This window comes from Marmota flaviventris, chromosome 5 (assembly GCF_047511675.1).
Source record: "Marmota flaviventris isolate mMarFla1 chromosome 5, mMarFla1.hap1, whole genome shotgun sequence".
NCBI lineage: Eukaryota > Metazoa > Chordata > Mammalia > Rodentia > Sciuridae > Marmota > Marmota flaviventris.
This window is the reverse complement of record NC_092502.1, coordinates 72,264,839-72,336,075: the sequence shown is the minus strand read 5'-3', so window position 1 is coordinate 72,336,075 and position 71,237 is coordinate 72,264,839. Positions and strand designations below refer to the sequence as shown.

Genomic DNA, 71,237 nt, shown 5'->3' with positions numbered 1-71,237 from the left:
CATCATTTGTTTATTGCAACTGTGATTTGGTCTTACTCATCTTTGAACTTGTTCTTACCTCAGAAAATGAGTAAGCTTGAAGAGGAAGAGGACCCTGTTAACAGTCCTCTACAGACTGTTTTCACCTTGGATAGAGGTTCTTCACTTTAGGTCTGGTCTCCAGGATCTCTGGCCATGGCTCCCTGAGCTCTGGGGTTCACAAGCCTCAGGACCCTACAAGAGTAGTTTGGCTCTGTAGGGGATGTTGGGAGTGGGGTGGGGTAGTGCCCACTAGGTGCCCTCACCACTCAGAGGGCCTGTCTTGTTCACCCTGACAGCTCTGACTATCCACCTCTGTAAGAGCCTGCAAGCCCCCACAGGTGCTCCCTACAAAGCCTTAAATTTGGCCAGCCGTGTGGTTACTGTGATCTGCCATGAGCAAAGGTCAGAGGGACCAGATTTCAGCAGAGACCAACAACACAACTATCATCAAAGTCCAGACTCTACTGGGAGGAGACAAGCCAGCTCCCATATTGCCATCTGGACCAACCTGTGGCTCCTGATTTTTCTGCCTCAGGTGAGAACCAGAAAAAAAAGCAGAGCTTGGGGCTGGGTAGGGGGAATATGCCAGAGCAGGGCCTTCTAGTGCCAGGTAGCCTCTGGATTTGATCCAGAATAAAAATGACTCACAGGCTTGTAGTTTGTACTAGTTTGCAAGTGTGCACACACACATGCGTGCTATAACTACAGCACCAAAGTTAAGGAGTTTCATGTGTCTCCCCAACTCCCTCAGAGAAGATCTCAAAGGTCTAGGAATTGGATTTCAGATAAGACCCGGTTTCAGGCTTCGCAACCACCATCTATGGTACCTCTTGCTTTGTTTTGTACCTAGACTGTAGCTCCCCAAGCCTTCTCTGCCGGGCTCCTGTTTAGGATTGTGGGTAAGAGACCAGGCTCAAAGGGGTTCCTTTCCACCCCCTCTCCTACTCCTGCCTTCCGCCCCCTGCTGGCCACTGCCCTTTCCTGCTCCAAGCTGAGGGCAGTTCAGGGTGAGGAGGCGGTGCTTGCTCCTTACAGGGCTGGGAGATCCCCAGCTGGAAACCAGTTAGCTATTTATAACTGAGTCTAACTGAAGGGGAAGGCCTGAGAGGAGGTGTGGAGATTCTGCAGGCTGCTACAGCATTTGCAAGAACCCCAGGCTTCTGCTTAGGCTGGCCTTTTGTTCTTTTCTGGGTGAGGGTACTTTGAGCCTCTGAAAGCTCTATGAAGCTTAAGGATCCCAGGCTGTTTTCTGACCTAAAAAATAGGACACGTACTCCAGTTGCCCTGCACTGGGCATTTAGGCCCTTCTCATGGGGAGTATTGAAAACTGGAATTGGTAAAATGAGACTTTTTTTTGCGGGTGGGGGTGGGAATACCATGTGATGCACAATAAGATAGTCTCTGATATTTCCATGCATTTTTCTTATTGTATTCCTATGCTTGCCTTCTCAACCAAATTATATACTCTATAGAAATAAAGAGAGAGGAACTAAATCTCTTGCTAATGGTACCAACCCCTCCTTACCAAGACTGGGTTGGGTGCAACTTTTGTTTCCTAACCCTACAAAACCTTTCCATTACCTTTTGCTTTTGCTTGCCTGGTTTTGCTACTATTTGGTGACTTCTTATTGATATGGACTTATCTGCCTTCTTGATAATCCCATTGTGGCATAGTAAACAATTGTTGAATGACTGAATATGAATCAGTGATGGCTAATTCTGCTTGTGGAATGCTTGAAACATACTTAATTGTCACAGTTTTTCTTTAGTATCGGGGGTTGAACTCGGGGGTACTCAACCACTAAGCCACATCCCCAGCCCTATTTTGTATTTTATTTAAAGACGGAGTCTCACTGACTTGCTTAGCACCTCACTGTTGCTGAGGCTGGATTTGAACTCGAAATCCTCCTGCCTCAGCCTTCCGAGCCACTGGGATTACAGGTGTGTGCCTAACCAGCTCATTGTCACATTTAATCGGTGTTTTATAGGTTGGAAAATAAACTTGGCTGGGTGTAGTGCCAAACATCTGTAATCCCAGTGATTTAGTAGATTGAGGCAGTAGGATCACAACTTCAAAGCCAGCAATTTAGCAAGGCCCTAAGCAATGTAGTGAGACCCTGTCCCAAAAGAAAGAAAATAAGCTGGCTGTGGTGGCACATTCTTGTAATCCCAGCAATCTGGGAAACTGGGGCAGGAAGATCGCAAGTTCAAGACCAGCCTCAGCAATTTAGCAAGGCCCTAAGCAATTTAACGAGACTCTCTCAAAATAAAAAAGCAAAAGGGCTGGATCTGTGACTTAGTGCCCCTGGGTTCAATGGCCAGTACCATAAGAAAAAAAGATTTGCTTTGGTCATTATTTTTAAGTGCCTTCACCCAGATCTTTTTTTCTTTTCCTTTGGTGATAGTGGGGATTGAACCCAGGGCCTCATGCATTTTAGGCAAGTGCTTTACCACTGTACTACATCCCTGAGCCTTTTTAAAAAAATTTTTGAGACAGGGTCTCACAGAGTTGCCCTGACTGTCATGGAACTTGTGATCCTCTGCATCAGCCTCCTGAGTAGCTGGTTAGATCTTAAGTGGAGTTGTGATAAGACCTGGTGTCCGACTTCAGAGTAGTGCTTAGGAGGAGGCTGCCTCCGTGCTGGCATCCAGTCAGAACCTGGTACCTGTGACTGCACAGCAGCCAGGTAGGTGAGGAGGGACACATGGGGTATTTGGCTGGGTTCTGCTGGGAAACTGAGGCAACACAGAGACCTTCTTCAAACCCCAGTTCTTATGATCAAATCAGAAAGATTTCAGATATGTTGCTTAGAGTGACAGGCATGAGTTTATTAGAATGGATAGGAATGGGGCTGACGATATAGCTCAGTTGGTAGAGTGTTTGCCTTGCATGCACAGGCCCTGGGTTCAATCCCTAGCATCACACAAAAAACAGGGATAGGAATGGGGAAATGGAGAAGGACAGTGCACTTCTCCTGCCTTCCAGTTTTTTTCCTCCACATTTTTTAAAATTGGTACATTATAGTTGTATATAATGATGGGATTTGTTGTTACATATTCGTACATGTATAATATAACTATATAATTTGGCTAATATCCTTCCCAGCACTTCTTCCCTCCCTCCCTTCTACCCCGCCTTTGTCCTTTTCCCCCATTCTATTAATCTCCTTTGCTTTTCATGCATGGCTTCCCACCTTTCTTTTTCTTTTTTCTCTCTGGCATCCACAAATGAGAGAAAACATACAATGCTTGACCTTCTGAGTTTCTGCCCTCCAGTTTTATTGAGGGTCCCAGGGAGGTTTCCAGAGAGTCCTGCCCAGGTGCGCTGCTTGGCTTTTTTTTTTTTTTTTTTTTGTAGCCATAGATGTGTTACCGCTGCTTGCTTCCCCGAATGCTGAAGTATAATACCAGAGAAGCACGCCGAGGCAAGTTTAGAGTGGAAAGTGGAAGCTTTATTAAAGGACAGCAGAAAAGACTTCTCCCCAGAGGAAGAAGGGGACCCAAAAGGCGGAACCCGTGGAAGGGGGAGGTCTTCCCTTTTTTATAACTAAGGTCTTCTTTCAGCTTTCCCACACTCCTGTCCTTTGTTTCCCTTTATCTTTCAGTGAAAGAATGCAGGTGGGAAGGCCCCAAAAGGTGGGAGATAGGTGGGCTGGAGGATTAATCTGGGCAGGAAGGGTCTGGGGTGGCTTTTGATTAGCATTTCCCTGTTTGCTGGGAGCTGTTTCATTAACAGTTCCTTAGAATGGGTTCCGGGCCTTGGGGACATTAACATTTCAATTTCCACAAGTGCTGCTTTGGTTTCCTGGACTCCATTCTCTATAATGGCCTCCATTTTATTTATCTTACTTGGTATTAGACCCGATTTACCTAACTACACTAACTACCTATCTGTAAATCTGGCTTCAGATGGACATCATGTCTTTTGGTTTGTTTAATTTTATGTGGTGCTAAGGATCAAAACCAGTGCCTCACTCTTGTGGACAAGTGCTCTGCCACTGAGCTACAGCCCCAGCCTGCTACCACTTGACTTTTGACTGACAGCAGGATGACATCAGGTTTTCAAGTCCCTACTGCCATTACCACTCTAAGTGACTTTGGCCCATGCTGACCCTGCTGGAACCTGTTCTTACAGATTTTATGGTTAGGGGGAATTATCCTTATCTACCCGAGTTCCAGGTGTAAGGGTCTCTCCTTCAGTGTAATTTGTGTGTTTTTTTTTTTGTACCAGGGATTAAACCCAGGGGTGCTAAAACAGTGAGTCACATCCCCAGCCCTTTTAATACATGTTTATTTTGGGACACGGTCTTGCTAAGTTACTGAGTCTGGCTTTGAACTTGTGATTCTCCTGCCTCAGCCTCTCAAGCCACTGGAATTATAGGCATGCACCACCTTGCTCAGCTAATTTGTGTTCTTATCGTTGGCATTTCATGCCTACATTTCATGCCTACATTTCTTCTGCAGATAACAGGTGGTTTGCTGAAGAATGTAACATATCCTGTTGACTCAAGCCAGGCAGTACCACAGGTAAATTGCTTTTCAAAAGAGAAAGAATGTGGGGGTCAGCACAGTGGGCTGGGTTTTATAGAATTCTTCCCTTAACCTCATGTTCCCACCCTCAGGTCTTTCTGTCCCCTATCAGCATGAGCCTCTCCCTGCCAAGCTTGCCTGTCTTGCGATTAGTGTTCCCTGGCCTGGCTCAATGATGCAGATACTTCAGACTGCCAGGAAAGCTGCCAGGGAATCCTCCTCCTAAGAAGCTTATGGAGAGAAAGACCTGCTCTCATCTGCCAGTGGGAGGATCCTGAGGTAGCTGCTGTTGAGGCTGGAGTCAGTGGTTGGGCTGGAGGGCTGAGCGACAGGTCACTGGGATTACTGGCATGTGTGGCCACACATCCACCAGGCTAACACCTCTATTTAAACTTGAGGGAATGGAAAGAAAAGTTACAAAACATGTTCAAGACCACATAAGTATGTGTAAGAATTAAGATCTTACCCTGGACTGCTGGCTCCAGAATCCAGTTGTTAATCCTGAAGTACTTTTAAAAGTAAACAGGAAGGGTAAAAGAAAGGTGTTAGGGAAAGAAAGGGGGCTGCTCCCCTCTCCAATCATGGAAATGCAAACGAAGATGTACTCCACCAAAAAAAAAAAAAAAAGATACTTGAATAGTTAATAAGCATATGAAAAGATAATGTCATCAGAAAAATGAAAATCAAAAGCAGAATGACACCAGCCATGAACAATTTGAAAAAGAGATGAAAAGAATTTAATTTTCAATACTATCCAGAAGAATAAAATACTAGGAATAAATTTAAGCAAGGACATAAAAGATTTATACACTGGAAACTATAAAATGTTGCTAAAATAGATTAAAGAAGTCCTAAATAAACAGAGAGACGTCTTAAGTTCATGGATTGGAAGACTTAATATTATTAAGAATGGAAATGCTATCTAAAACAATCTATAGATTCACTGAAATCCCTATCAAAATTCCAATGGCCTTTTTTGCAGAAATGGTAAAGCCCATCCTTAAATTCATATGGAATTATAAGGAGCACTAAATAGCTAAAACAGTACTGAAAAAGAAGAACAAATTTGGAAGGCTTGCACTTGTTTTAAAACAATGCAGTTGGGTGTGGGGTGCACACCTCTAATCCCAGCTACTTGGGAGGCTAAGGAAGGAAAATTGCAAGTTTCAAGCCAATCTCAGCAATATATGAAGACTTTGAGCAATTTAATGAGAACTTGTCTCAAAAAAATAAAAAGGTAAGGCATCCCTGGGATCATTCCCCGGTACCAACAACAACAAAAACCATTTACTATAAAACTATATAATTCAAAATAATATACTGTTATTAAGATTAGATATAGACTGATAGAATAGAATTCAGAGTTTAAAAACTATCCCACATGTCTGTGGCCAACTGATTTTCTTCAGTAGTGTCAGGACCATTTAATGGTAAAATAATAGTCTCATTAACAAATGGTGCTGTGCCATACATAGTGGCCCATACTTGTAATCCTAGCTATTGAGGAGGCTGAGGCAGGATGATCAAAAGTTTGAGGTCAGTCTGAGCAAATTAATGAGACCTTGTTTCAAAATAAAAATCTGGAGATGTAGCTTAGTGGTAGGATGCTTTCCTAGCATATGCAAAGCACTGGGTTCAATCCCTGGGATCACAGAACAAAAACTGGGACTGGGACAACTGGGTATTCATATGCAAAAGTATGAAGTCAGACCCACCCTCCCATCTCACACCACATGTAAAACAAATAAATGAGCTAAAAGGTAAAATTCTTAGAAGAAAATATAAAAGTAAATCTTAATGACTTTGAAAGTTGCCAAAGGATTCTTAGATATGGCAAAAGAAAGAAAAAAGATAAATTGGATTTCATCAAAACAAAGTTTTAGCATGGTGGTACATGCCTGTAATCCCAGCAGCTCTGGAGGCTGAGGTAGGAGGATGGCGGGTTCAAAGCCTGCCTCAGAAATTTAGCCAGGCCCTAAGCAACTTAGTGAGACCCTGTCTTTAAATAAAATATAAAAAAGGGTTGGGGATATGGGAGCGCCCCTGGGTTCAATTCTTAGTACCAAAAAATAAACAAATAAAATACAAAGTTTTGGGATTGGAATATAGCTTAGTGGTAGAACACTTTCCTAGTATGTGTGAGTCCCTAAATTAAATCCCCAGTAGAGCACAACAAAATAAATAAAAAGTTTTGTGCATCAAAGGACATAATCAAGAAAGTAAAACAACTTACAGAATGGGAGAAAATATTTCCAAATCATATATCTGGTGAAATTCTAGTATCCAGAAATATGTAAAGAATTCTTATAACTCAACAGCAAAAAGACAAACCAATTAAGAACAAGGAAAGGACTTGAACAAACATTTCTTTATAGACATACAAATGGCCAACCCACAACAAACAAAACCATTTATACAAAGATTTACATGTGAATTTTCATGGTGGCATGAGAATTCTTCCAGCTAAAAACTAGAAACCACCTAAATATCCACCAATGGAAGAGATAAAATGTGGTATACATACAATGGTATACTACTTCTCTGCTATTTTATTCATAGTTCTGACACCAGATATGTGGGATTTTGTTTCTATACCAAATAGTTCTCCAACTCTCCAAACACTATTTGGGTTTCCTACCATTCAAATAAATTCCTTTTTTAAAATTTTTTTTTAATATTTATTTATTTATTTTAGTTTTCGGTGGACACAACATCTTTGTTGGTATGTGGTGCTTGAGGATCGAACCCAGGCCGCACGCATGCCAGGCGAGCGCGCTACCGCTTGAGCCACATCCCCAGCCCTCAAATAAATTCTGACACTCATTTACCTAGAGTTAGGGCAGACCCCATGGCTTTAAGGATCAGTCCCAGAAGACTGCCTCTATTTCAGAAGACAGGCACAACTCCCAGGTTGCCAACTATACTTTTTTTTTGGTACCCTGGATTGAACCCAGGAGTGAATAACCACTGAGCCACATCCCCAGCCCTTTTTTTATATTTTATTTAGAGACAGGGCCTTGCTAAGTTGCTTAGGGCCTTGCTCAGTTGCTGAGCTGGCTTTGAACATGGGATCCTGCCTCAGCCTCCCAAGTTGCTGGAATAACAGCTCTGTGCCATGGTGCCCAGTCCAGCTATACCTCTGATTGACTCCTGGCTCTAAATCATGGGTTTCCATGACCCCCTCCTCATGTTGGATAATTTGCTAGAATAGCTCACAGAACTCATGAAATTTGCTTACTGGTTTATTATAAAGGAATACAACTCCTGGGTGAGGAGGTGTAGGCCTGTAATTCCAGTGACTCAGGAAGCTGAGACAGGAGAATGGTAAATTCAAGGCCAGCCTCAGCAATTTAATAAGAGACTGTCTCAAAGTAAAAAATAAGGCTGGAGCTGTAGCTCAGTGGCAGAGCGCTTGCCTAGCATGTGTAAGGCACTGGGTTCTATCCTTAGCACCACATAAAAATAAACACATAAAATAAAGGCATTCTGTCCATCTACAACTATAAAAATAAAAGTTAAAAAAAAAAAAAAAGGAGTAGGGATGTGGCTCAATGGTAAAGTGCCCTGGGTTCAATCCCAAGTACCAAAAAAGCAATAAAATTTAGGGGCAGCCAATTGGAAGAGATGCATAAGGCCAGATATGGAAGGAAATGGGGGTTTAGAACTTCCACACCCTCTCTGGGTATGACCCCTCCCAGCATTTTAATGTGCTCTTCATCAACTTGGAAGCTCTGAGAACTGTCTTTAGGAGATTTTAGGGAGGTTTTGTTTTTGTTTTGTTTTTTTCGGTACTGGGGATTGAACCATTGAGATATATCCTAAGCACCTTCCCTTGTTTTTTTTTTTTTTTTTTGTACTGAGAGTTGAACTCAGAGGTACTTTACGACTGAGCTACATCCCCACACCTTTTTATTTTTATTCTGAGACAGGGCCTTGCTAAATTGCTGAGTGCTAACCTCGAATTTGCTATCGTCCTGCCTTCCCTCCTGAGTTGCTGGGATTACAGGCTGCACTACTGCACCCAGCATCCTAAATCCTTTCATTTTTAATTTTGAGGCAGAGTCTCACTAAGTTGCCCAGGCTGGTCTTTTTTTTTTTTTTTTGGTACCCAGGATTGTTCAATCCATCAGGGGCACTCAACCACTGAGCCTCACATCCCCAGCCCTATTTTGCATTTTATTTAAAGACAGGGTCTCACTTGCTTAACTCCTCGCCATTGCTGAGGCTGATTTTGAACTCCTCAGCCTTCTGAGCTGCTGGGATTATAGCACGCACCACCTAGCGCCCGCAGGCTGGTCTTGAACTTGCAGTTGTCCTGCTGTGACCTCCTGAGTAGCTGGGAGGTGCCACACTGTCAAGTTTAAAATTTCAATATGGTAGACACGGTGGCACAGCCTATAATCCCAGTGAATCAGGAGGCTGAGGCAGGAAGAGTGCAAGTCCTGGGCCAGTTCTAACAATTTAGGACCTTAAGCAATGTAGCAAGACCCTGTCTCAAAATAAAAAATAAAAAGAATTGAGGATGTTGCCCTGTAGTATAAGCACCTTGTGTTTAATCCCCTCCTCAAAAAAGTTTCATTATGTAGGTGTGATTGATCACATCATTGGATATCAGTGATTAATTTAACTTCCAGCCCTGTTCCCTCTTTGGAGGTGGAAGGCTGAAATTTCAACTCTCTGACTGTGCTTTCCAGTTAATCTTTTTGGTGAACAGTCCCCATTCTGAATCTATCTGTGCACACTCAATCACCAGCTCTTTCATTAACCTACAAAAGATAATATATTTATAATTTTATTATACTACCTAACAATAAAAATGAACAAACATGCAATAACAAATGTACTTAATCTTTATTTTTATTTATTTATACGTGGTGCCGAGAATTGAACCCAGTGCCTCACACGTAAAAGGCAAACACACTACCACTGAGCCACAACCCCAACCCAACATATGTATTTAAAAAAATTATTATTTGAGAGGATTAGGCAGGAGGTTCACAAATTTGAGGCCAGGCCTGGGGATATATGTGGCTCAGTGAGTACAGCCCTTGCCTGACATGCATGAGGTTCTGGGTTCAGGTTCCCCCCCAAACTTGCCTCGCAGAAAAGAAACAAAAACACACATAATTATAAGTTCAAGGCCAGCCTTAGCAATTCAGTGAGACCCACAGCAACTTAGGAAAACCTTGTCAAAAAATAAAGGGCTGGGGATATAGCACCCTGGGTTCAATCTCTAGGGCCAAAAACAAACAGAAACAAACAAAAAACAAGTCCAAGTCCAATTTAAGTAGCGGTAGCAGTGAGGTATGTTTGTGGGATAGATGTGTTACTAGCAGTTTAGACAGGGAGCATGCCTGGATCTCAACTGCCTGGATTAGACCACCTATCCACATAAGAAATAGGCAAATGAGGGACTGGGGCTGTGGCTCAGGGGTACAGTGCTTGCCTAGCATGTGTGAGGCCCTGGGTTTGAACCTCAGTACCACATAATAAATAAAATAAAGGTATTGTGTCCAACTACAACTAAAAATAAGTTAAGTATTAAAAAAAAAGAAAATAGGTAAACGGTATACAAAGGGAAAATTGATTTTATGCAGTTTGATCAAATTTGGCCAGCTAGGATCCAGGCAGATTCCCTGACTTGACTGCCACTAACAGAAGGCTAGAGGAAACAGTTTCTGAAGGTCTTTGCTCAGCTCCCCAGAGAGAAGCAGAATTACCATGCTACTTCGGAGTTGAATTGGAGCAAGGAGCACAAGTATGCATTTTTTTTTTTTTTTTTGATGTTGCATATGGAACTCGGGTCCTTGGGCATGCTAGGCTAGTGCTGTTATCACTGAACCACATACCTAGTCCCAGAATGCAACTTTACTATGAGTATCTTTATGGCCGCCTCTTTATGCAACTCCTATCTTCTTACAGAACCCATTGTGTAGGCCTTCCAGGTGGCTCATCTTGTCCCCGTAGAGAGCCTAAGCTGGGGACTTATTTAGGTCTGGAAAGCCATTAATATGGGGCAGGTGTCCCGTCATCAAGCCTTGATTCCTCTGCATTTTCCAGCCTACCTCTTTCCCAGGCAGCAGCAGATCTGCAGCTTTGCCTGTAATTTAGGAGCATCTTGCCTCTCTAGCTTAAAACTTTCTCTGGGTTCAATCCCTAGGACATAGAGTGGGTTGGAGAGCCTGAGACCAGGTAAGGTATCTTAGCAGAGTGGAAAAGGGTGCTGGGAACCTGGCAGTTGGGGAAACTTAGGTTGAGCTATTTTAGAAACCTGGGGACTGAGGAATCAAGTTAATGTATAGTCAAGCCAACCCTGACTCAGGGAAGTGACTTCAAAATAGATTTCATAACCCCACCTAGATGTTAGCCACCTTTACCCTCCCCGCACTGACTTTGGTGTTATCCATTCACTTGCTCCCTCTGATCCTCCCTTTTCTATATCTGGAGAGAATGGGGCTTAGAAGAGTAACAAGATCATCCATCCAGATTTGGAGTTGTAACATCAGGTGCTCATGTTGGCTCTGCTAATTTGCTGAATGGGCCAACAGGCCATTCATTCTGTTGCTCTCTGGACTTCAGTTTTCTTCTCTCTTCAACAAGGGGATGAGGATGAAGTCCAAGGCTCTTTCCAGTATTAAAATGATGATTTCTTAAGGAATAAAAGTGTTAGGGTACCACAGAGAAGAACTATAGAAGGGTGTAGTGTAGACAGATTCTTAAGAGATTCTTGTCCTTTCTGAGAATGGGCTGTTTCCAGGTATAGCTTTGCCTTCCCATCACCTAGCTAAGGGTCAACCCTTGCCCAGTTAGCCCTTGTATTTCACAGTACCCCATCTCCCCACCCAGCTCTGGACCAACCTCAAGGCCGATTCTATCACCAAGGCACATAGAACATGAGCACCTGATGTTACAACTCCAAATCTGGATGGATGATCTCCTTTATTGGTCCTGCCCCTGCTCCCTTCCAGCCTTGGCCCCAACTCCCAAGTCTCATCCTCCAGGCCCACTGGTTGACTCATGAAGAAGCAAATGAAAGTGTCAAGTAACTTGTGAACCATTTACAAACCCCAAACTACACATTGTTCTATAATGGGTGTTCATTAATGATCCTAAACTGTTAAAGACAATGGAATGATGCTGTTTTTCTTTATTTCTGATATTTCAAAAATTTCCTTAATGGATATGTCTTATTTTAAGCTTCTTGATACATTAATATATATTTCCTAAGGAAATAAGTAATATATAACCACAGAAGTTTTTAAATTTAGGAGCTTTAACATTGATACTTTTTTCTATAGTCCACGTCAGGTTTCGTTTTCATTTTTTGGTACTGGGGATTGGACCCAGAGACACTTAACCACTGAGCCACAGCCACAGTCAATTATTATTATTTTTTCGTATTGAGACAGGATCTTGCTAAGTTGCTGAGGTTCTTGCTAAACTGTTGAGGCTGGCTTTGAACTTGTGATCCTCCTGTCTCATTGGGATTATATGTGTGTGCCATCACGCCTGACTACATTTCAATTTTGTTAATTGTCCTATTAATGACATAATTTTAAGAGCAGGGACAAGTCAGGCAGGGTAGTGCCTGCTGGTACTCCGTGCTGGCCGGGGTGCTGAAGACAGAACTGCTTGAGCCCACGAACTTGAGCCCAGCCCAGGCAATGTAGCAGTGTAGCAAGACCTCATCTGTTAAAAAGGTAAACAAACAAACAAAATGCAGGTGGTAGTGATACAGTGGTACATGCTTTTAACCCTCAGTGGTTTAGGAGACTGAGGCAGGATGATCAAAAAATTGAGGGCCAGCCTGGACAACTTAGTGAGAGACTATCTCATAAAAAGGGCTGGGATGTAATCTAGTGGCAGAGCACACCTGGGTTCAATCCCCAGTATTGCAAAAATAATAATAAAATGAAAGGGGTTGGGATTGTAGATCAGGGGTAGAATGCATGCTTAGGATGTATATGGCTCTGGGTTTGGTCCCCAGCAGCACCAGAAATTAATGTTTTACCCTCCCCACCCTTTTGTGGTATTGAGGATTGAACCCAGGAATGCTTTATCACAGCCACATCCCCAGGTCTTTTTATTTTGAGACAGGGTCTTCTAAGTTGCTTATGGTCTCGCTAAATTGCTGAGACTAGTCTCAAACTTGCAATCCTGCCTCAGCCTCCCAAGTTGCTGGGTAACAGGCATGTGCCACCACACCCAGCTTAAAACTCCTTTTTAACAACATTTTTTAAAAAAGAAAATTACATAACTTTTCAACAAATGTCATTGACTCTATCTATCTATCTATCTATCTATGTATCTGTCTATCTATTTTGGTGCTGGGATTGAACCCAGGGCCTTATGCATGCAAGGCAAACACTCTACCAGTGAGTTATATCCCCAGCCCCTGACTGTAGTTATTTTACAGATGGATAATTCAAAACCCAGATTGCAGAGTGCTAAGAAAACTGAGCAGACTCAGTGAGACTCCTAAGTGCTCCTCTCTGTTCCCTCATCCTTGCTTTCTTTAGTAGACTGCCCTCTCCATTTCTCCAAAATTTAAGGGCAAAGCAAGCTGTCCCAGGCACCTTTTAGAACTTGTTAGAAATCTGCTCCCCTTCAGATGAAGCAAAATTCTTCCACTGCCATTGTGGTCTAGCACCATCTTGTGGCCACTAGCACAAACTCACTCTCGCCACTTTAAGTCTACAAGTTGGAAACAAAGCATTCACCAAGGCTCTCATCTGAACCCTAGCTAAGTTGCCAAGCACTGTACCATGGACTTCATATGTCTTTGTCTATTTAATGCTTACCAAGGCAGCATTACTACAGGTAGAAAAATTGAATCTTAGGGACATGGGATAATTTGCCAATCTCCTGGAGAGTCAGGATGTCTATTCCTATGAGATGTGAAACTCCTGCTCCCCACCATGCTAGCCTGATAAGTTTCACAGCTGGAAAAGCACTTCAGATTTAGGACCTGCCTTATAGTGAGAGGGAATCTGGACAGGAAGGGACTTGTTTGAAGTCAGAAGTCTAGCTAATGGCAGAGCCAGAAAAATGGCTTTATTCTGGCCTCTTAACTGAACCTGCCATGCAAGTTCAGGGAAGTTTTGTTGAAGATGGCTCAACCTGAAACTGTTTGCACCTATACCCTCTGTTCAGTCACATCCTCAGCAACTTAAGGCACCAAAACACCTACAAAATGAGCACATAACTGGCCCTATTTCACTGGCTCTAGTATCAGTTCCACACCCTTTGGCTGGAGTCAGTTCCTAGGTCTCTTTAGGCACAGTCCCATCAGGATGGGGCTTGGAAGCTAGAAGTCTCAGATGGCATGCATTCAACTTGGCAACAAGGGAGAAGCTGGCATGAGGCTTTAATTCCACCTTGGCATTCAGCCCTGAATCTACTTGGCCTGTCTAGGAGTGCATGGTATGGGAATTAGAGCCAGGGAACAAAAGATGGCAAGAGCTGCAGGCCAAGACAGGTGAGCACTGCAGCCCACACATCCGGCTGGCATTATTGTGCTGCCTTCCAACAATTTGGCTTCAAGAACATCACCTAAAGATGAATTAGAAGGAAAACTACTTGCACAGGCATGCCGGCCTTCTTCTCAGAGTGACTAGTTTCATCAGGGGATTTTATGGATCAAATGAGAAAATGGGTGGCAGTATGCTGAAAGAGAAGTGACAAAAAAAAAATGTTAAACTGACCAGTAATGGCAGTTTATCTCAAATCTGGAGAAAGTAAACCATGCACCATCTTGATTCCTCAACTAGGAGGCATCCTAAACTACCAAACAGGAGAGGCTCCAAGCAGCTTGAACTCTGGGGAAGGAAAAGAAATCCTCTTCTAACCTGGTCTAGAAGCTTTGCTCTACTGGGCCAGCCCAACTTGCTCTTGGATGGTCTTGTTATTCTCCTACCTACAGCAAGGATTCAAGATAGGGGAAAGCAGTAGGAAAAGGCTCAGGCCTAGTTTCTGTTTTTATCAGAGATGTTCTATTATAGGACTCAAAGGCAAGCAGAATCAACTTTGTAATTGGGATAAATTTTTTTACTTTATCACTATTAAAACCTCTTGGTCCATTTCCCCCCCCCCCCCCCCCGTTTTTTTTTTGCAGTGCTGATATGATGGGCATTTAAAGCTTCATGTTTGCTAGTCAAGTGCCCTATCACTGAGCCATACTCCCTACTTTTATCACCTGTTAATAGTTTGGCCTTATCAACTTGAATCTCTTTCCTCTAATATAACCTTGGGATCATGACCCCCAGACATTCCTTTGAATATACCTTTGCACAGGCCAATGTAGCGAAGAAACTAAAGTCTAAGGCTGCAAATTTATCAGCTATGACTAATTTGACATAAACTTCAAAGACCTCTCATACTGTCTCTAAAGTTCAGACTTTTCTAGGAAACAGTCCTAAAAAATCTCAAGCACACAAAGTATATTCTTAAATATGGTTTAATACTCTTCTCCATTTCTGTACATCACAACACCAAGATTTCGCTGCTTAGATCTCTCTGCAGAGGCTATAGAGAATGCAAAGGCTACGTTTTTCACCCCCTCTTATTTATGTGTTTGCATGTGTAAGTGTAATACATACCAGTATATATTGATACACACATCAATATATAATGCAATATATATCACCGAAGAGAACACATTGATTAAAGAAATACAAAAATTTGGCATCATTTCCAAACTTAAATAGTAAAAATAAAAACTACAAAAGGAGCTGCATACCCTAAATGTATCATGTGAAACAACAAGCATATTCAAAAATGTAAATTTACATCCAATTTCTCTGGTCTTATCATATCACATTAGACCCATTTACAATGGCAAAACCCTAAGGTACTGCTGTGAAGAGAGCATGTTTACTTGCTCTTGGGTGTTCTGCAAACAAACAGCAGAGCCCAAAGCAAAAGCCTGTTCCGGTGAAGCCTCCCACATCGGTGAACACCAAAGAATTGACTCTTCTCACTGGGGGTTGAGACATCAGGTTATACATTGACAGACAGTTATTTGGACCTCAGAGCACAGTGTGAGAACCAGAAGCTTTACATTTAAGACATACTCCCTTCATTCAAGTGAAACAGGATTATTGGAACGATAGGCAGGTCTGTAACCTGGGAACAAAGAGTTGGTTCAGACCAATAAAGCTACGAGTGACTGAATCAAGTCAGTGAAGAACAGCAGTCAGGCACTAAGTGTTGAAAGTACCCAATTTGAAAACCAAATGCACCCCACTACCCTAGTCACTGGGGTGGTGGTGATACCAATTGACTTAAAAAACCTTTGGTCCTTCAAAGTCCATTCGGTATACACTTTCTCATTGCTAGCACTGGGCACATCCTATACACTTTGTTCACTGTCACCACATCGAGCACGCCATGACTTGCATGGGCTGGGTTCTAGTCCACCTTATAGCCTAGCTATGAAGCATAAGCTTCAGGTTTTCAGGCCAACTTTTTCGATCCAACATGGTTTAGTCCATCGTGCCAGAAGCTGTGTCCCATCCCTTCCCACCCCTTCCCTTCCCACCCTCCTCCCATAATTTCTCATCTGAGAGGTGCTTTTAAGTCCCACATTTGAAACAGATGCTCAAACCCCACCAAGGGTTTATAATTACATGCAATCATACATGTCTTGTCTGTCGTCCCGGTGAAAAATCTTGCATTTCATTAAAAAAAAAAAAAAAAAAAAATCAAAACATTCACATAATCTCATGCCACCCAACACAAGGAAACACGACCACCTCCCTTTTTACCAAGGGTAGACCCAAGCAAAATAAAATAATCTTTAAATTTCTTTGCTTCCACTAAAATTGTTTGTTTTATTTCTCCCAATCCCAGCAAATAGCACAGAAGCCCAACCATATCCATCCCAAACTGATTTCTAGTAGGCTAGGTTTATGGGGACCCTTGTTAAAGTAAATGATACAAAGGGCTCCCAAACATCGGGCACAAATGTGTCTGCCAAACAGATGAAAGTAAACAGTGCACTGGCCTCAATGCTTCATGAGTCAGTTTGACTTTACAATGCAATCTGCACCCTTGAAACTGACAGTTTGGGGAAGGGGTGTGTGGGAGTGAGGTTGAAACTGCCTCCTATTAGCTCACCCTTTCAACATTAAACAGAGACCAAGAGAGAAATGGTTCCAACATTTCACCACATGTATTTCTTCTTATGCAGTCTAAGCTGAGAATGCCATGTAAATGGGTCACTGCGAAATGCAGCAATTTAATTTTTCTCCAATCAAAATAAGAAACAAACCAGTATGATCTCGCTTCTATTAACTTTTGAAGGTTTACAGCAGTTAAAGTATTTTGCTTCTATGTATGAAGGTTAAAAAAATCATTTTTTTTTTCATAAAATACAAGAGCAACCAATTTCACCATCAAGTAAAAGTAAAAACTGGGATTCTTTTTAAATTAGTCCAAAGTGGCATTTAGGAACTTAGTTGCAGGCTGCTGCGCTGACACCATGACAAACCAATGTACAGGGTTGGGTCTGGTTTTGTTTCGGTTTTCTTTTCAGTATCCAATGCTCATGGATTAAGTTCTGGAAATGTTCCAATTGTAAGGCAGGGATCTGTTTGGATTCCACCACGGGTATGCTCCTTGGGTTGGATGCTGGAGGGTGAGGCACATTTTGCCGGACCCATGTCGACTACCTAGTAGTCATCAAGGTCAAAAAATTCATCGTCTCCTCCTTGGTATTCCATTCCCTGGAAATCTACTCGGTACCGCAAGATACCTAGAGAAAAAAATCAAAGGGTAAGTACCAATGTTCATGGAATAGGGAGGGGTTGCTCTATAAGGGTAGTCCATTCATTTGCAGAATTCTAGAAAGCAAAGAGTGACTGATTAAAATTGTTCCAGCTGGGTGTGGTGGTGCACACCTGTATTCCTATTGACTTGGGAGGCTGAGGAAGGACTGCCAAGTTTGAAACCTGCATTGATAACTTAAACTTCATCTCAAAATAAAATAAAAAGGGCTGTGTGAGCCCCTTGGTTCATTACCCAGTAATGGAGGGGGGAAAAATCCAAATCAAGTTGTGTAGCCACCTGCCTCAAGTAGATCATGAGTACACTTTACCTGCAATTACTTAATCCAGGAGAGGCCCTGGCCTGAAACCCTTGTTTTAAGTTATATTTGCTGATTTGCTACTCACCTCCAATTCCACCAAATCCTTTCACAAATTGGGATCCTTCTTGTGACTTATCTGTGACAATTTCCAATGTAGCTCCAAATTTTTTATAGTTGTTAGCAAACCATTCCAAGAGGGGCATGCTCTCAATCAGCTCATGTTCCTGCCCCGTCTATAGATGCGACCATGAGAAACAAAAATATTATACACAATGAAGTTCATCTTAACCCTCTCAATCCCTCTTTCCACCACTCTAATTCTCCTACTCATTATGCATATGTATAAAATGTGTGTAAAATAAAGTGAATTCTGGTTTCTGGTAACAGAACTGAAATAGCAGAGAAATTCTGATTACTTTATACTTTAATACTTCTCAGGCTCTACCCTTTAATGAAACATTAACAAATTCTTCAACTTATGATTCCTACTGTTGATTCCAGAAGTCATGCTGTTGCTCACTCATTCACACCCCAGAAGAAGCATGCCACAAATGCTTTTGGGAGCAGCTTCATAAAGGACCAAGTCCTCCAACTCATAGAAGTTTAAACTGGTATACATTTACATCAAATGCAGAGAAGCCACTGCAGTGGAAGAACTGATAAAAGCAAAGAAAGCAGTATAGGTTCACAGATAGCAGAAACTATTCAAATTATTTCAAGGATAACAACAATGTTTTCCTGACTGCTTAATTACTTAAAAAGATCTGCAGTAACCATTCCTAGGCCCCCTTCCTTGGAATCAGATCAGTGCACGGCAAATAGAAGCTGACCCCTTCCTGCTGACTCCCTAACTAGTATGAGGTTTGGTCTCCCAAGGCTGAGAGTCTGTGCTTCCTTGCGTTTACCACCAAAGAAAATAATCACATACCTCTTTGTCTGTGAAATGAGATTTATCCTTTTCTTGTTCTGGAGTTAAATAGAGAATTTTCTCCTCTGTAGTTTAAAATGAAACAACAACAACAACAAAAAGAACTTGTTAATCTGGCTCTCATGTATTAATAGGTATGAGCCCTGTGACATGAGATGAGAAAACGTCTCCTGGACTCATTGTATTAACCTCCTTTCCTACAGAGTTTAGCATGCACTCAGCATCTACCAGGTACACTACTTCTACCATAAAGACATATCAAACAACCAAAAGAGAGTGGTACATACAACTGCCTTCTGGTTGCTTCTGAAATCAGCCACATGTCCCCAAATGCCCACCCCAGATTTCCAGCATACACAAGAAAGTAACAAATAAGAATCTTATTTTCTAGTTTTCTTACCTTCTGTGCCTTGGCAATGAAGAACATATCTCATTATATCCAGATTTTCATAGACTATTAGAATCTCTACAGCGCCCATTTCCAAAGCCTTTAATGTATCTTCAACACCAAAGCAGTACTTGCCTGTGTCCTGACTAATTTCATCAAAGTATCGTCCTGTGGATTAGAGACAGGACAATAAAACATACAGTTGGCTGACTATCCACAAATTCAATGAACTTCAGATCAAAAATATTCAGGAAAAAAGTTACATTTGCTTATGTGTATTATGTACTTAGGTCTATGATGGATGCATCTGTACTGAACACATACACCTTTTCTTGACATTGTTCCTTAAACAATATATAGCATAACAATTATTTACATAGTATTTATGTTGTAGTGGTTATTATACATAATAATCTAGAGATAATTTAAAGTATACAGGAGGATGTGTGTAGATTATATGCAAATACTAAACCACATTTTATATAAAGGACTTGTACATTCAAGAAGATTCAAGATTGTGAATCTTCTGCAGATACTCAGGGATGATTATATATTACATTTTCTCTTGTAGCTACAAACACTTATTAGACCTAACTAAGGAAGATTAAAAATGATTCCATGAAGGCAGAAAATTTTATGAAAATGGTAAATCTTCTATATTTTCAGTGCCTTTTCATACATACAGTTATGTACGTACCTACATTTACACACAAATATAATGAGCAAAATAGTTGCATTTCATTGATACCTATTAATTTCTTCTCTTGAATGAATTTCACGTTGGAGAGGACTTCAGTAGATAACTCAATAGCTTGGTTGAATCCATTTTCACCACCATAGGATATATCAACTAATTTTAAAACTTTTGATTGCAACCTCTGATACAATTAAAAACAAAAACAAAAACATTAGCACTTCAAAATACCCAGAGGTGTTCAACCTCTCAGCCACATTCCCAGCCCCTTTTATTTTGAGACAGGTCTTGCAAAACTGCTTAGGGCCTTGCTAAGTTTCTGAAACTGGCTTTGAACTTCCTATCCTCCTGCCTCAGTCTCCTCACAGGCATGTACCACTGTGCCTTGCTAGCTCTTTCACTTAAATAAAAAAAAAAAAAAAAAAAAGGAAGAAAAATTTTTAAGTTGCAAGCAACACTGAGCCTCAGCCCCACCCCCAGCTCTCACTTCTGAACCCCTATCACAAACCAAAAGATCCTCTGAATTTAAATGCTTTGATCCTTTTTTGGGGATACTAGGCATTGAATCCAGGGCACTCAAACACTGGGCCATATCCACCCCCCCCTTTTTTGTATTTTATTTAGAGACAGGGTCTTGCTGAGTTGCCCAGGGCTTTACTAAGTTATTGAGGCTGGCTTTGAACTCAAGATCCTCTTGCCTCAGCCTCTGGAGCTGCTAGGACCTGGCAATGCTTTGGTCTTAAAATTCTGCCTGTCATACAGCTGAATTTCACTACTTGATTTAATTGCAGTTATAACTCAGGAAAAAAAAAAAAAAAAAAAAAAAGAGCTGCTAGTTTCTCTGAAATCAAACCATTTTAAAGCTAATTATGGCAACCTGCCTAAAAATGATTTCAACAGAGAAAGTATCCAGAAAAGAATGAGGCATTTTAAACTAAATGCCTATAAACCTGTTACTGTTTAATTCAGAGCTAAGTTTTTTCTTTTTCTTTCCTTTGCAGTGCTACAAGATTGAACCTAGGGCCTCATGCATGCTAGGCAAGCACTCTACCACTGAGCTATACCTCTAGCTCTCATAGCAAGGTTTTTTAAAGTCAGGGAAATATTTATGTAAATTCAAAAAGATATGCATGTCCCAGGGTAAATACAGAGGACTTACCTATTCCCACTTAGAGACTTACATAAAAATTGATCCATCTATTTCTCACTTACCTGATCAAACATATCAGATTGACTTAGTTCAGTTTTAAAGTCAGCTGATCCAGCTAAAACGAGACCAGCCACATTCACTTTGTCCCCAGAAATAAACAGCTGCACAGCAGTCTCTGCTACTTTCCGAACATAGTTATGTCGTTTTTCCATTCTTAAACGGGCAAAACGCAAGGCTGACTGACCTCCTCTACCTATGACACAAAAGGGTGATTATTGAGAAGTTATCCAAACACAAAAAGTGAAAGTAAAAGAGAAAAACAAAAAAAAAAATCTATCCGAGAAATGAACAGAGAAATATAAATGTCCCCATTCCCTTAACCACATGTTTAGCAGAATAAAATGCTCCTTGTTTTCAGAAACTGACTTTCTTGCTAGACACAAAGTTAAAGGGCTCATGCATTACCATGTTTCTTTGGGAGATCCACAGTGAATTTGTGCAGGACTTCTCTTGTGTTTCCTTGGAGTGTGCCAAAAAGTGCACCACTGCCATCTATTACAATGAAGCCAAATTTGCTGTCATCTGAAAGTAGTGCTGTAAGAGCCTGAAAAATAAACGTAAGTATCACATAATAAACTCTATAGCTTTGCTAAGGTCAATACAAAACCTAGGAGGACACATGAGCCCTTTTACCCAACTCGGTATCGTATAAATACTGTGGTAAAACCATTTTATGGAATAATTTGTAGACTTCAGCTATAAACATGTAACTTATGTAAAATGGTGGTTGCCAGGGACTGCAGAGAAGAGGGGAATAGGGAGTCATTTCTTGTTTATTGTTTATAGAGTTTTACATGATGAAAAGGACTTTGGAGATGGATGGTAGTAATGGTTGAATAACATGAACGCATTTAATACCACTGGACTGTACACTTAAAATAGTTATGATAAATTTTATTCAATTTTTAAATTATTTTGGGTTACCAGGGATTGAACCCAGGAGCACTTGGCTACATCCCAACCAATATATTTTGTATTTTATTTTGAGACAGGGTCTCTCTGAGTTGCTTAGAACCTCACTTTTGCTGAGGCTGACTTTGGACTCATGATCATCCTGTCTCAAGTCTCTAGAGCCACTGGGATTAGAGGCGTGTGGCACTGTGCCTGGCATAATAATTTTTTATGTACTTTACCACTCCCCCACACACACATAAAAAGGAAAGGCGAGGTTGCACATGCCTGTAAATCCCAGGAGCTTGGGAGGCTGAGGTGCTATAAACCCAGTGGGACCCTGCATCTAAATAAAATATAAAAAAGGGCTGGGGATGTGGCTCCAGGGTTAAGCATCCCTGTTCAATACGCAGTACCAATAAAACAAACAAAAACAACAATTAAAAAAAAAAAAAGAGAGAGAGAGAGAGAAGAAAACAACAACAAAAATCCATCCAAAATCCAAACTCAAGGGTTATAACTTCAACTTCTTCCTATTCCTTAATTTCATTTAGATAGTTTGTGGAACATTAACATTCAAATCTACCTTCCAAAAGTTGGACTTAAGCAGAGTTCTTGATCTATCGTAACAAATAAGACGATACTGTACCATCAACTCCAAAGCAGAAGTACATAAGCACAAAACTCAAACAATCTTTAAAAATATCTTCTAGTTTTGAAATGTTTAATTCCTGTGGTCTTGGGCAACATTAATATTATCTGGAAACAATTTCAAAATAGTTTCAAGGCTAACAATTCTGAATTTAATGCAGAAAACTTCTGGGTTAGTATTAAATGTCCTATTACTATTTCTCTGAAGAAAAAATGTTTATATAGTCCTAGAGCCCACATAAGATATGTTTGTATGGTGAATTCCTTACCCCATCCCCAAGCACTGGAGACTGAGCCCAAGGGTGTTGTACCAATGAGCTACATCCCAGTCCTTTTTATTTTTATTTTTTTAAATTGTTAAAGGTAGGCCTTGAATTTGTAATCCTCTTGCCTCAGCCTCCAGAGTAGCCAGGAATACAGCAGCGTGCCACTGTACCTGGTCTTCACAATGGATTTTTGAAAACTACAGGCTTGGTAATCACTAATTGCCAGATAGCAATCTACTTAGAAATAAAGAATTATTATCCATTCCATTTTAACTAAGGAAAAAAATAGTTCCTTCAAAGGAATGTCTGGGAAGCAAATTAACCAACTAAGAATCTATTTTCAACCACACCATGCTTAATAATTAGCATTAAGACATGAATACTGCACGCTAAAAATAGGCTAGGGTTTTATCTTAGTGGTAGAGAGCATGTACAGCATGCACAATGTCCTGGGTTCAACCCCCAATACCCCCAAACAAAAATAGCCTTGTATTATCATAATCATGTCTGTTAGCTTAATTAAGGTTTTCAACGAATCTGCTAAGAAAGATTTTATTATTATTATTATTATTTTTTCCAGTACTGGAGGAATTGAACTCAGAGCTTTCTGCATGCTAATTACTTTTTATAAGAATGTATAATTACCTTATTAAACTGGACACAAATTGCAACATCAACATACCTCAATCATTTCTAGTTATTGATATCATATCAGTTATAGCCAAAATATGAAAAGCCAGTAAGATTAAACAGTATCTTAAGAGAAACTGAGATTTAAAAAAATTAATTAGGAGGCAGACAACATAAGTAGCATATACTATTTAAATCAATAAAAATCTGCTTTCATCAACCCAGATACAGGTAAAAGTGACAGTGGCTAAGAATCTCTTCAACAAAGCCTCTTCCAGAAGGAGACTGTGGTATCTAAGAAAAAAAAAGTCTGGATCATCTATGCAGTCAAACAAGATTCAACTGGAACCGGACTTCCTGTCAAGTTAGCAAAAATCATCTATTGTAAACAGTGTCGACAAATGTCAGTTCTAATTCCACCGTAGAGATTTTCCCCTAGGTCAATGAAAGGAAAGAGAATAAACTGGGAGCCAGCTGTGAATTCCTGATTGTTCTACTGTTGACTGATTTAGGTCACTCTAATGAGGTTTCCTTTCCACCATTAAAGTTCATCTTATGGCAGCTCTGTCACTCCAAAGTTTCATGGGGAAATGTAAAGGAAAAAACAAACAACAAGAAAAAAATACAAAAACTTCCATTATTAAAAAAATTATAACTCGCCAGCTGAAAATTGAGCATATAGAGAACATAGGCAAGTTATCACTGTAAATAGGAGGAGAGAAAGATTAATCAGCCAATTATTTCTTTATCTCTAATTAGTTCTCTAGGTTAGCACATTCTTTGAACATGAAGAATGACTAGTGTCATAATAAATGTGAGTTATTTTATTTTTTAAAAATAGCCAGCTGTGTAAAATGTACCATTATTTCCCATCATGGTTTGGAAAACTGTAACAACTTCTCAAAAAAGGTTTGATACAGTTACTATATGACCTAGCAGTTCCATTCTTAGATATAGAATGAAATAAAATGAGAACATGGTCACACAAAAACCAGTACATGAATGGTCATAGTAACATTACTTATAAAAGGCAAACAGTGGAAACAACCCAAGTGTTCAAACTCTTACCTCTGTGTGGAATTTGTTGTCACACAAATACAATGACGTATTAATTGGTTTGAAAGGTTCAAAATCAATGTTGACTTTCTTTTCCTTTCCTTCTTCTGTTACAATTGTTCCACAGTAAACAACCAGACCATTTGGAGGTACTGCAAATAACAAACAATTTCTCTACTTTAAATGTTCCCAGTCAAAAATTTAAATAAAGCAGAAATATCCTTAAATCTCTCAGAATTCTCTCCTAAATTTAAAAATTCTCCTGAGGTATTTCAGTAGAATTTATTCCTTCAAGTAAAGTTAACTTTCTATAAATAAAAAAGTTAAACAGCAATGCTATGGAGACATTGATGATGGCTGGCTGCAGGAAAACTTAGTGAATAAATCACCATGTCAGAATCCGAGTGGAAGATGCAACCAAGATAAAGCAGAGAACAAAATGATCCAGTTCCAGATTACCTTTGTTATAAAGTTTGAGTCTTTGTTGTACAGATGTAATGGCTCCCAGGACTGAAAGGCGGTTTACTCGTGACTTAATGTTAGATGCAGTTCCAAACTCATCTGCTAACATTTTTGCCACTCGTGAAATCTGGTCTTTGGGAGGAATGATCAATGATATCATGCTGGTGCCATTGCTGTGAAAGAAAGAATAACTCATTAGAGGTTCAAAGACCACTAAAGCAGAATTTACACAAGTTAGGGTGAGCTGCCCTTAAGTAATTATAGAAATGTTATTCTCAATGTGACAAGGACTATACTAGTAATATACTGGCTCACACTGAAAGTGTTTAATTATTTGAATGAATACTGAGTAAGATTAGCCATGTGAGGAAGGCACTTGAAGGGGATGCTTGCCAAACAAGTTATTTCCCCGAAGATGAAGAAAGAAGCTGTAAGTAGGCCTTTGCATGGCAGAGACTTAGAATCTGGGGCTTTTCAGTGGGAGACACTATGCCAGGACAGTACAATAAGTCTTTCCAAAGTCTAGACAAAATTCCACTTATTATTATCCTCTAAATTCCAAGCTTGCCTTGAACATTTTTAAACAATGACTTAGCACCCTAAGTGCTTTGATGACAGCACTAGAATTTACACTATCCAAATTATGAGACCAAAAGAAAGAAAGTAAAAAGACAAAACTATGAAATGGGAGAAAATATTTGCAAACCATTGAACCCAGAGCCTTGTGCATGTGAAGAAAGCACTCTACCATCTGAGCTATATCCCCAGCCCTGAGGCATTACTCTTAACAGTAAAAAAGTAGAAACCCACAAATCTGAAGAATGAATGGATAAACAAAATGTGGTATAAAAATACAATGGATTATAGTGGCAAAGCGCTTGCCTAGCACCACATAAAAAATTAATAAAATAAAGGCATTCTGTTCATCTACAACTGCAAAAAATAAAAATAAAAAATTATGGGGCTGGGGATGTGGCTCAAGCGGTAACGCGCTCGCCTGGCATGCGTGCGGCCCGGGTTCGATCCTCAGCACCACATACAAAGATGTTATGTCCGCCGAAAACTAAAAAATAAATATTAAAAAAAAAATAAAATAAAATAAAAAATAAAAAATTACAATGGATTATTATTCAGCAGCAAAAAAACCCAATGATTTTATTTACATTGTAATAAGTAAAACCAGCCACAAAAGATCACATATTGTACAGCTCTATTTAAATATGTAATGTCCAGAATAGGCAATCTAGATACAGAAAGTAGATTAGTGGTTGCCAGGGGATGGGGAGAGGAAGGAACAGGGTGTGATTATTAAAGGATATGTGTATGTGGTTTATTTCCAGGTTGATGGAAATATTTTAAAATTAATGGTGATGGTTGCATAACTCTGAAAGATTAGTGTACTGAGAATTTTAAAGGGGATAAGTTTTATGGCATGTAAATTAAATCTTAATAAAATTATCATTAAAGAATATATATATGGGGGATGGGTTGGTGGCTCAGTGGTAGAGTGCTTGCCTACCATGTGTGAGGCACTGGGTTCCATTCTCAGCACTGCATAAAAATAAATAAAATAAAGGCCCATTGACAACTGAAGAGCATTTAAAGGCTGGGGATGTGGCTCAGTGGTGGTGTGCTTGCCTAGCACATGCAAGGCCCTGGGTTCGATCCTCAGTACCACATAAAAATAAGTAAACAAAATAAAAGTATTGTGTCCAACTAAAAACAAAACAAAACAAAACAAAAAAAACTATGGGAAAGACAACAGTACTATAAGACATTGCTCTCTTTTTTAATATTTATTTTTTAGTTATGGGTGGACACAATGTCTTTATTTTACATTTATGTGGTGCTGAGGATTGAACCCAGTGCCTCACACATGCTAGGTGAGCACTCTCTGAGTCACAATCCCAGCCCCTCAAAGTGTTTTCCTGAGAAATGTGCTCATTAAATTACCAATGCTGTATATAAAGAAAACTATATTACATTGAAAATTAATTCCCAAAGCTGCCCTGACCAGGAAAAGAGGCTAGCTTTATTTATCACAATAGCTATTAGTATAAACTGAGAGGATTTACACTTTCAAGGAATCAAGTCTGATCTGATATGAACCAAAGCATGTTAAAAAATGTGACAATATGGGCTGGGGTTGTGTTGTGGCTCAGTGGTAGAGCAGCCCTCAGGGCCTAGCTTGTGTGAGGCTCTGGGTTCGTCCTCAGCACCACATAAAAATAAATAAATAAAACAAAGGTATTGTGTCCAACTACAACTAAAAATATAAATATTTTAAAAAATTGTGACGTCATTTTACAAACTGTGATACTTCAGTGTGAGTCTGTAAGAAAGTTACTTTTTTTTTTTTTTTAAAGAGAGAGTGAGAGAGGGAGACAGAGAGAGAGAATTTTTTTTTTAATATTTATTTTTTAGTTATCGGCGGACACAACATCTTTGTTTGTATGTGGTGCTGAGGATCGAACCCGGGCCGCACGCATACCAGGTGAGCGCGCTACCTCTTGAGCCACATCCCCAGCCCCAGAAAGTTACTTCTTGAGATCCTTATAGATCAGGTCCTTAAAGACTATAGCGAGTTTCATACTTATATAATTATTAGTGTCATGGGGGAATTGGTGGGGTCAAATCAAGACACATTAAATTGGGAAGACTGCCAGAATGTTTAAGCTTTATCACTAATTACTGAGCTTGTGTATTTTCACAGTAGCCCAATATGCCAGTCTTGAAAGGTCCTGGGTTCGATCCTCAGCACCACATAAAAATAAACAAGGGTGCTGTGTCCCAAACTACAACTAAAAAATAAATATTAAAAATAAAAAAATAAAAAATAATAATAAATAAAAAGAGAAGAGGGACTGTGAGGGGGTAAGGGGAATAAAAACAAAAAGCAAACATTTCTCCTTTTTTTTTTTTTTGTTACTGGGGATTGAACCTAGAGGCACTCAACCACATTCCTTGAGCTGCACCCCTCCATCCCTTTTGAGACAGGGTCTCATTGAGTTACTTAGGGCATAGTTAAATTACTGAGGCTGATTTGAATTTACAATCATCAACCTCAGCCTTCCAAACTGCTGGGATCATGGGTGTGCACCACCACACCTGGCTCTCCTTTTTTAAACAGTTCTGTGGACTGAACCCAGGTACTCTACCACTGAGTTACATCTCCAGCTCTTTATTGTTTAGGGTCTTGCTAAATTGCCCAGGCTGACCTTGAATTTGTGATTGATTCTCCTGCCTTGGCCTCTGAAGCAGCCATGCCATGGCAGGCTCCCTTATTTAACTTTATTACTGCAGCTGGGCACAGTGGCTACACCTGTAATCCCAGCAATTTGGGAGGCTGAGGCAGAAGGATTGCAAGTTCAAGGTCACACTCAGCAAAAGAAAGGTGCTAAGCAACTCAGTAAGACCCTATGTCTAAATAAATACAAAATAGGGCTAGGGATGTGGCTCAGTGGTCCAGTGCCCCTGAGTTCCATCCCAAATTACCCTCCTTCCCTCAAAAGGGATTGCATTTCCAGAAGACCTTGCCCAGGATGTTTTTTTCCTAGCAGTAAATTCTACAAGTCCTCTAGACAGAGTTTTATTTACAAGCAGGCAATTTGCTTATCAAATCCTTTTCACTATCAAAAATGGTTACTTCCAGATTGTGAGTTCAAGCAACATCTCCAAAACCAGCAGTGTTTGCTTAAAACCAAGAAGGCTTGTTTATAATAAACTTTATGAAAAAATTCCCAATAATCTACGAATTGGATAAAAGCCAATAAATGTGGAGAGTATGGTGTGTACTTTGCTGCCACCCCTTGGATATGGGAGCAAGTATTCCAGCCAAACCAAGGAAATTTATGATAAACAGCTTCAGCTATCATCACACTTGGTATATGCTTCTAAAACCAAATTGCCAAAAATACCTTTCTGTAGTTTTATGTAAAACTCTGTAGACTAAGGAGTAGAAAAGGAATTTGCTGAGGCTGGAAATATTGAATAAGCAAATTTAACCTAAAAAAATGATTCGGAGACAGGCACAATGGTGCATTCCTGTAATCCCAGTGGTTTGGGGAGATCTCGAGTTCAAAGCCAGCCTCAGCAAAATCAAGGTGCTAAGCAATGAAGTGAGACACTGTTTCTAAATAAAATACAAAATAGGGCTGGGGATGTGACTCAGTGGTTGAGTGCCCCTGAGTTCAATCTATGGTACTGAAAACAAAAACAAACAAACAAAAAAATGGTCTGGGGACCACGACATCACTGGGTAGGGTGATGTAATCCCAGTGACTTGGGAGGCTGAGGCAGGAGGATCAAGTTTAAAGCCAGCCTCAGAAACTGAGAGAGGCCCTATCTCAAAATAATAAAAAGGGATGTAGTTCAGTGCTAAAGCACCCCTGGTTCAATTCCCAGTACCAAAAAAGTCTGGTCTGGGAGCTGGAGGAGTAAGTAGCCCAGTGGCAGAGTGTATGCTTGGCATGGGGTGAAGCTTAGGTTCAATCCCCAACACCTAAACAACAGCAACGACAACCAAACCAGTCTAGACTGCAAGTGCCACGTATTTTCTATGTCAACTTATACACACAAGAACATGAAAAGATACAAGATGGCAAAATGAAGAAGACAAAAAAAGTTTTAATACCAGCTTTACTGGCTTGTGATTGTTTTCTGATAAAAGATTCTAAAGGGGGTATACATTACCACCCTAGGGGCTCTTGGAAACTGTAGGGACCAAGGGAATTCTTTCTTAAGGGCTCAGTTTTTTTTTTTAAAGTGAACATTCTCTGATTTACAAAATAGTTTCCTAGGAGATGGAACTGGCAAAGAGGCAATCAATAAGGAATGGAATGAGAAGGGGCTCTAAGAATGGCAGGGGTGAAGGCTAAGAGTTGAGGTGAGAACAGGCACCAAACCGCAAAGGATTGGAAACTTTCAGGCTAAAGAGAAGGTTGGGACAAATTAATTGAGTGAACCCAAAAATGCCTAAAGGCAATCCTTAAAGCAAGATAATGATATGGAGTGCACAGCAAAGATCTTAGATAATAAGCAGCTATTAGGGCTGGGACTCAGTGGTAGTGCACTTGCCTGGCTAGTGTGAGGCACTGGGTTCTATCAACTTAAAAAAAAAAAAAAAAAGATAAGCAGCTATTTACTTCCTACTGCAGATAGGTTAAGAAGATAAACATCCATTAAGCAACTTTACTACATAATACAGTTGGGAGGCCATATACTCACATCCAATTAACACTTCAGAGAGGACAAAGTAGTGAATACACCTAAGGACATGATCTTGTTATAGATTCCATTTTTAAAATGGATTCAGAAATGTAACTAATAAGAACTTTTTTGTTTGGTAGGTTTCTACCAAGTTGCTAAAGTCTTGGACTCTCAGAATTTTGAATTTTAGGCACAAAACTACCTTTCATTACTTTCTCTGCATGCCTCTCCCTACTCTGTGTTGAAAACCTTAAAGTTTCTGAATTCACCTTTATTATAAGACATTGACTGGGAGGAGAAATGCAGATTATTAAATATACGGTTTCTTTTAAAATTTAAAGGCTATTTTAATAACATCTACTGTTTATGTTTTTGTTTTAATACAAGATTAGAAATTTTAGGAAAATTTTCAAACAAGATAAACATGCTTTTATCCCCCAGGCAAACCAATCAAAGTTGTTAGACCAGTTTGTGTAAACACAAAAATAAAGTCAAGGAAGCTTAATATTTCGAGTAGAGCCAATACCTCTCAGAGGAGAAATATATAAAGCTCTACAGAGCTGCTTGCTACAAAGGCAAACTGCAACCTTAAATTTTCCTCCATTTTCTGCTGTCATTATTTTTCTTTTCCAAAATCCAAAAACTCTCACCAAGAAGTCAGTGAATCATGGGGTACAGCAATGACTCATATGCAGGAACATTTCAGACTCCTTACCCAAATCCCAAATTAAAAATTAGAGTAGAGGCACCTTAAGAAGCTTTCATTCCAATGTTCAATAATTTGGTTGTGCCTAGGATATGGATGAACAAGGTTTTCACCATTCCCTCTTCCAAACTCACATTTACTCCTGTCCCACAAAGTTCAACTCAAAACAAAAATCAAATCAATCCCCCTCCAACTTCTACTCCATTTTCAAGTCGTCCTTATTTGATTCACTGTAGGTTTTCTATCTTTTTACCTCTTCTCCTAATTGTGCAAAACTAAGTTTAAACTTTTAAACCAAGACAATCAAGATATAGGTTAAATATGGGAACAGACTAGGAGGAATACAGGTTTTAGAATCATGAACATTCAGGCTCACGTCCTATTGTTATTTTTAGTTGTAGATGACACAATATATTTATTTATTTTTATGTGGTGCTGAGGACCAAACCCAGTGCCTCACATGTGTGCGAAGGAGGTGCTCCACCACTGAGCTACAGCCCCAGAACTCCTATTGTTATTCTGTGACCTAAAGCAAATTATATAAATCTCTGTGGGTCTCTGTATCTACTTATTTCACAAGGTCATGAAGGTCAGGCATGGTTGTGCATACCTGCAATCCCAGCTTTGAAGGCAACCTCTAGATAACTTAGCAAGACCCTGTCTCAAAACAAAAAAATTTAAAAAAAAAAGGCAGGGTGGAGCTTAGTAGCAGAGTGCTTGCCTGGAATGTATGAGGTCTTGAGTTTAATCATCAATAATGCAAAAAAGAAAAACAAGGTTTGGTGCAGTGGTGCATGCATACCTGAAACCCTAACAACTTGGGAGGCTGAGGCAGGAGGATCACAAATTCAAGGCTAGCCTCAGCAACTTAGTGAGACCCTGTCTAAAAATAAAAAGGACTGGGTTATTGCTCAGTGGTAAAGTATCCATGGGTTAAATCCCCAATACCCCATCGCAGATACCAGAAGATCACTAAATGACAATGATGAAGCTCTAACTCTTTACCTCCCTCACCCAGCTTGGTAACAGTAAAAGTAAAAAAAGAAATATTACTGCACAACTAGAAATGGGAGGCGGAGGAGAGTAATGTCAGGTGGTGCTGAAGTCTTATCTGAATTTGGGTAAGTCCAAAGAAAGAGGTAAGAGTTGACTTTGTGGTAGATAGTAGCTACCTTTACAGGATGGGAGAACAAGAGATTCCTTTCCTTTAAAATAGCTATAAAATCTTCAGTGTCCTTATTCTACATTTATGGCTTGAGCTCAGTATTTTGATATAACCAAGGTTCTGTTAATTTCTATTTGTGCATCAGTCACTTCAAAGAAGCCTCATATTTGTTTTCTTTTCCATCAAGTATCAAAGAATGAAAAAATACATTGCATCAGGCACAGCAATCCATGCCTGTAATCCCAGCAAAATGGGAGGCTGAGGCAGGCCAGCTTCTGCAATTTAATGAGGTCCTAAGCAACCTAGTGAGACCCTGTCTCAAAAAAAAATAAAAATAAATAAATAAAAAAATCAAATACTGGGGATATGGCTCAGAGGTTGAGAGCCTTTGGGTTCAACTCCCTGTATAAACAAAACAAAACAAAACAAAAAAACAGAAGAAACACTGATCATACTGCATCTACATAAGCTTCTTGACAGCAGAAATTTTAGGACATAATGGTGCTTAAACATTTGAGGAATAAAAAATTCCTAACAAAACTAGGGTCTTCTCTATAAATTTTTTCCTTTTTAGGTATTTTTATTTGTAGATGGACACAATACCTTTATTTAATTTATTTTTATGTGGTGCTGAGGATCAAACCCCAGTGCCTTACACGTGGCTAGGCAAGCACGCTACCATTAAGCTACATCCCTAGCTCTCTATATACTGTTTTATAAAGCAGACCCCAGAAATTTAGTCTAAACTACCAAATAAAACATCAATTAAAAGTCTGCCACTCCATGCTGGTGCATTCCTATTATCCCAGCTCTTCCAGAAGCTGAGATAGGAGGACTGCAAGTTCAAGGCAAACTCAAGCAACATAGTGATAACGGGTCATAAAAAACAACCCCTGCCTCTATTCCTTGCAAAGGAACACACACATGCCTTAAAAATAACTCACTGTCCCCAGATTCGCTTCATTAAAAAGCTCAAACCATCACTTCTAACAGTGTTTTTTATTTTGCGAATTCTCACTATAATGTCACCCCACCCCTATTCTGCAATTATCAATGAGGAAGGTCAGGAGGTAGATGGGGCTGCCTTTTATAAAAACAACTTGGTTAAAATAGCATGTAGAAGGGAGTATTCTGTTCCCGTTCCAGTTATCTGAAATTGGTTTGTCAATTGACCAGATACTACCGCCAGATGGGAGAAATATCAAGATTTGAACTTACTGAAACATTAAAGCAGCCTTCTGTCTCAGGTACAGAATAGCTCAAATTTCCCAGTATTTCAGCAGAAAGTCTGCAAATACCATTTTAGTGTTCTACCCTCAAAAGCACAAAAATTACTCAGTCATCTAAAATAAAAATGTAACATCTGGTAGAGTATTACTTTTTCTATAGTTATAGGCATTTACTAAAAGAACTTCATAAAAGTAAACTAGTGGAATATTCCACCAGGGAGCAGCAGAAGCTGAAAATTTCCTTTAGTTTTCTCACAACAGTGCAAAGCCAGGAAACAGCAATCACAAACAACATTAGGGACTTACTACCAGAGTTCTACATTGGACCCTGTGATAGAGTCATATATTTTTTTTAAACATTTTTTTTTTAGTTGTAGATGGACACTCTATCTTTGTTTTATTTATTTACGTGGTGCTGAGGATCAAACCCAGTGCCTCAGGCATGTAAGGCAAGTGCTCAACCACTGAGCCACGACCCTAGCCCATAAAGTCTATTTTTCTGGACCACTACCGAACTACTTTTCAAATAAACCCAAAGTCACAGCCTTCTCATTAATCACCTTTTTAATATACAAATGATGGGGCTGGGGATGTGGCTCAAGAGGTAGCATGCTCTCCTGGCATGCGTGCGGCCCAGGTTCGATCCTCAGCACCACATACAAAACAAAGATCTTGTGTCTGCCGATAACTAAAAAATAAATATTAAAAGAAAAAAAAATATATACAAATGAACATCCAGTGCAGCCACAAGTTATTTCCCTCATCACCCATGCTCATTAAGAGTAAACATGTTTGGTATTCAAGTTCTTTCTAAGGAAGATGTACAAATGGCATGCCTGTTTTCCTTTTATCTTGTTCCTGAATCTCAGCACACCTGCTCCCTCTAGAAAATTATAAATCTCCTTAGACAAAAGTCCTCCTTTCAAAAGAGAATGGGAGGATGTTTCCATTCAGCAAAAGAAATACCTGACAAAGAGCGATAGGGAGTAGAAGCACAGGCTTTGAAACTGGAAAAGCGGGAATAGAAGACTATGACACTGCCTCTTACTAGGCTGTGATACTAGGCAGCTACCTACTCTTTCTATACTTCATATTCTCCAACCATGAAACAGCAATATCTTCCCTCATACATCTGTTATAAGGAGTCAAAAATGTATGCTACTCATTTATTTATCCCTCCCCTACCCCTAGGGATTGAACCCAGGGGTGCTTAACCACTGAGCTACATCCCCAGGCCTTTTTAGATTTTGAAACAGTCTAAGTTGCTTAGGGCTTTGCTGTTGCAGATGCTAGCTTTGAATTTGCAATCCTCCTGCTTCAGCCTCCGTGCCACTGGGATTATAGGCATGTACACCACACCTGGCTCATTTACTTATCTTTGGAAAAGTAGTTTTATTACTTGATTAAAATAATCTCAGGGGGCTGGGGATGTGGCTCAAGAGGTAGCACGCTCGCCTGGCATGTGTGCGGCCCGGGTTCGTTTCTCAGCACCACATACAAAGATGTTGTGTCCGCGGAAAACTAAAAAAAATAAATATTTAAAAAAATGTATCTCAGGGCTGTGGGTGTAGCTTAGTGGTACAATGTGCACTTGGCATGTGCAGAGTTCAATTCCCAGCACAAAAACACATCTCAAACTAAATCTCTAAATCTGCATCTTTCCTGAGTTAGACCCTAAAATACCACAAATATCAGAACATAGGTAGACCAAAGCTCTTCAGTAAAAATATCAGAAACATTAGTACCAGGCACACTGGCACATGTCTGTAATCCAAGCTACTCAGAAGGCTGAGGCAGAAGGATCACAAATTCATGGCCAGCTTGGGCAACTTAGACCCTTTCTCAAAATAAAAAAGGGCTGGGGGTGTGCTCAATGGTAGAACATGTGCTTATTAGCAAACAGCTCTGGGTACACCCCTAGGACCAAAAAAGAATGAATTACAATTTTAAAGTTGCAGATCAGGTATAGCTCTACTTTACTGCTGTATCAAAGACACTGTATCAGTCCAATAATACTAACATCTAAGTAACATTCTTTGACACTTGCCTTGCCTAGGAAATTGTTAAATTTTGCCCGAGTAGCTACACAGTCTCTTTTCCTTTTTTACAATGTCTAACACCTCATTCAAGATCCTAATCATCTGCTTATACTAAACCTCTTCAACATATACTGGCTATATCATTATTATAGGGATGTGTAGCTGACCATGTTCTCATTTTATTACACACTTCTTTCAAAATGTCTAGCCCAACTCAGAGCAGATGTTTGATGAATCCTGTTGGTTCACTGGTCAGTAGTAAGAATACATGTATAGTGCTGGGCTTGGTAGAGCATGCCTGTAATCCTAGGGACTCGGGAGGTCAAGGCAGGAGGATTCCAAGTTCAAAGCCAGCCTCAGCAACTTAGTGAGGCCCTGTGTCAAAATCCTGGGCTTGATCCCCAGCACTACAAAGTCAAACCTAGACATAGCAGGAAAAAGAACCTTTTGACTATGATAATTTTTTCTAAAGGAGAAATTAGAAGATCAAATGAAATATGAAATAAATGTGGTTCTAGCATGCAAGTTATATGCATGGTAAGAATCAATTGCTGGGTACCTGAAAATGTCAAGTCTTAAGTATGTCAAAGAGCATAAAATAAAGCTGTTTTCAGAGGCATTTTAATCATGCTGAGGACACAGCCCAAGTGAGAAACCTCACATTCATAATTTCTAACATGGTGAAAAATCTTAATCTCTTCTTACCCTAAGATAGTAGGCTGAAAAATGGAGAGACAGCTATAGAATGTATCCCAGGAGAAGGTTCTATTCTGAGATCCCTAGAGAATAGGCTGAACTCAGAAGAAACTTCTGTCCTTCCTATTCTTCAAATAGGATCTAAGACCATTTAGTCCTGCAAATCTCAAAATTTAAGTTTTTTTTCACAACCACACATCTTTCCAGGATAGGGGGTCTATGCTGAGCATAACTTCAATCCCAAATTTGGAGAAAAACAGCCCCCCCCCCACCACCCGAAAAGGATCCAACTGGTGGAGGCAGGGGGCAGGACAAGCTTGTAACCTACAATGTACTCTGCTTTAAATGGTATTCTAATTAGTTATTCTTGCTTTACCTAGGAGTGTGTTCAGAGAATGCCATCCTTCCCTGGAAGGATAAGTGTATCTGCTATTACAATGAGAAGTTTGTCAAGACTTGAAATTCAAAGAGTGATTGTTCCCTAAGTCCACAATGCACAGAACACCAAGCCAAAATACTACAGCTGTTACAACTAGTTCTAAGTTGAGACAGGAAGCCTATGACACTTGTGAAGACTGAGGAACACCAACACATCCCATTATATATACTCTGATCTCCCTCTTCCCTTTATCACCTCTTTTCTCATGGCTCAGATCTGCTGGTGGTATTTGTATCCTTACCCCTTAACAATTCTTTTATAATTTTTTTCTGGTTCTGGGAAATGAACCAAGGGGTGATCTACCACTCAGCCACATCCCTAGACCTTCTCCCCCCCCCCCCCCCCCCCCCCCGTATTAGGGGTTGAGTGCCCAGGGGCACTTAACCACTGAGTCTTACCCCCAAGACCTTTTGTGTATTTTATTTTAAGACAGGGTCTTATTGAGTTGCTTAGGGCCTAAGTTGCTAGGGCTGGCTTTGAACAGGCATGCCGCAGCACTTAACTCCAGTCCTTTTAAAGACAAGGTCTCACTAAGCAGCCAGAGCAGGCCTCAAATTTACAATCCTCAGTCCTTAGGCTCCTGAGTAGCTGGGATTACAGGCTTGTGCAACTGTACCTGGCTTCTATTTCTAAAGGCTCAGTATTTGTGTACACAAAGGAGAGAATTAACATTTGCAGAACACTCTATGGGATAAATGTAGTATTTGACTTTTAAACCCATATCACATTGACTATTACCACCTAATCCAAGATATTGTTCATAGTTAAGCGTGAAAACCAAAGCTTTGAAAGAATAACTTGCTATAGGTCAAATAGGTAGTTGGGGCCACTAAGACCTCTGAAGTCTCATCTCTTTTGGAGAAACTTTTAAACATTCTAATTGTTGAGTTTTCTCTCAGTGGTCTTTTATCCCATCAGAGATGGGGGTGGAAGATGGAAGGAGCAAGAACCAAGGATAAAAAAGTCCTCTTGCTTGTAATCTCAGAGATTCTAGGATACAGAAGGAAGAGCTGAAGTCTTTGTTAAGCCAGGTGTGGTGGTGCATGCCTATAATCACAGCGACTCAAAGAGGCTGAGGTGGGAGGATTGATCCCCTGGGTGTATCAATCCCCACCACAAAACAACAAAAACTTCTTTAAAAACCTGATCCCAGCAGCTTGGGAGGCTGAGGCAGGAGTTTCACAATTTGAGACCAACCTCAGCAACTTAGTGAGGCCCTAAGGACTTACTAGACCCTGTCTCAAAAAATTAAAAGGGCTGGGAATGTGGGTCAGTTATTTAGCACCCCTGGGTTCAATCCCCAGCACAAACAAACAAACAATAAACAAACAAAAACCCAAACACTGAATAGTTCAATTATCTATATGAAAGATTACAAGGTATCCCTTAAAGGGTATTATAATTTTTGGCAGTGCTGGGGATTGTATCAAACCCAGGGCCTTATGCATGCTATGCATGTATTCTACTGCTAAACTAACGCCCAGCCCAGGGTATTACTTTAGTTAAAAATCAGCTCTCCAAGAATATTGAGGAATTAAAAAAACCAAATTATGCCTCAATAAGTTTATACTTGAAATATGCAAGATTTCTTCATGAAGATAAGTGAAAAATATTCTAAGATCTACAGACATAACCCAAACTAACACCATATTTTTCCTTGTCACATTCCTCATGACCATTGATTAGATGAGGCTTTGGTTATTTTATTACACAAACTATAAAGCCTCCAACACCATTTCTGGGGCTACCTCTTGCTTGCTTAGAAAACATCAGGGGAAACAAAAACAACCAGAAATCCGTACCTAACTTTCTTGTGACATGTTCACCTGCTTTAGTTCCTTATTTGAAACCAAGGACGGTTCAACTCACATGGCCCTATTCCCAGGCTATGTACACATTTGTCCTCATACGCCAACTGTGAAGAATATACCAGGAACAATCATAAGTAGGGAAAAACTACCATCAACTTTAAGTGAGGATTATGTTTAGCAAAAGAGCTATTATTTTACTTGTCAATATAGACTAACATTCAATCATACTTATATAAAACCAAAATAAAGTATGTTCCACCCAACTTAAAAAAATCAGATTAAGTATAATACTATGAGAATGTTAGCAAAGTTTCCCATTTCAGAAACGTCGCCTTTATAAATGTTCTTTCACAGGCATAACACAGTCTGTTATAGTTCAGATTATGTTGAATAAATCCAGACTTTCATATTTTGGAAAACATAAAATATATCTAGTAGAGCACACTGGTTCAAGTGCTGGACTATTATACATTATCACTCTATGACATTATGGACTGCAAGTTATCTAACTTCTCAGTCTGTTTCCTTGTCTATCAAATGGTGGCAGTATTTATTGTTGTGAATGATACAATGTATTTTTAAAAACAGTGTAATATACTAAGTGCTCAATAAATTATTTTATCTAGATACCTCATTCTGTTCTAATGTATCATCTTGCAGGTGGTTCTTTTTAAGCTACACTATGTTTGGGTCATATATCAAAAGATAATCATTTATTATCTAAATTTCAGAATAACACTCATATCTTAGAAATGTTAAAAATGAACTAATTCCTGATTCTCATGTTCAGAATTCTATACCGTTGGAGAAGTCATTTTTACATTCTGTTAACCCACCACTAAATTTCACCATCTTGTGCTAATAAACATGCTTTAACACAACCCATTTTCTCCTGAAAGCTACACGGTAGCCCCGCATACACCAGCACACATGGATTGACTCAGTTTGTATTTATAGCTCATTACAATTACTCCTAAAATATTTAACTTTAGGTAAAGAAGAAAAACATTTCTCACTATACACTATGAAAAACTAGAGTTTGACTTTAACACAAAAAAGAATTGAAAATACAATATTTTTGTTTCCCATGAGAAAACGACATATACCAGGAACCTTGTGAGTCACAGAACAAACTTTGACTCCCTAACCAACATGAGAAATGGCTAAGATTTTAAGTTTTCATGGAATCAAGATGCAACCAAAGCCTGACTAGAAGCAAACAGGACATGATCATTAACCACACTGTTTAGAGGAAGAGTCCCTACTATTTTAGACAGTTTAATCATGTCTAAAATGTTCAAACTATCACTTGGAAGAAGAGCTGTGCCTAATAGCTTCATTTTTTAGCATGCTTCAAACTTTACTAAACAAAGAGTTTAGTAAAGCCTTCAAACCTTTAAAAGGAGATACTTATAACTTTCAAGTGGCTAGGTGACATGCTTAGGAACAAATTTAAGAATAAGCTTTCTTCATCAAAGAGTAGAAAGGAATATTGTTACTTATTAAGCAGCATTATCAATGTTACTTCACTCAGACAACAGGCCGATTAGTAATAAATTCATATTTTAGACTGCTTCAGAGAATATAATGTGAATCTTCCTCCAAACAAAAAGAACAAATACTTTAAACAACACTCTACAAAAATCAATATACAACTGAAGGCTTCAAGTAACATGACAGAAAATCCTAGTGACAAAAAAGTACTTGGCATCATAATGGCTCATGACCTACATTACTCTTTTACATTTTGGGAATTATTTTTTTTCTTCTATTGTGGTACAAATTCCCATAAAAATTAATAAGCAAATCTGATATTCATCCTATCACTGCAAATGCAATGCCAATGACAAGCATGAGCTGAAAACCAGAAACTCCAATTCTTGTGCTGAAATCAACTTCCAAAGTCCTGGGACAAAACCACTATGCTAATCTAAGAATGCAGAGATTTAAGAATATGTAATGTTCCACTTTTGGGGGCCACTTCCGGTAAGTAAAAACTTTCTATGACTGGGAAAGCCAGGAAGTGAGGAAACAGGAATACTCTGGCACCTTCCTCAAATGAGCAATATTAAAAAAAAAGAAAAAAAAAAAGGCTAATCTTAATCTAGTTTACTCTTCTCAGAATGGATACACCTAAAGTTTCTTACTAAAACTTAAAAACAGGAGACAAGAAGTTCACTTAATTCAGTTCTGAATTTCAACAAGCACCCTCTACCAGTGATATCATAAGAAGTTCCACCGGAAGGTCAACAGGAACTCTATTATTATGGACCATATCAAATAGTCCCACTATCCGGAATTCTCCTGGATATACACATATAGGTTTGTCAACCAAAAGCAGCCCCCACTCCCCCATGCTGCACACGTTGGCATTTTCAGTTTATAGGCGGGTCCTGGAACAGCTAGAAACCAGGAAGCTCCAGGATAATTAGAGGACTTGAAGGAACTCATCCTGGGAGAGGTGGGAGACCCTCAGAAATCATAAGGAGCTAGAATGAGGATGTCCCTGTCACCTCTCCTTCTCGCCCCATCCAAACTTCACCCGGGCCTTAAAGTCCAAGAGGGGGAGGCCATTTTAATAAGGCCTGGCTGAAGAACGTGAAGGGAGGAAACCAGGGAAGGACGTTCGGAAAGGAAAGCCAAGTACTTTTCCCCAAAAGCAGTCGAGTCTGGTGTCAGCACCTGGAGCCTGAAGAGTGAGGAGCAGGTCTTAAGGGCCTGAGAGGGGTACAAAAGTAGTAGTGGCTTATCACGAGGGGGGGGTCGCATGGTCTGAGCCCAGGGAGCGCAGGCCCCTTACCCCCAAGTGGGGGAAAGACCCCTTCTCCGGCCAACAGCTCCGACCCTCGCCCCTGAGTCAGAGGCTACTACCCAGAAGTCCAGAAGGCGGGAGTTGGCTAGTGCCGGGTTCTCCTCATCCGGCCATGCGGCGCGGGGGCGGCCATCCTGAGGGGTCCGGGATCCAAGAGGGCACGGGGGGGCCGGACGCGGCGCTCACCCGCGGGCCGCCTCCAAGCTCTTAATGAGCTTCTTGATCTTCCAGATCTCCACGTTCCTGTCGGCAGCACTGGGGTCGTCCGCCATCTTCTCGCCTCCTCCTCCCTAGAGCGGCCCGGCGGGGCCCGGAGACACCAAGACCACAGAGTTAGCGCCGCCGCTGGGGCAGAGCGGCCCCCTTCCTTGCCACCCCCGAAAGGCCCTCCTCTCTCCGCCCCGCGCGGCCCGCCAGATAGGTCACTGGCCTTTCCCTCCCCTGTCTCACCTAAAGGCCCAGTCCTGGGCGGCAGCGGCTGCTCCTCCCCGGCGGCGGCTCCGCGGCGGCGGCGGCTCTGACGTAGGACACCGGCTCCCTCTCTCCAGGCAGCTGCATGTGTTGCAATCCGCTCACATGGGGCCTGTGATATCACTTCCTCCGCCAGGGGCGGAGTGGAAGGCGGCGGGCGGAAGGGAGGGGGCTGGTTCTGATGAAGAGAAGCTCTGCGCGCGCCGCGACTTTCCATTGGCCCTTTGTGCCGCGGCCTACAACGGTCCTGGAGATTGGTTGCAGCTGCGGCCGCACTGCCTTGTGAGGTAGAAGCAGGGGGCGGGAAGTACCGCGTTTCTTCCGTCCCGGCATGCAGAGAGTAGGAAGCGGGCGGAAGCCAGCGGCTCTCGCGACGATTTGCTTAGAGCTTCGCCAGGCTCCAATGGGGGTGGCTCTTAAAGGGCGAGGCACGGGGGTTGTCGTCTTTTGCTTTTTCTTGAGTGAACAGGGTAGGCACCTGAAGCTCTGCGACACCAGAGAGGAGCTTGGGGCTCGACGCGCACGTCCAGTGTTGCTTCAGAAGGCTCAAAGGAACGTCTCGGGCTAAGCGACTTCGCTGACGAAGTGTTTGGGCCTGTGTGCGTCACTGCTTCGAGGACTAGTGTTCAGAATCCTGGCCAGTGAGCCCGGATCAGGAGCCTGAACTAGCTGGTCGGGGACCCTCATCCACAGAGGCGAAGGAGGCACGTTCCTTGTCGCTCTGTATGGGTTCACTCTGGACTTGGAATTGTGTGAGGTTTAAGAAAGCACGAGTGCGGTATCTTGACTCCATGTATATAGTTTGGTCTGAGCTGTCTAGTCTTGACTCCATGTATGTTTGGTCTGGAGCAAAATTGGTAGCTGTATATATTAGAACTTTTTTCTATTTGAGCTAACTTTTTTTAGTTGGCCATTTGGTCCCTCTCATCTCAGGTTCATTCAAATATTTGAACCCAGACCGTGTGCTACATTCTGTTTTCCTGAGGATACAGGAGTGCATCAGACAGGTAACAGTGCCTACCCTATTGGAATTTACTGTCTAGTTTGGTTTATAATCGTTTTCGGGTTTTTTTGGCGGGGGGTGGTGGTGGTGGTACCGGGGATTGAATCCAGGGGTGCTCAACTACTGGACCACAGTCCCAGCCCTTTTTTGTGTTTCATTTAGAGGCAGGGTCTCGCTGAATTGCTAAGTGGCTCGCCAAGTTGCTGAGGCTGGCTTTGAACTCGCAAATCCTCCTGTCTCACCCTCCCGAGTCTATGGGATTACAGGTGTGCGCCACCGCGCCCGGCTTCTAATATCTTGGTGTAATAGTCTAATTGTACAGATAAATTGTACTTAAGGCTCTGAGTGTGGATGATGGGAGATCCAACTCTGAAATGAGGCGAAAAAGATGAATAGAAGTTGGTCAGCGAGGCGCATAGCACATTTGAGGAACTACAAAATTAACCAGTGCTGGAGCATGGGTTGGGGAGTGTGGTTTGAGGAAGCAGCAGGGGAAGGGGTCACGTAGTGGCCTTTTAAGCTGTTTGGCTTTTTTCTCTAAATATTTTAAAGACTTTAGAGCCCTTGCTTGGATTGGAGAGGGCAAAAGTAGAAACCTATAGACCCTTTTGGTCGCTTCAGTACTGCAGCTTAGAAGAGGGTGGCGGCAGTGCAGATGGAAGTGAATGAATAACGATACGGTATATATGAGGTTAATCTGTATGGATTGGACCCATATATGGCCTGGATAAGAAAGGAAGAAAGGTTCCCATAGAGTACTGAAATTATGACATTTACTGAGGTAGGAAACAGGAAGAACAGGTTTTGCTCCGGGATAATTGAGAATTTCATCTTAGCTCTATTAAGTTTACAATGGTTGGAGCCTGGCTTGCAGCTCAGCGCCAGAGCATTCTCCTAGCATGTATGAGACTGTGGTTCAATCCGCAGCACCACAAAATAACTACTGCTAAGTTTGAGATTGCTTATAAGATGTTTAAGTAGTGATGTCAGTCATGCAGTTGCGTTTATTTGGGCTTTAAATACTTTTGGCATGTTTTCTCAACTTTGTCTACACTTTGGAAATGGGAGTGTCACCCCCATTTCATGCATGGGAAAATTGAGGTAAAGAAAGGTGAAAAGGTCACTCAGTCACTCAGCTAGTTTGTGCTTTCCCAGCTCCATATTCATTATTCAGTGCATAATATCAATGATCTGATTACCTATCTCTCCATAGGGTGGGAACACAGACTTCTATGGGGCAAGTTTTCTTTCCCCCTAAAAGCATCTCTTTAGGTTCTGTTTTAATTTCTAGTATGTTGTGTCTCATTGTATAACATTGTACTCCAGCTCTGCCTGTTATTCACTGTGCTTGGCAGTAAGGTCTTTTTTTTTTTTTAGTTGTCTGTGGACCTTTATTTTATTTATTTAAATGTGATGCTGAGAATCAAGCCCAGTGCCTCACACATACTAGGCAAGCGCTCTGCCACTGAGCCACAACCCCCGCCCCAGTAAGGTCTTCTTAAATATACTGTTTACTGACTAGGGTCTACTGTGTCCCAAGCTTTTCTCTATTTCATTTCCCTTACCCTACTTTCTACTTTCTATATTAGGTTTTCTTGCTTTGCCTTCCTTTTGTTATGTTTATATTGTGTCTTTAGGTTCCTTTGAAGACTTTCCAAGCTTTTTAGACCAGCTCATGGTTTCATCTGGTCACATCTCAGGTGGAATTGGTATTTGTCAACCTTTGAATTTTTTTGGGGGGGGGCCGGTTACTGGGGATTGAACTTGGGGATGCTTGGCCACTGAGCCACATCCCCAGCCCTATTTTGTATTTTATTTAGAAACAGGGTCTCACTGAGTTGTTTAGCACCTTACATTGCTGAGGCTGGCTTTGAACTTGTGATCCTCCTGCCTCAGCCTTGCGAGCTGCTGGGATTATAGGTGTGCACCACCGTGCCTGGCTAACCTTTGAATTCTTGAAATGTGTTTCAATATTGCAGCTCCAGGCAGTTCAACTGTATCCCCAAAAGCTCATTTGCCTTATTGCTGCAAATTCACCATCTCTGCATTTAAACTTGGATATCAATGCATTAGAGGCAAAGGCTCTGATAGGAGAGAATTTTGGAAGGAATGGAATGGGAAGCTAGTAAGTGAAGGCTTTTAAAATGGAACGATGGGGGCTGCTGGGGTTGTGGCTCAGTGGTAGAGCACTTGCCTAGCATGTGCAAGGCCCTGGGTTCAGTCCTCAGCACCACATTAAAATAAGGTACTATGTGGAACTAAAAAAAAATATTAAAAAAAATAAAATGGAACTATGATCATTTAGGGTTGAGAAGGAAACTTGTGATGTCAGAGTGATGCTGATTTTTCAAACTGCTACATGGTAAGAGTAGAATATATAACCTCTGATTCTCTGAATAATGAAGGAGTTGTTCTTGATTATCAAATCTTGTTCAAGAGTTTTTATAAAACTTACTATAGATTATATAGAACTTATCTGGGTATATTGCAGCACATCTGTAATCTCAGCTACTCAGGATACTGAGGCAGGAGGACTGCAAGTTCAAGGCCAGCCTGGGCCACTTAGCAAGACCCAGTCTTAAAAAGGGCTGGGGATGTAGCTCAGTAATAGAGTAACCCTGGGTCAATCCCTATTACTCCTACTCCCTGACCCTCACATCTCTAGAATCTCTCCTTTCTTCCCAGAGGTCTTTGCATTGGGTGAAAGTTCCAGCCCTCTAACCAGCTGGTCTTTCTTGTGATCAGCCCCTCCAGAGGTTTCCTTTGGGCCCCTCTCCTAAGTGCTTAAACTCAGTATAAACTGCGGCCATCTGAAGAGGCTCATATGAACAACAAAAGAAACTCAGAAAATTCCAAGGATTCAAGAGTTGTCACTGGAACTGAAAACTTCATCGTATACCACAGCTAGGGTATATAAAGACCCAATACTTTAAATTGTAATTCTGAAAGGCTCTAAATTCCTAACAGTTGTTAACACATCAGCCTCTTAGCAGGATGAAAGATCCTACATACCCATTCTACAGACTCCGTCTTTCTACCAGGATAAACAAATCTCCAGGAATTATACTTTGGATTTGCTTTATCTTAGTCTCATAACTTTATTTTCTGCCCCAGATTTGATGAGTTTCTGGGTTGGTGAATGCATCCTTGAACTAGGAAGATTCTGTACTCCAACTCTACAGGAATAGAAATTCCTGCACTCAGAGGACACTCATGAACCAGCTCTTGTGTACTTCTTCATTTGGCTGTCCATGTGCATCTGTTGTAATATCCTTTATAATGAATGGCTAAATTGAAATAAAGTTTCCCTGAATTCTCTGTTCCACCACCACAGCAAATTACCAAACGCAAGGAGGGTTAAAGGATCCCTGATTTTATAGTCACTTAGTCAAAAACAGGTCACAATCTGGAACTTGTGATTGGCATCAGAAGTGGGGATAATCTTATGAGGCAGAGCCATTAACTTGTGGGATTTGACTCAAATTCCAGGTTGATAATATCAGAAGTTAAAAGTGAATCATAGGATACCCAGCTCGTGTGCAGAAAGTTGAAGTGCTTGGTGTGGAAAAAACCCACCATTTGACCATGACCAAAGAAGTGTTCTGTGTTGAGTGTAGAAAAATGGAATTTGTATTTCTTCATTAATATAAATTAAATGAACAACATTTTCCTTGGGTGTCTTAATAGTTATATGTCTGTCTGCTCTGCCCCTGATCAGAGATTTTTTTGAGGGGAGGGGTACTGGGGATTGAACTCAGGGGCACTCAATCACAGAGCCACATCCCCAGCCCTATTTTTTTTTAATATTTCTTAGTTGTAGATGGACATAATATCTTTATTTCATTTTTTTTCACGTGGTGCTGAGGTTTGAACCCAGTGCCTTTCGTGTGCTAGGTGAGCACTCTATCACTGAGCCACAACCCCAACGCCCTCCCAGCCCTATTTTGTATTTTATTTAGAAAGAGATACCACTGAGTTGCTTAACGCCTCAACGTTGCTGAAGCTGGCTTTGAACTCCATCCTCCTACCTCACCCTCATGAGCTGCTGGGATTACAGGCGTGCACCACCATGCCTGTCCAGAGAGTTCTATATATTTTTAGAATTTTTAAATATTTTTTCACTTGTAGGTGGACACAAAACCTTTATTAAGGTTTTTTAGTTGTAGTTGACACAATACCTTATTTATTTATTTATTTAGTTGTAGTTGACACAATACCTTTATTATTATTATTTATGTGGTGATGAGGATCGAACCCACGGCCTCACCATGCAAGACAAGTGCTCCACCACTGAGCTATGACCCCAGCCCCAGAGTTCTGTATTGAGGCTGGGGTATACTCAGTGGTAGAGTGGAAGTGGTAGAGTGGAAAAAAATAGTTTGAAAAGTATCTGTGGATTTGGTTATCTCTAAGGCACTTACAACTTCAGTAAGTCCCAGCAAGATGCAGTGGCACACACCTGTAATCCCAGCAATTTGCGGGGGGCTATATCCTGGAAAATTAAAACCAAATACATGGCCCAAGGTTTTTCTGGATAGCACACAGAATGGGAATGACCAGAATAAATGGCAATCCTATCTCAGTCCACTTTGTGCTGCTATTACAATACTGACTGGGTAATTTATTATGAATATATTGGTTCAATTCTGCAATGTGGAGAAATCCCAGAATCAAGAGCCACCTTGCTGATACCAAGTGTGGTGATGTAATCCTGGCTACTAGAGAGGTTGAAGCAGGAGTATTACAAGTTTGAGGCCAGCCTGGGCAATTTAGTGAAACCCTGTTCTAAATTTTTAAAAGTGCTCTGGGTTTAGCTCAGGTATATAGTGTTTTTCTATCATGAGGTCCTGGGTTCAATCCCCAGTGTCACCAAATGGGGGTGGGGGAAGCACTGCTGCATAATCTAAACAGAAGGGCAGCAGGCAAGAGAGGAAAAAAGACGGACCTTGTAGCCTCAATCTCTCATAGCTGGCATTTGTGCATTCATGAGCCATGCAGACTTCCCTTGTATGATCTTAAAAAAAAAAAATGTATGCCATTTACCTCAGTTGATTTTTTTTTTAAATTTCATACATTCTTGGGAAAATAATATGGCTGAGCAGGGTGGTGCAAACCTTTAATCCCAATGGCTCAGGAGGCTGAGGCAGAAGGATTGCAAGTTCACGGCCAGCCTCAGCAACTTAGTGAGCCCCTAAGAAATTTGGTGAGACCCTGTTTCAAGGAAAAATGCTGGAGATGTGGCTCAGGGATTAAGGGCCCCCTGGGTTCAAACCTTGGTACTTAAAAAGAATGGCACACACCAATAATCCCAGCTAAAGTGTAACCTTAGCTATTTGGGAGGCTGAGAAAGGAGACTTGCAAGTTTGAGATGAGCCTTTTCATCTTGTTGGCCATGGTGACACATGCCTGTAGTTCCAACTACAGAGGCTGGGAAAGGATTACCTGGGCTCATAAAATTATAAGAATAGCCTGGGCAATGTGGAAGACCCCAATTTAAAATGAACCCAAATTCACCTTTTATCTTGGCCTGGAGATGGAGAGAAGCATACGTGAACGCAAAAATTTGATCCACAGCACATTATCAATTAAATTTGGTATAAGCTCCCCCACCCCCATTGTGAGTTTGGCAGACAAGGATGTAATTTATAAATCAATAACCAAAAGGCTTTAATTTCTAAAATGGAAATGTAAAGCCACCCTGAATTTTGGACAGTAGAGGTATTTTGAAATATTTTAGTGTTTATGTGCTAGGAATTATTCTGGGTGCAGATACATTGTCAAGGAACAATTTTTGGTGTTAATGTAGCTTACATTTTAGGTGGGGAAAGGACAAATTGAATAGTAAAAAATGCTAAGAGGAGAGTAGGAATAGGAAATGACAAACTTGAGAAGGGGGGGCTATTTTTATATTTCTGTCTCAAAAAAGTGATAGGTGAGTCAAATGGAAATGTTGAGACTGTTCCATCAAGGGATAAAAGCCAGAAGATAAAATTGGGAGAAAGGAGTAAAGTGGTAATGAGGGGCCACATGATGTGAAGCCTGTAGGCCTTAGGAAGAGCTTGGGGGGGGGGGGGGAGTGCCATCTCACTGCTGTGAAAAAATACCAATGTATCAATATAGCAATGGTTTAAGTGGATAGACTGGTCAAAACTCAGGGTAATCCAAGGTAATTTACAATAAAAATAGTAGAGATGGTAATTCTTTACATACTTTGGTAAGATTTGATGACTGCAGGTTTTGGTTTGAGCAACTTTAAAAAAATATACATACATTGGTACTGCAAAGACCAACTTAAGGAAGGAATAGCAGAAAAATTACAAGTTACACTTGTGATCCCATCAAGTACTTATAACAACAAGACACTTTCAAGTAGAGGAAATTGTGTTCTTTCCAACGTGTGAAATATCAAAGTAAGCGCCCTGATGGGATATAAAAGGTAGAGGAAAATTGGAATTCTTTGCTTGCTTTAGCAGATGCATTCATCTTGGATAAACCATTAGTATTCTCCAGCTTGCACACAGTAGATAGGATTTCTGGATCTCCATAATTATAAGCAAATTTCTTATAGTGAGCCTCAGACTATATAATATCCTATTAGTTTATATCTCTGGGAAATCCTAATGAAATTTTTTATGCTATTACAGCTTAGATTGAGAGAGAACTGAATTACAGTTCAATGTGTTTTATTTCTCCCACTGGGCACCTTAAGACAATAGCTATAGACATCTACTCAAGTACCCTTTCCAGTAGAACCCAGATTCTGTTCAGGGCATGCTTCAGTCTCAAGGGTAAACCTTGATTAAAACATGCTATTAATTATCAGTCAGGGTACTTGGAAATCTTAGAGAACAGTTTAGCTACCATACTGATCTGAACACAGCAGAGGTCAATCAGAAAAGCATCTTCCAACATAACAAACCATCTTTTATGACAGAATCATTGTAGGTCCCTATCAAGTGTTCATGTGGCTGAAAACCTGAGTATCAACTCACACAAATCCTAATAATTTTCACATGGGTGTTACGAAGTAGACAAGTGAATTTTCTAGTTATGCAATGTAGAAATCACTCTTCCTCCACAGTAGGGCATTGAACTGATTTCTTGTATTGACCTTAAAAATGGAAATTTCTGATAGGCATGGTGGTACATGCCTGTAATCACAAGACGCTGAGGCTCTTAGGAATTTAGTGAGACCCCTATCTAAAATACACCTCCCCCAACAGAACCCTACATTTCTAAATACCATTAAATTATAAAGGAGCTATGTTACATGGTATAAGTTTACTTAAGTATCCATGAAATTCAAAGAGAAGTATGTTCAGAGACATGGGAAATAATTCTACTTAATGAGACATATGAACAATATCACTTAAGTCATTGGCATGTGACATCGAAACTTGGGACAAGCCAATACACTGAGGATGGGAAAGCACAAACAGATCAAGAATCTGGGTTCCTTATTTTTGAAATCACTCAAAATACATCTTATGACTACTATATATCAGTTTCTTCAACGTAAGCCAGGCCTGGTTGTATACATTTCTAAGCTGACAGCAACCTGAATAAAAAGACCTGGTTTTTGTAATAGACATCTAAAATTTGCCTGTGACTTTTTATACCAATCCTTCTGAATCTTTGGATTTGTTCGTCTCTTTACCCAGTGCTAGAAAATCCTGTTTTCTTCCTTGGAAAATATGGAAAGTGTGACATGTCATAGTCCTGAAGCTAAACTGCAGCTCACACCATAAAAACAAGAAATCAAGATGTTTTTCATATTTATTTTTTAAAAAATCCAGAATGGATCAAAAAGAACAATCTCAAGGATGTAGGTGCCAGATGGGCCAGAGGGTAGCTAGAAAAGTATGCCTTAGGAACATTAGGGATTTAAGAACTACCTTTTTTAAGCTACCTAACATAAATAGCTTAGTTTTCCACTGACCAGCTTCCTCTGTCCCACCTACTACAACCTTAGCACAGCTAGCTCTCTTGTGCTTCAAGGCCTCAGCCGAAGGACCCCGAGTACACATCGGCTATTACAGCAGTGCTCTTGACCAACTAGGATCTTCATCCTCATTATGGTCTCATTCCAGGTTATTATGGTGCATCTCCTTCATTGTGTTTGATATAGTTTCACACCTTGAAAATATTGCCACTTTAGCACAAACCAACAGGAAGTCTTTATAATGATTAGTAAATCGTCTACCCCTAACCCTTTCACATGCAGCTGAAAATTAACAGGCCAGGGAGAGAACATTGTGAACTTTATACTGCATAGAATTATTGCCCATTAAATGTTCATCAGCTAATGGTCACTAAATTTACATATCAAGGAAATTATATATTGAATACTGCAAAAATACAGTAAAGACTGAAGGTTGCCCATTTCTGCTCAGGAAGTGCCTTCACTCCTAAGCTTCATATAGAATGTGGTCTTTTTGGATCCAATGTACTATTACTGTTTCTCCTCCTTTTGATCTTCCTTTTGTTCCCCAGTGCCAGAACTTCCAGAGCCTTCTCTCTCAGATGCCATCTGTTAAGAAAACATTTGATACCCATTCAGAATATTAAGCTAATATTTTAACACCAAAACAAAGGAGTCTCATCTCGTGCACTCCTGTTCCATCCCCTACACTAGTGCTTTCCCGATTCCTTTGACACTATCATCATTCCCTAAATAGAATCAAGATGGCAGGAGATGTTTTAAAATCCTATTCTCAATTCCATAAATGACAATGGAGAGAAGAACACCAGTAACAGTAATTTAAAAAAGTTACAAGAAAAGTAATCAGGATCAAAATACCCGTCAGCCCTTGTACCTTTTTGTATGCCATTTCAAAGAGCTTTAATGATGCCTGCTGAAGGGAGGATGCTGCCTGCCTGATGTTTTCTCCCGTTTCACTGTCTTTTCGAGCCAGGAGCTCCCTCATTTTGGATATCTCTTCTTTAAGTTTGTTGCACTTAAAAAAAGACAAAAATTTTCATTTTCTCAGGTCTTCTGTCCCATTATGTGTTGCAGTAATATTCAGAACACTTAAAAAACTGATTACTTATATCATGATACACAGAAAAACAAACTTCACTCAGTGGTGATAATTCCCCCAATCTCTTCAATTGTTTGAGAACAGTTTACCTCATCAGCAGGTAATTGGTCCTTGAATTCTTCCATCTTGGTTTCTGTGTCATGAATGATTCCTTCAGCCATGTTAACTGCTTCAACTCGTTCCTTAGAGAAATGAAAAGTTTAATATAAATGTTTTTCCAATCAAAACTCTGAGAGAGGTTTGAGCTAGACTCTTTTCATAAGAATTCTGATAGAAGACTAAGAAAAAACATTTCAAGCAAGGGTGTCGTCATGCACACCTATATCCCAGCTACTCAGGTAGCTAAGTGGGACATTATTTGAGCCCAAGAGTTTGGGACCATAAAAAGACCCTATATGAAAGCAAAAGAGATCTGAGTAATAAGCAAAGGTGAAGATAGTGGTAAAAGAATTCAGCCAAATGTTCAACTCTACTTCCATGTGTCAGCTTTACTAAAATTAAGAAGCCAAGAAGATGGGCTGGGGTTGTAGCTCAGTGGTGGAATACTTGCCTAGCATTTGTGAGGTACTGGGTTTGATCCTCAACATCAAATAAAATTGAAATGAATAAAGGTACTGTGCCCATCTACCAACATTAAAAAAAAAAAAAAAAGCCAAGACAAACAAAAGCAATTACCTTCTTTCGCCGGTCTTCTTCAGCATACTTCTCTGCATTTTTAACCATATTTTCAATATCATCTTTACTTAATCCACCAGAGGACTGGATTACAACTGTAAGAAAAAACATCTATTAGCTCTTTGGTAAAATTACATACCCGTTCTTCCTCTGGCCAAGGTCAACTGGTTTACTTTTTCACTTTTACTTTTTCACCAGGGGGCTCACTGCTTACCTATTTGCCCCCATTCCCTGAAAAACATTATACTTGTAAAGAAGACTCATTCTGCCCTCAGGACAGAGAAGAAAACAGGATCTAATTCCCAACAGAGGTCCCTCATCTTACACTTAACTGATAAGGACTTACTCTGCTGCTCACGTCCAGTGCCCTTGTCTTTTGCAGAAACATGTACGATCCCATTGGCATCAATATCAAAGGTAACTTCAATCTGAGGGACTCCACGAGGGGCAGGGGGAATTCCAATCTAAAGTAAGCAATACTCAGAGTAAGATCCTTTAACATGAGGTCCAGTGCTCCTATTGTCACAACTATATGATCATTAGGTAAACAAATTATTTGCTTCCTGGAAGGAACAAGTGATACCTTCACACAGTGCACAAAACCATGAGTTTATAAAAGTGAGGGTGGTAGCTTCATTGCTGCATGAAATCAACAGGGCTTTATATTTGTGAAGTTTAGTTAGATTTACAGTGAATAACTATAATGGCTATATTTATCTGGGGACATGGTGAATGATAGGAAACCTCTCCACTGTAGTTCATATCATTAAGAACAAGCAATACTGATCAAAAGCCAGTAACATCATCAAATGACTCTTACATGATTAGAAGAAACATTTTATAAAGTACTTGATGAAATTTCTAAGGCTCTGATAAACAACACCAAAGGCATGGATTGCAGAATTCATCCTATATATGTCAGCAGTTTATAGGATCTGGAGTACTATCTAACTTTAGAATGAAGCAATTGGAGAACACAATTTTCAGATTTTTCAATACCTACCAAAGTAAACTGTCCAAGAAGTTTGTTGTCTCCAGCCATCTCTCTCTCACCTTGACACACTTTAATTTCCACTTGAGTCTGTCCATCAGCAGCAGTAGAAAACACCTGGGGAACAGTGCATCACAGGTTGACAATCTAATTAAAACACTCTCCTTATAGAAGGCAAACAAGGGAAATAAATTCACTTGATAGGATCCAAACGTACACTATCCTCAGAACAAAGGCCTATGTCTTTTCAGGGAATAGGAGTAGGATTGATACAGCAAAATGGCATAGCTATTGTTCAAACTAAGCAAATGTACTGTACAAAGATGTAGCATTAGCACAGAAGGTGTTAAAGACAAAAATCAGATGTTATTATGTGCTCAGTCATAGGATGTCATCACATACTTTTTCCTTCAGAATGATGTGTTGACAAAAACATCATTGCACAAATGCAGCAATAGCTGCAGTTTTTCAGAAATATAGAGAGATAATACTTCTGTGATGAGGCAAAGAGAAGGAGAGCTCTTACCTGACTCTTCTTGGTTGGAATAGTGGTGTTTCTATTAATAAGTTTGGTAAAGACACCTCCCAGAGTCTCAATGCCCAGAGACAAAGGCGTGACATCCAGGAGCAGTACATCTGTGACATCACCAGCCAATACACCTCCTTGAATGGCAGCTCCAATGGCCACAGCTTCATCAGGATTAACAGCTTTACTTGGGGCTCGGCCAAAAAGATCTTGCACAGTTTGCTGAACCTGAGCATTAAGAAGAAAAATGTCAGCCAATATTTAGGGTAATTGTCCGATAAGAGTGAGACAGAAAACTTAAGATGGAGAACTCAAGTGGACAACACAATATTCTCCAATTAAAACACAAACTTAATTTGGTAGGTAATGAAAACCTGAATATCGTGTTCTCCAATTAAGCCAATCAGATCTAAAGACAGAATTCTACTAAAATTATTTCATAGTTGAATTCTTGTTAATGCATTCTTTAACCAGAGTTTCTCACTCACTGCCCTTTTATATTTGATATCCTTTATTACTAAATATCCCTAATATTTATTATCTGGTTTCCTGCACATTAATGAAATCATTTTAAACAGATGGTGTTAAGGCAAGGGGACTTAAAATTTTGTCATCCAAGTCCTATTAACTGAAGACCAAATAATGGAAGCAACATAATAAAACTGTTGCTAACATGGGGCACATTCTTCGGTTTATTAGGACTAATCAGTACAACTAGAATAGGACCATGAATAAGTTGTTAAAATTCAGGACTCCTCTTGTCCCAGAACCCCCCCACCATTAATTTTGTGCTCTTTTCCTGAGCCCAAATACTTCAACAGAAAAACTAAGAAAATACCAAAGATCACTAATTCAGAACCCAGAATAATTCTAATTCAGACTATCAAACACTAGGCACTAAACTGTAAAGACATATATCCTGCCAGGTATGGTGGTGCATGCCTTAATCTCAGAGGCTTGGGAGACTGAGCCAGGAGGATCACTAGTTCAAAGTCAGCCTCAGAACTCAGGGAGACTTTGTCTCTAAATAAAATATAAAAAAGTGAATGTGTTTCAGTGGTTAAGCACCCCTGGGTTCAATCCCTAGTACCAAATAAATAAATACGAGATGGGGATATAACTTCAGTGATACAGCAACTCCATGGGACAGTTCTCAAAGACATTCTGCTTCCCTTTAACTAAAAAAGCCAAAAAGTCTCTAGTGAGGACACAATCACATCCCTCTCAAATCACCCTGGCAGTTTACATGCTGGCCCCCCTTTTCTCCATGCCAAGAATTCCATGGGTTCACACCTTGGGCATTCTAGTCATACCACCAACAAGAATCACTTCTCCTATGTCACTTTTGCTGACTTCTGCATCCTGCATAGCTTTTTGACATGGAGCAATGGTCCTCTTGATTAAATCAGTGACAATCCCTTCAAATTGAGCCCGGGTCAGCTTCATATTCAAATGCTTGGGTCCAGAAGCATCCATTGTAAGATATGGCAAATTGATGTCAGTCTGTAAACGAAATTAGTTTAAATTGCATGTTAGAAAGTTTATTGTTTTATGTAGAAGCTAGAGTAAAATATAGGAAATGGGGAGGAAATGATAGGATGGCTAAGGGAAAGCAATGCAGAATGAACTCTTAGAAAACAGCCAGGTGCAGTGGCTTGGGAGGCCAAGGCAAGAGGATTGCAAATTCAGATCAGCCTCAGCAACTTATCAAGGCTCTAAGCAAGACCCTTTCAAAATAAAAAATGGGCTAGGGGTGTTGCTCAGTGGTTAAGTACCCCTGGTTCAATCCCTGGTAATCCCCCAAAATCACATTATGTGCATATATGAACACATGACAGGGAACCTCACCTTTATGTGTACGTAGAAAAAAAACAATCAAATATAAATTAATAAAAATGAGCAAAGGGAAGTCAAAACTACAAAGGAGAATGTGAGAGGAGGAAAAGGGTGGGGAATCATGAACTGAAATAGAACTCCATGCATTTGATTTTGTTGGGATGAGCCCTACTACTATCTATAAAGCTTTAATTTAAAAAATAGACCAATTGTAGTTAAGTTTAATACTCAGTAAGGGGACACAAAACTTGAAATGCCATAAAAGGGGGTCAAACCCACTTTAATTGATTAACCAAAGGCAGTAACTGCAACTTATCTTTCTAGACACAAACATTTCAAAATCCTTCTTAATAAGGTCTATATATATATTGACAACTAAGAATGAAGTGGACAAGGAAATCCCCATTCAGAAGAAAGAATTGTTCTGCCACTTAACATTTAAAACCACACTACTGTTTTAGGTTTTTTTTTTTTTTTTTTTGCCCCCTCTTTGTAATACTAGACAGTGAACCTAGAGACACTGTCACTGAACTACATTGCCCACAGCCCTTTTTAAAATTTTTAGACAAGTTGCCCAGGCTGGCCTCAAAATTGCAATCCTCCTGGCCTCAGCCTCCCAAGTAGCTATGATTATGGATATGTGCCTCTGTGCCTGGCACACATTTTTTTAAACCAAGTTTTAAAAATATTCTTTGTACATATGCCTTAAGTTTGCACTCAAATAACCTGAGCTTTATACATTCCAGAAAGTTTATATATGTTAATAAAGCTGCAGAAATACTCTTATTAGAGAGATTACAAGAATTGACTTATACTGCCATCATATTAATGCAGAGCAGTGAGTAGTCCCATTGTGTAACATCCAGTATTTTATAAATCCCAAATGAAACATGGGATCATAACTGAAACCAATTCTAACAGCAAAAGTACTAGTATTATCCAAGAGATTAAGATAAATAAGTAATTCATGCAAGATCATGCATTTAATTGATAAAATAAGGAACCCCAGCAGTTTGCCTGGAGAACCATCACTCTTTTGCTTTTCTCAGTGCATGATCAAGCACAGGGCCTTGTGCATGCCAGCAAGTGATGGAGCACTTAGCAACAACACCCCCAGCCCCTAAAACCATCACACAAAACTTCTATTTTATATCATTTCTGGTTTGACATTTACTAATATATAATATCAACTATCCATGGGACAGTCACATTAAAACCAGTCTCTTCGAGCACTCTGCCCTTCAAAGTGTCCTGGAAAGCATTAGCTGGCAGTTTAGTGACAAATATTTTAACCCTATCTCTAACCACCACATTGTGAAGTTCTGCCATACTACCTGAAGCAGAAATGAAACAACATTTAGAATGACTGTACACAACTTTGTTACTCCATATAAACCACTTAAAAAATCCAGATTTAGGCCAAGTGTGGTGGTATATGCCTCTAATCCCAGTAGCTCAGGAAGCTGAGGCAGGAGGATTTTGAGTTTAAAGTCAGCTTCAGCAACTCAGAGAGGCCCTTAGTAACTCAGTGAGACCCTGTTGCTAAATAAGAGAAAAAAGGGCTGGGGATGTGGCTCAGTGGTTAAGCGCTCCTAGATTCACTACCCAGTAGAGGGGAAAAAAAATCCAGATCTGGGGGGGCTACAGATTACCTTGGTGGTAGAACATGTATGTGCCTTGGGTTCAATCGCCAGAGAATCCAGGTTAATGAGTACAGGTTAATGAGCAACAATCACTTTTATCAACAGGATAGTATCATAAATAACTTTTCCCTATGGATGATCAACTAGTCACTGCTCTGCTTTTCCTGATGTCACCAAAGAACTCAGAAATAGATTACAGGACTTCCACCTTGGTGGGTCTGAACCCAGATCCAACATGAGAGTAAAGGCAAAATTAAGTTTCACCTCTCAAAACTAAAGCCAAATGTGCTGACATCTTAAACAGATGCTGAGCAAATTTGATGCTCAGAGGGAAAAACACAGGTGCATATGCCTCAGACTTGAACCAGGTTTCTTTCACAGCATTTTCTAGTCTGATAATCCGAATTATTAAATGAGAGGCAATTAGACTCTTAAAAGATTCACAAGGACATGTACTCAATTTTAAGTGAAAAGAGCAGTTTTTTCAGGCTAGTGATTCTAATTCTGCACATTGCTAGGCTAGCTTTTTAAATCAATGTATTAGGCTGAGAACCACTCAGTGGTAGAGCACTTGCCTTGGGTTCCACTGTGGCACACACAAAAAATCAATTTTGGGAGCGGAGAAAGGAAATCAAATTTGGGGCTTTGTACATGCTCGAGAAGTGCTCTACCACTGAGCTACATCCCCAGCCCTAAAATAATTTAAAGGTAAATAAATGTATGATCTGTCATTTGTACATACCACCTCTTATTTTGGTGGCTAAAAAATTTCAGCGCATCCAGATGAGGGGCTGAGGCTGTGGCTCAGTGGTTAACGCACTGGGTTCAAATCTCAGCACCACGTATAAATAAATAAAGGTCTATCAAAAACTAAACTAAAATAAAAACCTAGATGACTGCACTGCTCCTTTGTTCATGGCAAAGGTTTTACGAACCAAAAAACTGTAAAGAGATTACACTTCCATTGGGACAATACACTTCCATTGGGACAAACAGAATATACTATTCAAACAAATTCAAGTTAAGTACAACCATAAACACTGCTAGGATTTTTCCCACATCTTACCTGAACAGATGAGGAGAGTTCACATTTAGCCTTCTCAGCAGCTTCTCGAACCCTCTGAAGTGCCATATTGTCTTTGGTCAAATCAACCCCTGTCTACAAAGTGATGATATGATATTACCATTAGTGAGGTGATAAATACTACTTAAGTTGCAGTAACAATGCAAAACACCATGAAATGCAGCCGTATCTTCATAAGCTAACATAAATTACTTTTCATTAATCGTAAAAATCTGTGGGGAAGAAAAGAACTTATTCTTAAATGGTTATCTATCTGCCTGGAGTCAGGAGACTGAAATGAATGATTTTCAGCTCTTTCTGGCTCTAGAACTCCTAATTCAAAGAAGGAATCCCTTAATGCCTTTTCAAATACTATATAGTGATTGACATTATTCCCATTCTAAAGCTACAATAACCAGAATAGTTCATTGCCCATCAAAGTGAAACACAATTATTTCGGTAGTTGTTAAGAGCAAAAAGTTGTAGAAAAAAGCCAAGAGCAGCCTGGTGTGATAGTAAACGACCGTAATCCCAGCTGCTCAGGACGCTGAGACGGGAGGATTGAGAGTTCAAAGCCAGCCTGAACAACAGAGATATGCAAAGCAACTTAGTGAGACCCTATCTCTAAACAAACAAAAAAAACGTGAGGCATGGGTTCGATCCTCAGCACCACATAAATAAAATAAAGGTACTATGTCAAGAGTATTCTGAACAAAGAAATTCTCAAATTCCCCAAGTTCACACTTATTAACCACAATGGTAACCAACCTCTCTCTTGAACTCCTTCACAATGTGTCGTAACAAGGCCTGGTCAAAGTCTTCACCACCAAGGAAAGTGTCCCCATTGGTAGATTTCACCTCAAACACGCCTTTCTGTATTTCCAGGATAGAAATGTCAAAAGTGCCACCACCTAAATCATACACAGCAATGCTAGAAAGAAAAAGAAAGCCTTATGGTACAGAACTTATCCCAAGGACTGAATTTCAACAACCAAAGGAAGTTAAACTTAGCTATTAAAGTATAATCATGATACATGCCTAAGTGACATTTGAGCACACATTAACACAAGGCCCTGATTTAAAAAAACCATGGAAAATGCAGAGAGAAAATGAACTCGATTTTTAGTATCAGTTAAGACAGCACTCAACCCGGTTTTGGAGAAATAATTGTCAACATGAATATCAAGAGAAAAATAAATGACCAAGGCCCCAAAGTAAATAATGGAATGATCTTAAATAACTTGAAGGAAAAGCAAGCATATTATTACTCTAAATACAAACAAAGCTCAATGAGGATTCAGAATGAATCTCATGGCTACATGACCTTAGTTTCATGCATCCAGGCTGGACTGTATTTACAAACTTACATTTTGTCTTCAGATTTGTCTAAACCATAGGCCAGAGCAGCAGCTGTGGGTTCATTAATCACTCGAAGCACATTCAGTCCAGATATCTGGCCAGCATCCTTAGTGGCCTAGAGAAAACAAAGATAAAAGCATTTTCCCCTACCTTGTGTCCCAGGCAACATTTTGTAAAGAAGAAAGCTAACTGATCTCACCTGCCTCTGTGAGTCATTGAAATAAGCAGGGACTGTGATTACAGCATTTTTTGCTGTGTGACCCAAGTAATTTTCTGGAAAAGAATCAGAATAAATTTAATCATGGTATTATGCCACAAAAAACAAGCAACAGAATTATTAACATAGCCTTGCAACCTGTGTCATCCTTTTAAGGCCAAAGACAACAGGTCACTGTTTTAGCAAGTAATTAACATGAGACAGACCTTTTAAGAAATACTCCAAAATTAAAGACACTGGCTGAAAACTCAAAAAAATCTCACCTCTAGTATGTTAGTGAAGGTTCACCAAGTCACAATGACCTTTAGACTTAAAACAGCCACTAGTTTTTAAAATGCAAAAGTTATAAGCTTAATAGGGGCAAAAGCTTACGGCATAGCCTTTTGACTTTCAATTCAATGCTAAACTCTCCAACACAAAAGCAGCAAGCCCACATACTATCAGGAAAATGTGAAATTAGGGAGGTTGATATAGTGAATAATAAGAGTTTTGCCTTTCCTAGGTTTTCTGTACAAAGGGCATGACTCAGCTACAGAACAGTAGGGTAATCTCAGGTAAGTCAAAATATTCAAACTTTTCCAGATGTGAACACTCACCTGCAGTTTCTTTCATCTTCATCAACACAAATGCTCCAATTTGACTTGGAGAATACAGTTTTCCATGAGCCTCAACCCAAGCATCACCATTGGAGGCACGGACAATTTTGAAGGGAACATTTTTACTGAAAGCCACACAGAAATTATATGAGATAACTACCATAACAAAGTTATGTCACAAACGTCCACTATCCACCCCACAAGAGACTCATGAACAAAAGATAATTTCATATCATTTAATGAAAATCTTTAGAAAATAATAAAAATGTGTACATGAATGCTTAAGGTAGCATTCATTCAGATGCCAAAAGTGAAAATAACCCAAATGTCCATCAAATGACAAATGGTTAAACAAATGTATATATCTATACAGAATATTATTTAGTCATGAAAAGAAATGAAGATTGATATAAGCCACGAGATAAGGATGAACCTTAAATTACCCTAACTGGGAAAAAAACAGTCACAAAACCCAATGATTACTATAGAACTGACACTCCAATTAAAGTTCAACAAACCAATTTAAAAAAAAAAAAATTGGGGCTAAGGTTGTGACTCAGTGGTAAAGCACTTGCCTAGCAAGCATGAGGCATTGGGTTCGTTCCCCAGCACATTAAAACAAACAAAACAAAACAAAAAAAAATATATAGGTACTGTGAATATCTACTAAAAATATTTTTTAAAAAATTATACAAAAAACGGGTAACTCTACATGTCTGGTATTTTTAACCCGAAATAAAAGCAAACTCAAGTGTCCCCCCCCATTGCCCTGCATCTGTATATATTTGATCAATACATGATAGAACCTATGCCATTAACTTATTCTGCTATTGATTCACATAGTTCAGGAATATCTCATAAACCTTCACATGCACGATCAACACAGCAAATACTGAATCAAGAAGGCAAAAAAGAAGTTTCTGTTGTAAGAAAGGATGAACCCCTACTTCAGAGGCATGGATTCCTCTCTTGACTCCCAACATGTAATCCACTAAAGAAAGATGTTTTGAGGATCTTAAAGTGCTAAGAGTGTTCTGTGTGGCCCTTGCAAATAACTATGTTTTTTGCTATTACTCACATGTCTTTCTGTACTTCAGGGTCATCGTATCGCCGGCCAATGAGACGCTTGGTGGCATAGAATGTATTGTTTGGGTTGGTGACAGCCTGTCGCTTCGCTGGCATCCCAACAAGTCGTTCACCATCTGCTGTAAAGGCAACAACGGAAGGGGTGGTTCTGGCACCTTCAGCATTCTCCAGCACCTAAAGTCCCCAAAATAAGAATTAAGATTCTAGTAACCACCAGCATCTTTTTTTTTTTTTTTTTAAAGTTGTAGATGGACACAATACCTTTATTTTAAAATTCATTTTTATGTGGTGCTGAGTATTGAACCCAGTGCCTCATACATACTTGGCATGTGCTCTACCACTGAGCTACAACTCCAGCCCACCAGAATATTAACAGCAACTATTTCACAAAGGCTTAAATACAGCATTAACTGGCATGCTTTACTACTGTGAATTCTAACTCAGTAAATACCAACTCTTGAAAGCATTTAACAGTTTGGTATCTTTAAACCTATAACTTGAAATAACTCACAACTAATAACAAAAAGTCGTAGAAAAACTATTCATCAGGTTTTTCAAACTCAGTGTTGAAAAAGATAACCTCTCCTTCGGCATAGAAAATTAAATCTTACATTTCTGTGATGGCTACAAATTTCAGGCATGTAAAATATATACCAAGAAGCACAAATATACACTAAAAAGGATTACTGATACTAAAGAAATGGAGAAAGACTCCTCTACATAGTGTTTCAGACAAGGACATGAGGGAAACGCATTAAAGCCCATGTAGGAAGAGGCAAGACTGTAGAATCTCAGGTGCTCTAAATCTTGGTAACAACCCAGAGGGAATAAAGATGTTACATGCAAAGAGTTAAGTAGGCTTCAGAGTAACAGCCTTTATCTAGAAAGCTCTTGCATGTGTGACTCCATTTGCTTCTAGCCTGCAACCTCTCATCTTGGTTCAATATATTTAAAAAACTGCTGCACTATTACACGGCAAGTCAGTCTGGCCTCTATCCCAGGTGAATGTTTTTCAATCCCATAGGGAAGTGAAATTCATTCAATTATCAGCATCACAAAGATTCTTACCTCACAAATCTTAAGAAACCAAAAGCAGCTTTTAAAATGCAAACCAAACCTCAGAATTCCCATCTAAGCCCCAAAGCACATAATTCTGGAGTGGACACTAGCTATTTCTATGTGACCCAGAGCTTCTTATCATGCTCACCTTTGCTTGTTTACCCTCCATAACTGCCACACAGGAGTTGGTAGTACCCAAATCAATACCAACAACTGCGCCCTTGATTGCTTCTGATCTGTAAGACATTTAAAACAATGTCATAGTTATTACCTTATTACTGGACTCCAAAACAACAGAAGGACTCCAAAACAACAGAAGGAAATACAAATATTTGATATGGGAGCAAAACAGTGGTACACTACATTATAAATAAGCAGGTTGAAGTAGTGCTTCTCACTAGGTTATTAAAAAAGGAATAGACCGCTAATATGTGTCCTCTGTCAAAGGAAATTAAGTTATACTTACGCATAATCTCTCCTTGAAACAAACCTAAAAGCCTCATGACTAAGGCCATTCCAACCATCCTAAAAAATAAAAAACAGTTGCATCAGTCATCAACAACATAATTAAACTTAGGCTTGTTCTAATGATTTCTTTAAGAGTTTTATGCATCAGCCTGAATGTGTGCGTACTCAGATTCTAAGTAACTCAGAAGTTTGTGCTGACCTTGTCAGCGGTATTAATATTGTAGAGCCATTAAAAAAGGGGGAGGGGGGTTAGGCAGAAGCTTTCCATCTGGATAAAAGACGTTTTATTACTTTGTTAACATCTAACCTAGGACTACTTTCAAGCCTTCCATTAAACCCACGTCTCGGTGGATAGCTTCAATTCCCATTCACCAAAGATGTAACTTTCGTTTTAGATGAAGAGCAACCACAACCTTCTTTCTTGTCCTTACTTTTCTGAAGTACAAACGAGTACAATTTTCAGAAGGTGTTCCTAAACACGAAAACTGAAGCTGAAATTTGATTTTGGATTTCTTCAGGCATTTCTCTTCCTTTATTCACCACACCACCGGGGTCCTACACACACTACTCTGCACAAAGGAAGACCTATCCTTCGACTCAGGTGAAATTGAAACGTATACTAGCGGCTCCCTCCCAACAGGCTGCATCCCTCGCCCAAGGCGAAACCTATCCAACCAGACACAGAACAGCTGTTAGGACCACCACCTCGTAATTCGTGGGATAAGAGACTAGATCACGAGTAGTGTGACTCAGCAGGACCCGAAGGGCAGAGGAAGAGGGCCCAGAACTAGGCCTTAAGCCGGCAACGCTAAATACTTAAGTCCGTTACCTTCTTCCCCTCGTGATTTTCCCTTGAAGAACCTAACCCTGAAGGGCGCGGCCTGCCCTACTGAGTCCTGAGACCGTGAGCCGTTTCGGGAAGGCCCGACAGTTTCTTACCTGGTGGCGAGCAGCCGTGGGGCCCCGGGAAGCTGCGGCGCCCACGAGGCGGGCTGCTGCGGCTCGGCTAGCGCTTATCATGACGGCTAGACCTAGGGAATAGGAAGAAGCAAAGAAGCGCTCGGCTGGACGGGAGTAGCGCGGCGCGGTGGTGGCAGCGATTCTGGAAACCTCCAACCACGTGGGCTGGTGGGGCGGAGATTGGGCACTGAGGCCCAGAGAGCCACTTTTCCACTGAGGCGTCGCCCGCGCCGCCTGACCAGAACCTACCCGACTGCCGCTTTCGGAACTAGGGCGTGCTCATAACGTGCTCCGAAGCATGACTGTTGAAAACACTTTGCCCTCCAGTTTCGGCCGCAGCTGCAGAGAGGATAGTGAAAAGCGAAGAGGTGGAGATGGATATTCAGGCAGCGCCTCAGACAGCCGCGGTCCTCAGCTTCAGGAAAGACTCAAGGTCACACGGGATAAATTGCGAACCGATTACAGACTCCTTGCGTCAGTTGCGTGGAGGGAGGAGCTTGTTGCGCCTACGCAGGTGGCATTGAGCTAAGGCTCGAGAACGCATGTGCACAGAGACTGGCGGAAAACGGAGTGGGAGATTAACAGTGTTTATTGGATGCCCCCGCGCTAGCGAGTTTGGCCTGAATACAGCTGAGAGCGAACCCGCGCGTGTGCACTGTGCGCGTGGACGTTTTCCCCGCTCCCTTCTTTGGCGGAGGGCGCCATCTTGTCCTGAGGCTTTGTTTTGTTTTTTGGTACTGAGGTTGGAACCCAGGTTGCAAAACCACTGACCTACATGCCCTGCTCTTTTTTGTGTTTTATTTTGAGACAGAGTCTCGCTAAGTTGCTTAGTGTTTCGCCAAATTGCTGAGGCTGGATTTGAACTCGCGATTTGAACATCCTTTGGAGCCGCTGGGATTACAGGCGTGCGTTGTGCGCCCGACTGGGGGCTTTGTTAAGTGCCATGGTTTGTTCATAATTTGAAATACACTTAGGTATGGAGACCGTAGACAAAATTTTTGCTGTGTTTTACCTCGGGAGTCTCGGGTTTCCAGCGCTAAAACAGCGTTTCGTTCAGAGCTTTGGGTCGCCCCAAAACTAATCATCGTGCAAACGATCAAGGAAAAAACTACTTGAGCTCAGGCTCTTCCCCTTTTGTTGTGCTGGCCGAAGGCCTCCTCTGTACCGTTTCAAACCTTGTGCTGGTTGTAAAATGTCAGTTACTCCTTTGTGACAAGTTTCACATTTTTTTTAAAAGGAATTAATTGATTCCACAAACTGTGTGTCAGGCATTTTTCTAGTTGGTGGGAATACAGTAAAAGCAAAACGTGTTCGTTGATAAGAGGACAGTGAGATTGAACTTGATTTTGGTGATGAAGCCATTTGTCTTTGAAGTCCTCTTTCAAAAGAGGAAAATGCTTAAAGCCCCTACTTCCTTAAGGTAAATAAGTACTGTATTATTAAGTGGTTATCACTGCGATGAATTGTGAAGGAAATGTGGAAAAATTGGGAAGGAAAGAAGATAACTGAAGAGTTTACATTCTGAGGGGAAGAAAGTGAAAAATAGAAAAGGTGCTGGGCTTCGTGGCTCACGCTTGTAATCCCAAAGGTTTGGGAGGCTGAGACAGGAGGATAGCTAGTTAAAAGCCAGCTTCAGCAACCCAGGAGCTAAGCAACTCAGTGAGACCCTGTCTCTAAATAAAATACAAAACAGGGCTGAGGAGGTAGCTTAGTGGTCGAGTACCCCTGGGTTCAATCCCCAGTACCCTCACCCCCCAAATAAAAAGTCAGATATAACGTTGGTCATAGATTATGCAGGTTCTAAGATTTTTTTAAAGCCTCCCACACCCTCTTTTCTAAGCATTAACTATTATTATCCTCACTAGTCTACTTAAAAACAACTTTTCAAGATTCAGAGATAGTCTTTCCTAAGATCAAAGCTATAGGTTCATGAACCGTATTTGTAGAGATTTACATTTTAAAACAGAATGCTGATGAAGGGAAAAAATACTAAACAGTGAAGTAAAATAAAAACATTACATCTTTATGTTGTATATGACAGAGAGGGAGAGACTGTTCTCAATTCTCTGTGCAGTCAAGAGGCTAAGAATTTGCTTTTCTTTTTGTTCCATACACTTAAAAGCCTCAAAGTATTAATCAAAAGTATCCTGGAATCAAATTGTGTTTTCTAAAGGGTGTCTGAGACCACGATTGTGCGGGTATGACTTTCCTGTGGTTTCTCCAGGCGTCTTGCAAATATTCTCCATAACCACAAGGGGGATGTGGTAGTGCTAGATATTCAAAGCATGAACCTGAGAATGAGGGCTTTTAATATTTGCCAGTATAAAAGATAGGCTTCTGCACTGCCTTGCAAATTACCATAGCCTACAGCCTGAAGGCTGGAAGAAATGAATCTGATTCTAAGAAAACATAAGGGTTCAAATGAATAAGAGCAGACAGATCCTCAGCCAAGTAGTGTACATCACAGAACTCTAAATAGCATCTCACTGTTACTTTGGGAAATGGAAGGAAGTGGTGCATAATTTGCATGAGGGTAAATGTTTACTAAACAGAACAAGTGGCTGTCCAATACCTGTGCATAGTATAGTTTTTTGTTGTTGTTGTTGTTGTTGTTTTTAGTACAGGGGGTTGAACTCAGGGACACTTAACCACCAAGCTACATCCCCATCCCCAGCCTGATTTTTTAATTTTTTATTTTGAGGCAGGGTCTCACTAAGTTGCTCAGGGCCTCATCAAGTTGCTTATACTGGCCTTGAACTTGCAATCCTCCTCCCTCAGCCTCCCCAGTCACTGGGATTACAGGTGTGCATCCCTGTGCCCAGCATATCATTCTTTTTTAAAAAATATTTATTTTTAAATTGTAGGTGGATACAATATCTTTATTCTATGTATTTATTTTTATGTGGTGCTGAGGATCAAACCCAGGGCCTTGCATATGCTAGGCGAGTGATCTACCGCTGAGCTACAACCCCAGCCCCATATCATACTTTTAATAATATTCTGGGGCTACAGCCATTAGTAGGAATTTTCTCTAGAATAGTAATTAATAGTAGCTGTTAAGTGTTTACTTAAGCTCCACAAACTGCTCTAGATTCATGTACATTTTATAGTGGAATGTCAAAACATGACCTAAGTAAATGTTGTTGTGTTCTCATTTTGCAAATGTAGAATTTGAAGCTTAAGATTGATTAAATATGTTACCTGGGGTCTTATGGCAATTGAATGGTAAAGTTAGAATCTGGGTCAGTCAGTCTGACTCCAGAATCTACACTGCCAACAACCACTGTTCTGCTGCCTCATAACCAAACAGGATCTGATGTTTCACCTCTACATTTACATTTACAAAATCTGAGTTTTGTAATACTGGCTTAATCCATTATTAACAGCAGTTACTCTGACGATGGAATAAAAAGTTAGAAATACTTTAAATTTTTTAAATGTAGTTTAAGGGGCTGCAGTTGTAGCTCAGTGATAGAGCTTGCCTAACATATGTGAGGCACCAGGTTCGATCCTTAGCACCATGTAAAAATAAATACATAAAATAAAGGTATTGTATCCATCTAAAACTAAAAAATATTTTTTTAAAAAATGTAGTTTAGGTTCCAAAACAACCTTAAGGAAAATTTGGGGCTAACCAAGTGTGATAGCTCATGCCTGTCTGAAAAATAAAGTAAAAAGACATGGGTATATAGCTCAGGGCCAGAGAGCCCCTGGGTTCAATCTGTAGGACCCCTACTCCTACACACATACATAAAAGAAAATTCCAGACTAGGGATATAGTTCAATGGTAGAGGGCCTACCTAGCCAGTACAAGGACCTGGGTTTGATCCCCAGTACTGTTCAAACAACAACAACAAAAGGTTGGAAAAATATTAATATAACTCATAGGATCAAATTTGTATTTTTAAAGCAAAGTCTCTAAATTGGTGTCTCGGGAGACATTTTATTCAGTCTCCTGAAAGATGAATGTCATGTGTGGTAATTTCCAACTTCCGAAAATAAAAAATGAGGCATGTAGGGGCTGGGATTGTGGCTCAGTGGTAGAGTGCTTGCCTAGCATGTGTGAGGCATTGGATTCGATTCTCAGCACCGCATACAAATAAATAAATAATAAAAACATAAAGGTCCATCAACATTAAAAAATAAAATCTTTTCTCTTAAAATGATGATTTGTCGCTTTTTTCTTGAAATTTTTTATAGCTGCATCAGATTTTAGGAAATAGTTCCCACCTTTCTTCTTTGGCATCACTATCAGAATGCCTTATGCGATGTTGCTCCTCTCAAACAGAGCTTGCCCCAGTGAAACGTAGGAAGTGTTAGGGTGGGTGGGTGATGTCTCTGTCCCCAGGGTTGATGACAACTAGTAGGTTTCATTCTCTGTTGAATGTCTAATAATCCACCAACTTGCCTGCCTTCTGGTAGGAGAAGGAAAGAAATAGAATGACCGTGAAAGAAAAGTAGAGGAACAATAAATCAAAATAAGATGTCACTTTCATTATATAGGACATTTATATTCTAGTGATAATCAGTTACATTGAACAGGTAGAAAACAATTAATCTTGGGAGCTGGGGATATAGCTCAGTTGGCAAAGTGCTTACCTCACATGTACAAGGTCCTGCATTCAATCCCTGGCAACACACACACACACACACACACACAGGCAGTCAATCTCATTCTGGATATGTATTCAGGTATAGGACAGACAAAGGACCTGAAGCCCCTACAGTAGGACTGACAAAACCAGAGATTTGGCTCTTTATGAAGATCCATTTAATGCTTAATTTTTAAGGATGTAGTGACCTTTTCTAAATTTTTTAGTGTAAAAAGCCAGAATCATTATTCATTCTTGTCCAGCATAGTATAGCAAAAAAGAAGTTTTAAAGTAGGAGTGAGCCAGAACTTGGGTTCTAGAGACACACACAAAGGACCTTAAGTGTCATTTAAAGACTGAAGAGAAACAATGAATTGCCCAGTGTCACACAAACAGTATTAGCTTCTGCTCTACCATCTCTTTTTTTTTTTAATGTTTTTTAGAAATCACCCACATGATTTCACTCAATTAGTACAGTATCTTTTCAAATGTTTACAGATAACCTGGTTCATATATCCACTTCCTCACTCCTTAAGGCACATGATTAGTGAAATTATGTCAGCTGTTTTTCAATTTGCATGGATTACTTGCTTTATGTGAAGGGCTGTTGGACTAAACATTTATGTCCCCACAAAATTCATATGGTAAAACCTTACCAGCATAATATTGTTTGGAGGTGCATCCTTTGGAAGGTAATTAGGTCATGAGGATGGACCCACATAATGAATTAGTGGCCTTATAGAAAGAGTCATGAGAGAGATTTCCCTCTATCACGAGGAGCGCTCTCAAGAGAACCCAGCCATATCCTACTACTGGATGTCCACCTCTAAAACTGTAAGAAATAAATTTTTGTTGTTTAAGCCACCTGATCTATAATGTTTTGTTATAACCTGAGCTGATCAAGATAGTTTCTAAGCTTCCCCACCCCTGCTTCTCAACTATCAGTAGAGGAAATGCCTAGATTTCTACAGGTGACAAAGGTCTTAATGGAAAACTACTTGGGGAAGTACAGGCATGGTCTCAATATTCACAGATCTAGAATTCTGAAAGAACAGAGAATGTCTTCTCCTCCTTGGTGGGACCAGCAAGACCTCTACTGGCTAGTTACCCATTTCCTCTAAGAAATGGGCTCCTGAGCTGGGTGTGGTAGTGCACACCTGTAATCCCAGCTACTAGGGAGGCTGAAGCAGAAAGATTGCAAATTTGAGGACAGCCTGGGCAATCAAGTGAGAGCCTGTCTTTAAGTAAATAGATAAAAAGTATGAGGGTATAGCTCCGTGAGTACAATCCCCAATACCAAGAAAAGAAATGGGCTCCTGGTATTCTATCAGTACTGACTCTGCACTTTTTGGATTTTTTCCTTTTGTTTTGTGGTGCTAGGGTTTAAACCCGGGGCTTTTTTTCATACTAGGCAAGTACTCTACTATGAAACTAGCCCCCACCAGTCCCAGCTCAGCTTCTTCATGTCTTCTCTAATTCTTCTGCAGTGGTCCCCAAACTTCAGTAGACATCAGAAGCTTATTAAGCATTGAGAGCCCTAGCACCTGACATTCAGACACTGATGGTATGAGGTGGATCAAAGAATCTGCATGTTTAACAAGTTCCACAGGAAGGAGGGAAGGGAAAATGAAAATACTGGGGAATGATATTGGCCAAATTATATTGTTATATCATGTACATGTATGAATATTTAGCAATGAATCCACCATTATGTATAATTATAATGTGCTAATAAAAATATGGGGAAAAATTTCTCCAAAGGATTTTGATGGGAGTGGATATTAAAGTCCACACCTTATTTAGAAACATCTCAAGCACTGTGATATCTTCTTTCCTCTAAACTTTTTCATTACATATCCCTAGTAGAAGAATACATGTGGAGCTAGGCATGTTGCTTAGTGATAGGGCACATGCTTAGTATGTGCATAAGCCCTGGATTCCATCCCTAGCACCAGACACACACACACACACACACACACACACACACACACAAATGCTGAGAGCCATAGCCAAAGAATCTCACCCCTCCACTGGTGCATAGGCCTATCTACAAGTATGGCTGTATGCTGGAACGGTAGTCAGTGATGGGTATGATCCAATTGCAGTGGTACCAACCTAAGACAGGAGGCTGACGCCTAGAGGTCAGCTCATCCGATGACGGGTAAGGACCATATGTTGTATTGGACAACCTAACAGGCACGGTCCCTAAGCCACATTGCTTGTTGCTTAATTAAACAGAAGGGGGGAGATGCTGAGAGCCATAGCCAAGTAGGAATGATGCATGGCATTTTTGGTTGAAAGGTGACGCCAGCAAGCCATTGAGATGATATGATTATGTTAAGATCTGCATTCAATTGGATATTAGACCCCTGCTGTCCACCCCGGCCTGCTACTTTGGAGCTCTAGCGGGACTCCCGGAGAGTTCCCATTGGTTGGGGAAGTGCGGTAGGAGGGATTTCCTGTTGGTGTAGTGTGGCCCGGGAGAACGCCGCGTGTGTGGTTAGGCATATTTCCCGGGAGCGTGCGTGGCATTGGCGGGAGTTTCAGAAATAAAGTTTGTTCCTGCTTGAGTGGCTCGTGATTTTGTGCCCAGCCAGACTGTGGCAAAAAAAAAAAAAAAAAGAGAGAGAGAGAGAGAGAGAGAGAGAGAGAGAGAAATATTTGAGCTTATACCCCAAGATGTGTGTGTTTGTGTGTATTTATAAACTACCTACATGTATATAGAACCATTA

General features: G+C 40.3%; 3 protein-coding genes, 1 long non-coding RNA gene and 1 other non-coding gene across 7 annotated transcripts in view; 2 read left to right on the top strand and 3 right to left on the bottom strand.

Annotated features, from left to right (window-relative positions):
* Positions 1–5,413, top strand: part of LOC139705777 (uncharacterized) — a 5,972-nt gene extending 559 nt beyond the window's left edge. For 2 of the 3 annotated variants that reach the window (XR_011707601.1, XR_011707600.1), the window contains exons 2-5: positions 318–556; positions 2,519–2,708; positions 4,486–4,548; positions 4,644–5,413. Coding sequence is in view for 1 of the 3 variants with exons in the window: in XM_071612327.1 (XP_071468428.1) it covers positions 318–556; positions 4,486–4,548; positions 4,644–4,727 (386 nt within the window). In the remaining 2 variants the exon portion in view is untranslated. The remainder of the gene's footprint in view (positions 1–317; positions 557–2,518; positions 2,709–4,485; positions 4,549–4,643) is intronic. The other variant, XM_071612327.1, reaches the window with a different exon arrangement.
* A 9,578-nt stretch (positions 5,414–14,991) lies between these two features.
* Etf1 (eukaryotic translation termination factor 1) lies at positions 14,992–41,494 on the bottom strand. The gene is made up of 11 exons (XM_027927551.2): positions 41,370–41,494; positions 41,106–41,209; positions 24,812–24,987; positions 24,365–24,504; positions 21,264–21,402; positions 20,861–21,051; positions 19,703–19,832; positions 18,967–19,122; positions 18,567–18,631; positions 17,724–17,871; positions 14,992–17,305 (listed from the first exon to the last, which is right to left on the bottom strand). Exons 2-11 carry the CDS (start codon positions 41,189–41,191, stop codon positions 17,223–17,225), a joined length of 1,314 nt encoding a protein of 437 aa, XP_027783352.1. The 5' UTR covers positions 41,192–41,209; positions 41,370–41,494; the 3' UTR covers positions 14,992–17,222.
* Positions 41,495–41,731: 237 nt separating this feature from the next.
* Positions 41,732–49,991, top strand: LOC114086617 (uncharacterized). Its single transcript, XR_003581648.2, has 2 exons — positions 41,732–42,397; positions 45,079–49,991. It is a non-coding gene; the product is annotated as an uncharacterized lncRNA (long non-coding RNA).
* A 160-nt stretch (positions 49,992–50,151) lies between these two features.
* Hspa9 (heat shock protein family A (Hsp70) member 9) lies at positions 50,152–64,079 on the bottom strand. The gene is made up of 17 exons (XM_027927554.2): positions 63,893–64,079; positions 62,952–63,010; positions 62,634–62,721; positions 61,419–61,600; positions 60,341–60,465; positions 59,727–59,800; positions 59,536–59,642; positions 58,937–59,099; positions 58,172–58,264; positions 54,920–55,129; positions 53,627–53,854; positions 53,113–53,217; positions 52,456–52,573; positions 52,110–52,204; positions 51,524–51,616; positions 51,210–51,350; positions 50,152–50,923 (listed from the first exon to the last, which is right to left on the bottom strand). The coding sequence occupies exons 1-17, from the start codon at positions 63,971–63,973 to the stop codon at positions 50,846–50,848; spliced, it is 2,040 nt and encodes a 679-aa protein (XP_027783355.1). The 5' UTR covers positions 63,974–64,079; the 3' UTR covers positions 50,152–50,845.
* LOC114086674 (small nucleolar RNA SNORD63) lies at positions 53,473–53,544 on the bottom strand. The gene has a single exon (XR_003581673.1). It is a non-coding gene; the product is annotated as a small nucleolar RNA SNORD63 (small nucleolar RNA).
* Positions 64,080–71,237: the final 7,158 nt, after the last annotated feature.

Bases quoted from the DNA above. Each gene is read 5' to 3' on its own strand.
- Etf1 (XM_027927551.2), bottom strand. From the start codon at position 41,191: ATGGCGGACGACCCCAGTGCTGCCGACAGGAACGTGGAGATCTGGAAG. The intron at 21,052-21,263 runs GTAATGCATGAG...TTTGTGTCATAG, and splicing joins GGATCTCCCAAAGAAACATG to GTAGAGGAGGTCAGTCAGCC. The intron at 19,833-20,860 runs GTAAGTGAGAAA...TAATTGTATCAG, and splicing joins AATCTGATATGTTTGATCAG to AGGTTGCAATCAAAAGTTTT.
- Hspa9 (XM_027927554.2), bottom strand. From the start codon at position 63,973: ATGATAAGCGCTAGCCGAGCCGCAGCAGCCCGCCTCGTGGGCGCCGCA. The intron at 60,466-61,418 runs GTGAGTAATAGC...TGTGGCTTTCAG, and splicing joins CCTGAAGTACAGAAAGACAT to TAAAAATGTTCCCTTCAAAA. The intron at 59,100-59,535 runs GTAAGTTTGTAA...TTTTCTTTCTAG, and splicing joins GACAAATCTGAAGACAAAAT to CATTGCTGTGTATGATTTAG.